This window comes from Lynx rufus, unplaced genomic scaffold, assembly GCF_022079265.1.
Source record: "Lynx rufus isolate CCGP_SWC_20201006 ecotype Redwood Valley unplaced genomic scaffold, mLynRuf1.p SCAF_6, whole genome shotgun sequence".
In the NCBI taxonomy this organism is placed as follows: domain Eukaryota; kingdom Metazoa; phylum Chordata; class Mammalia; order Carnivora; family Felidae; genus Lynx; species Lynx rufus.
Genome location: NW_025814878.1, coordinates 117,457,205 through 117,529,293, shown reverse-complemented (window position 1 = coordinate 117,529,293; position 72,089 = coordinate 117,457,205). Strand labels below are relative to the sequence as shown.

The following is a 72,089-nucleotide window of genomic DNA, read 5'->3' as shown; positions in this document are numbered from 1 at the left end:
AAATGGATTAAAGACCTAAATGTGAGACTGAAACCATAAAAATACTATCACAGAACACAGGCAGTAACCTCATTGACATCAGCCACCACAACTTCAAGATGTCTCCTGAAGGAAGAGAAACTAGAGCAAAAATAAACTCTTGGGACTCTATCAAATAAAAAGCTTCTGCACAGTGAAGGAAACAATCAGTAACACTAAAAAGCACCTTATGGAATGGGAGAAGATATTTTCAAATGACATATCTAATAAATTATGAATATCCAAATTATATAAGTAACGGACATAACGCAAGGCCCCAAAAGCAAATAATAAAATTAAAAACTGGAAAGATGACTGGGGAAACCCCATGAAATGGTTTTGACAGTGTGATGCATTCTCACACCATTTTCAATGACTGTATCAACCTGTTTGCAAACACGAAACTGGGATGAGCTGAAATAGAAGGTCTCTGAGAAGGAGGATCAAATTCTCAATCTTCCTGGATTCAGCTCTCAATGCCAAGTTCTGCACTGGGTCTTCTTTTATGAGAAGTGAGTGTATAACCCCACAACTCTCTTCCCCAGCTACCCTGTGCTAAGCAAGAAGAGGGTCAACAAAGCATGCAGTCAGGGCAAGGACTGACCCTCCGATGCTGGAAACCTCAGCTGAGACTCAGCACTAGACGAGAAGCCGAGGGCTACTTCAATGAACAAATCAAAGCACACCTGGTGGATGGTCCAAAATATCACTATGCATAAGGAGATAAAGCAACAAAAGTCACAACAGACAGCAAGTTACACTCTCCAAAAAATTACCTCCTGAAGAGCCAGGCCCTGGACAGTATATGACCCTTATTAATATAGTAGTGCTTGCTGGTGCAGGCACATAAGCTTTTAAAATACACAGGGGACAGAAAACTATACAAAATTATGAAACAGAAGAATTCTCAAAAGAAATTCCAGGAAGAAATGATAGCTAAAGAATTCATCAAAACATATGTAAACTACATAACTGAACAAGGATTTAGTATACTAGGCATAAGATTAATCGCTGGGCTTGAGAAAAGCATAGAAAACAGCAGAGAATCTATTGCAAAGATCAAGGGACTAAAAAATAGTCACGGTGAATTTTAAAATGTTGTAAATGAGGTGCAAAATAAACTAGAGGTGGTCACAGCGAGGATTGAAGAGGCAGAGGGATGAATAAGTGAAATAGAAGATAAATTTATGGAAAAAGATGAAGCTGAGAAAAAGAGATAAAAAAAATTCTAGATCACAAGTGGAGATCACACTTAGAGAACTAAGTGATTCAATGAAACGTAATAATATCCATACCATAGGAGTTCCAGAAGAAGAAGAAGAGAGAAAAGGAGGCTGAGAACTTCCCCAATCTGGGAAAGGAACAGACACTGAAATCCAGGAGGCACAAAGAACTCCCTTTTAGACGTAACAGGAACTGATCTGCACTACATATCATAGTGAAACTGGCAAAATACAAAGATAGAGAATTCTGAAAGCAGCTAAGGACAAGCAGACCTTAACCTACAAGGGTGGACACATAAGGGTAATAGCAGACCTATCTACTGAAACTTGGCAGACCAGAAGGGAGTGAAAGGAAATATTCAATGTGCTAAATAGGAAAAATATGCAGCCAAGAATCTTTTATCCAGCAAGTCTGTCATTCAGAGTAGGAAAGATAAAGGTTTTCCCCCAAAAAAACTGACAGAGTTCATAACCACTAATTCAAACTTACAGGCGATCCTAAGGGGGATGATGTGAGTGTAATATTGCAAAGATCACAAAGGACCAGAGATATCACTACAAGCATGAAACCTACAGATAACACAATGACTATAAATCCATATCTTTCAATTATAACACTGAATGTAAATGGGCTACATGCTCCAATCAAAAGACATAGGGTATGAGAATGGATAAAAAACAAGACTCATCTATTTGCTTTCTACAAGAGACCCATTTTAGAACTGAGGACACCTTCAGATTAAAAGTGAGGGGCTGGAGAACCATCTATCATGCTACTGAAAGTCAAAAGAAAACTGGCATAGCCATATTTTTATCAAACTAGATTTTTAAACCAAAGTCTGTAACAAGAGATGAAGAAGGATATTATATCATAATTACAGTGTCTATCCATAAAGAAGCACTAACAATAATGTGTTTATGCACCGAATTTTGAGGGACCCAAATATATAAAACAATTAATCACAAACATAGGCAACATTATTGATAAGAATGTGGTAAATACAGGGGACTTTAATACTCCACTTACATCAATAGCCAGATCATCTAGGCAGAAAATCAATAAACTGTGGCCCTGAATGACACACTGTACTAGATGGACATGACAAATATATTCAGAGATTTTCATCTTAGAGCAGCAGAATACTTATTTGTCACACAAGGAACATTCTCCAAGACAGATCACATACTGTGTCACAAAACAGCCCTCAATAAATATAAAAGAATCGGAATCATACCATGCACATTTTCAGATCACAATGCTATGAAACTCGAAATCAACCACAGAAAAAAGGCTGGAAAACCTCCAAATGCATGGAGGTTATAGAACATCCTATTAAAGAATGAATGGGTCAACACGCAAAGAAGAAATTAAAAAATATATGAAAACAAATGAAAATGAAAAAAGGCAGTCAAAACCCTTTGGGATGCAGAAAAGGCAGTCTTAAGAGGAAAATAGATTACAATTCAGGCCCATCTCAAGATACAAGAAAAATCCCAAATAGAAAATCTAACAGCCTACATAAAAGAAATAGAAGCATAGGGGCGCCTGGGTGGCGCAGTCGGTTAAGCGTCCGACTTCAGCCAGGTCACGATCTCGCGGTCCGTGAGTTCGAGCCCCGCATCAGGCTCGGGGCTGACGGCTCGGAGCCTGGAGCCTGTTTCCGATTCTGTGTCTCCCTCTCTCTCTGCCCCTCCCCCGTTCATGCTCTGTCTCTCTCTGTCCCAAAAATAAATAAACGTTGAAAAAAAAATTAAAAAAAAAAAGAAATAGAAGCATAACAGCAAAGAAACCTGAAGCCCAGCAGAAGAAAACAAATAATATCAAAGAAAAATTAAACAATATAGAATCCAAACACACAGTAGAACATATCAATGAAATTAAGGGCTGTTTTTTTTTTTTTTGAAAAAACAAAATTGATAAGCCTCTGGCCAGAATTATCAAAAAGAAAAGAGAGAGGAAACAGATGAAATCAGGAGGGTAAATGGACTTATTACAACTAATCCTTCAAAATACAAACAATTATCAGAGAATACCATGAAAAATTATATACCAACAAGGTGGACAACCTGAAAGAAATGAACAAATTCCTAGACATCCACATACTATCAAAACTCAAATGGGAAGAAATAGAAAATTTGAACAGACCCATAACTAGTGAAAAAATTAAATCAGTTATCTAAAATCCCCCCAAAAATGAGTCCTGGGCCAATTGTTTCCCAGGGGAATTCTACCAGCCATTTAAAGCAGAGGTAATACCTATCTTTCTTAAGCTGTTCCAAATGGAAGGAAAATGGAAGGAAATGGAAGGAAAATTTCTGGACTCATTCCATGCAGCCAGCATTACTTTGATTCCCAAAGAAGAGGCCCCACAAAAAAAGAGAATTACAAACCAATACCCCTGATGAACATGGATGCCAAAATTCTCAACTAGATACTAGCAAATCAAATTCAACAGCATATAAAAAGAATTATTCAACATGATCAAGTAGGATTCATTCTTGCGATGCATGGCTGGTTCAATATTCACAAATCAATCATTGGGATACATCACATTAATAATAGGATAAGAACCATATGATCCTGAAATAGATGGAGAAAAAGAATTTGACAAGATACAGCATCCTTTCTAAATAAAAACCCTCGAGACGGTTGGGATAGAAGGAACATATTTAAACATCATAAAAGTCATATGTGAAAAGCCCAACGCTAATGTCGTCTTGAATGGGGGAAAACCGAGAGCTTTTCCCCTGAGATAAGAAATATGGCAAAGGTGTCCAGTCACTGGACAGCCACTGGGTCCAGCCACTGTTGTTTCACATAGTGTTGGAAGTCTTAGCCTCAGCAGACAACAGAACGAAATAAAAGACATCCAAATTAGCAAAGAAGAAGCAAAACTTTCACTTTTCACAGATGACAATACTCGACATGGAAAACTTGAGAGACTCCACCAAAAGACTACTAGACTTGATACATGAAGGTAGCAAAGTCACAGGGTACAAAATCAGTGTACAGAAATTGGTTGCATGTACCTACACCAATGATAAAGCAAAAGAGAAATCAAGAAAATAGTCCCATTTGCAACTACACCAAGAACCATAAAATACCTAGTAATAAACCTAACCAAAATGTAAAAAGATATGTAGGCTGAAAACTATAGAAACCTTATGAGGGAAATTGAAGAAGACACAAAGAAATGGAAAAAAATTCCATGGTTATGGATTGGAAGAATAAATATTGTTAAAATGTCATACTATCCAAAGCACTGCAATCCCAATAAAAATTGCACTGAATTCTTCTCAAAGCAATATCAAAAAATCCTAAAATTTGTATGGAACCACAAAAAAAAAAAAGCAATTGACAAGGCAGAAAAGAATATCCAATGGAAAAAAGATTGTTTCTTTAGCAAACAGTGCTAGGAGAACTGGACAGCAACATGGAGAAGAATGAAACTAGGCCAGTTTCTTACACCATACACAAAAATAAACTCAAAATGGATGAAAGACCTAAAAGTGAGGCAGGAAAACTTTAAAACCCAAAGGAGAAAACAGACAGAAAACTCTTTGACCTCAGCCACAGCAATTTCTTTCTCAACACCTTTCCAAAGGCATGGGAATCAAAAGCAAAAATGATCTATTGTGAACTCATCGATATAAAGCTTCAATCAGCAACAGTAAAAGGCAACCAACAGAAGAGAAGATATTTGCAAATCGCATAACAGAAAAAGGGTTAGTATCCAAATCTATGAAGAACTTACCGACCTCAACAGCTGCAAAACAAATAATCCAGTGAAGAATTGGGCAGGAGACATGAGTAGACACTTTTCCAAAGAAGACATCCACATGGCCAACAGACACATGAAAAGGTCCTCAACATCGCTCACCATCAGGGAAATACAAATCAAAACCAAACTGAGATACCACCTCACCCTGGTCAGAGTAGCTAAAATGAACAAATCAGGAAAAAACAGATGCTGGGGAAGATGTGGAGAAATGTGAACCCTCTTGCAATGTTGGTGGGAATGCAAACTGGTGTAGCCACTCTGGAAAACAGTGTGGAATTTCTTCAAAAAAAAATTAAAAATAGAACTACCCTACGACCAGCAGTAGCACTACCAGGAACTTATCCAAAGGATACAGGAATGCTGATCCATAGTGGCAAAGTTACTCCAAAGTTTATGGCAGTGATTTCAACAATAGCCAAATTATGGAAAGAGCATAAATATCTATCAACTGATGAATGGAAAAATAAGATGTGGTTTATAAATATAATGGAATCCTACTTGTCAATGAGAAACAATGAAATCACATCATTTGCAACAACAAGGATGGAACTGGAAGGTATTATACTAAGTCAAATAAGTTAGAGAAAGACGGATATCATGTTTTCACTTCTATGTGGAACTTGAGAAAAAAAGACCATAGGGGGAAGGGAATGGGAAAATAAAAACACAGAGGGAGGGAGGCAAACCATAAGAGACTCTAAAATACAGAGAAAAAACTGAGAGTAGACCGAGGTGGGGTGGGGAGAGTGGAAAATAGATGAGGACACTCAGGATGAGCACTGGGTGTTATACATAAGCCAATTTGACAATAAATTATATGGTAAAAAATATTTGGAGACATTGAGCATATAGCTGTTTCAGCAAGATAAGCAGTTGTACATTCCCATGATTATTTACAAGGATGTAAGCACACTTCTTATTGAATAATCTTTGAGTTAACTCAGATTCCTTAGGTACAATTGTGTTTGTGCCAATTATGTGCATGGCCATTCCCTTTTGGTAATAAAGAGATTTTATTTTAATTTTATTTTTTCTTTTTTAATACTTACATCCAAATTTGTTAGCATATAGTGAAACAATGATTTCAAGAGTAGATTCTTTAAAGCCCTTACCCATTTAGCCCATCCCCCCTCCCATTACCCATCCAGCAACCCTCAGGTTGTTCACCATATTTATGAGTCTCTCCTATTTTGTCCCCCTCCCTGTTTTTATAATTTTCTTTCCCTTTCCTTATGTTCATCTGTTTTGTCTCTTAAAGTTCTCACGAGTGAAGTCATATGATTGTCTTTCTCTGAATAATTTCTCTTAGCAAAGTACCCTAAAGTTCCATCCATGTAGTTGCAAATGGCAAGATTTCATTCTTTTTGACGGCTGAGTAATCTCCATTGCATTTATATACCACATCCATTCATCCATTGATGGACATTTGGGTTCTTTCCATATTTTGGCTATTGTTCATAGTGATGCTATAAACGTGGAGGTGCATGTGTCCCTTTGAAACAGCACACGTGTATAACTTGGATAAATGCCTAGTAGTGAAATTGTTGGGTCGTAGGGTAGTTCTATTTTTAGTATTTTGAGAAACGTCCATACTGTTTTCCAGGGTGGCTGCACCAGCTTGCATTCCTGCCAAAAATACAAAAGAGTTCCACTTTCTCTGCATCCTCGCCAACATCTGTTGTTGCCTGAGTTGTTATGTTAGCCATTCTGACAGGTTTAAGGTGCTCAATCATGGTGGTTTTGATTTGTATTTCCCTGATGATGAGTGATGAGCAATTTTTGATGTGTCTGTTGGCCAACAGGATGTCTTCCTTAGAGAAGTGTCTATTCATGTCTTTCGCCCATTTCTTCACTGGATTGTTTATTGAGTGTTCAGTTTGATAATTTCTTTATAGACTTTCGATACTAACGCTTTATCTGATATGTTATTTGCAAATATCTTCTCCCATTCTTTTGCTTTCCTTTTAGTTTTGCTGATTGTTTCCTTTGCTGTGCGGAAGCTGCTTATTTTGATGAGGTCCCAGTAGTTCACTTTTGCTTTTGTTTCCCTTGTTTCTGGAGATGTGTTAAGAAGTTGCTGTGGCCAAGATCAAAGAGGTTTTTGCCTGTTTTCTCCTCGAGGATTTTGATGGCTTCCTGTCTTACATTGAGGTCTTTCATCCATTTTGAGGTTATGTGTGTGATGTAAGAAAATGGCCCAGGTTTATTCTTCTGCCTGTCGCTGTCCAGTTTTCCCAGCACCACTTGATGAAAAAACTGTCTTTATTCCATTGTATATTCTTTCCTTCTTTGTCAAAGATTAGTGCGCCATATATTTGTTCCTCCATTTCTGGGTTCTCTATTCTATTCCACTGATCTGAGTGTCCTTGTTCCAGTACCATACTGTCTTGATGATTACAGCTTTGTAGTATAGCTTGAAGTCTGGGATTGTGATGCTTCTTGTTTTGGTTTTCTTTTTCAAGATTGCTTTGGCTCTTCGGGATCTAATTCCATACACATTTTAGGATTATTTGTTCTAGCTCTGTGAAGAATGTTGGTGTTACTTTGATAGGAATCAGTTTGAATATGTAGATTGCTTTGGGTAGTAATAATTTAACATTCGTTTATCTTACCCAGGAGCATGGAATCTTTTCCCCCTTTTTTTTGTCTTCTTCAGTTTCTTTCATCAGCTTTCTATAGTTTTCAATATATAGATTTTTCACCTCTTTGGTTAGATTTATTCCTAGGTATTTTATGGTTTTTGGTGCAACTGCAAATGGGATCGATTCTTCGAATTCTCTTTCTGTCACTTCATTGTTGATGTATAGGAATGCAACAGATTTTTGTGCAAAGATTCTATATCCTGCAACTTTGCTGAATTCATGAATCAGTTCTAGCCGTTTTTTGGTGGAATCCTTTGGCTTTTCCATAGATTATGGCATCTGCAAAGAGTGAAAGTTTGACCTCCTCCTGGCCGATTTGGATGCCTTTTATTTCTTTGTGTCGCCTGATGGAAGAGGCTGACATCCAATACTATGTTGAATAAGAGTGGCGAGAGTGGACATCCTTGTCTCGGTCCTGACCTTAGGGGGAAAGCTCACAGGTTTTCCCCATTGAGGATGATATTAGCGTCGGGTCTTCTATTATGATCTTGAGGTATGCTCCTTCTATTCCTACTTTCTTGAGGGTTTTTATCAAGAAAGCATGCTGTATTTTGTCAAATGCTTTTTCTGCATCTATTGAGAGGATCGTATGATTCTTTTCTTTTTTTTATTGATGTGATGAATCGTATTAATTGCTTTGTGACTATTGAACCAGCCCTGAATGCCAGGTATAAATCCCACTTGGTCGTAGCGAATAATTTTTTTAATGTACTGTTTGATCCAGTCGCTTCTACTTTAAGGATTTTTGCATCCATGTCCATCAGGGAAATTGGTCTATAGTTCTTTTTAGTGGTGTCTCTGGTTTTGGAATCAAGGTAATGCGGGCTTCATAGAAAAAGTTTGGAAGTTTTCCTTCCATTTCTATTTTTTTGGATCAGTTTCAAGAGAATAGGTATTAAGTCTTCCTTAAATATTTGGTAGAATTCCCCTGGAAAGCCATCTGGCCCTGGACTTTTGTTTTTTCATGGGTTTTTTTATTAATAATCGATTTCCTTACTGGTTATGGGTCTGTTCAAAGTTTCTATTTCTTCGTTTCAGTTTTGGTGGTGTATATGTTTCTAGGAATTTGTCCTTTTCTTCCAGATTGCCCATTTTATTAGCAAATAATTGCTCCTAATAGTCTCTTATTATTGTTTTTATTTCTGTTGTGTTGATTGTGATGTCTCTTCTTTCATTCTTGATTTTATTTATTTGGGTCCTTTCCTTTTTCTTCTTGATCAAACTGGCTAATGGTTTATAAATTTTTTGTTTTTGTTTTTTGTTTTGATAGCATTAATTTCTGCTCTAATCCTTATTATTTCCTTTCTTCTGCTGGTTTTGGGGTTTATTTGCTGTTCTTTTTCCAGCTCCTTAAGGCACAAAGTTAGGTTGTGTATCTGAGATATTTCTTCCTTCTTTAGGAAGGCCTGGATTGCTATATACTTTCCCCTTATGACCACCTCTGCTGCATCCCAGTTGTTTTGGGTTGTGGTATTTTCATTGACTTCCATATGCTTTTTTAATGTCCTTTTTAACTGCTTGGTTAACCCATTCATCCTTTAGTAGGATGTTCTTCAGTCTCCAAGTATTTGGTACCTTTCCAAATTTTTTCTTGAAGTTGATTTTAAGTTTCATAGCGTTGTGGTCTGAAAATATGCACGGTATCGTCTCGATCTTTTTGTACTTAGGGCTGATTTGTGTCCTAGTATATGGTCTATTCTGGAGAACGTTCCATGTGCACTGGAGAAGAATGTATATTCTGCTGCTTTAGGATGAAATGTTCTGAATATATCTGTTAAGTCCATCTGGTCAAGTTTGTCATTCAAAGCCATTGTTTTCTTGTTGATTTTTGATTAGATGATCTGTCCATCGCTGTGAGTGGGGTCTTGACGTCTCCTACTATTATGGTGTTACTATAGATGAGTTTTTTATGTTTGTGATTAACTGGTTTATATATTTGGTTGCTTTCACATTTAGCACTTGTTTACAATTGTTAGGTCTACTTGGTTTATAGACCCCTTGATTATGATATAATGCCTTCTGCATCTCTTGATACAGTCTTTATTTTAAAGTCTAAATTGTATGATACAAGTATGGCTACTCCGGCTTTCTTTTGTTGACAATTAGCATGATAGATGGTTCTCCATCCCTTATTTTCAATCTGTACAAGTCTTTAGGCATAAAGTGGGTCTCTTGTAAACAGCATATAGATGGGTCTTGTTTTCTTATCCATTGTCTTACCCTATGCCATTTGATTGGAGCATTGAGCCCATTGATGTTTAGAGTGAGTACTGAAAGATAGGAATTTATTGCCATTTTGATGCTTGTAGAATTGGAGTTTCTGGTGATGTTCTCTGGTCCTTTCTAATCTTTCATTGCTTTTGGTATATATATTCATCTTTTCTCTCCTCAGAGAGTCCCACTTAAAATTTCTTGCAGGGCTGTATTAGTGGTCACAAACTCCTTTAATTTTTGTTTGTCTGGGAAATTTTATCTCTCTCTTTTGAATGACAGCCTTGCTGGATAAAGAATTTTTGCCTGCATACTTTTTCTGATTCAGCACATTGAATATATCCTGCCACTCCTTTCAGGCCTGCCAAGTTTCTGTGGATAGGTCTGCAAACCTGATCTGTCTTCCCTTGTAGGTTAGGGACATTTTTCCCTTGGTGCTTTCATGATTCTCTCCTTGCCTGAGTATTTTGTGAATTTGACTATATGCCTTGATTGTCGCTTTTTGGTAGTCTGTGCTTCCTGGATTTTGATGTCTGCCTCTTTCCCCAGGTTAGGAAAGTTTTCCACTAGGATTTGCTCACATAACACTTCTACCCTTATTTATCTTTCTTCCTCTTCTGGAACCCCTATGATTCTGATATTGTTCCTTTTTAAGGAGTGAATGATTTTTCTCTAATTCTTAAGTCATTCTATTTTGCCTTCATTTCCCTCTTTTTTCTGCTTCAATATTCTCTATAAGTTTTTCCTCTGTATAGCTGGTTCACAGCATTTTTTATTTTATTCTGGCTATGTTTTACTTCTTTTATCTCTGCAGAAAGGGATTCTAATTTATTTTCGACTCCATCTAGTATTTTTATTATCATGATTCTAAATTCTTGTTCAGACATCTTGCTTTTATCTGAGTTGGTTAAATCCCTGGCTCTTGTTTCTTCGTGCTTTTTCTTTTGGGGTGAATTCCTTTGTTCTACCATTTGGAAGGGAGAAAAGGAATTAATGTAGAAAAGTGAAAATAAAAAAATAAAGTTAAAAAATTAAAATTAAAATTAAAAATTAAAAACACACACAAAAATCGAATAGATTTTGCTAGGTCCTTGGTGTGTTTTGGTATGGGTGTTGAAAGTGGTTTCACATGTTAGAAAAAACAAGGGAGGGGAGATAAAAAGGAAATCATTTGAGAATTTGAAAAAATGAATAACCTGAAGTAGACTAAAATGAGATTATGGGGTAAAATAGAATTTGAAAATATATACACAAAATAAAGAATATAGTAGAAAAAAATTAAAGAAAAATATTTTAATAAAAATTAATAAAAATATGAATTTTTCATTTTCTGTATTTAAGAAAAAAGAAAAGAAATGAAAAAGAGAAAAAAGATAAAAAAGAAAAAAATCATTTGCAAATTTGAAAAAGTGAATATACTGTAGTAGAGTACAATAAAATGATGGAAGTAAGATAGAATTTGAAAAAATTTACAAAAAAGTAAAAATATATAATAAAATAAATAAATTTTTTTTTATTTTTTTATTAAAAAAATTTTAACGTTTATTTATTTTGGGGACAGAGAGAGACAGAGCATGAACGGGGAAGGGGCAGAAAGGGAGACATAGAATCGGAAAGAGGCTCCAGGCTCTGAGCCATCAGTCCGGAGCCCTATGCGGGGCTCAAACTCATGGACCACGAGATCGTGACCTGAGCTGAAGTCGGACGCTTAACACACTGAGCCACAGATGTGCCCCAAATAAAAATATTTTAAAAAGAAATTGAAAGTAAAAATGAACTCTTCTCTTTCTGCATTCAAGGAAAAGAAAAATGAAAAAGAAAAAAAAAAGAAAGAAAAACAGGAAAATGAAAATTTGAAAAGGAAATGAGAAATTTGAAATTTGAAGTAGACTAAAATAAAATAATGGAAGTAAAGTAGAATTTGAAAAAATTGTACACAAAACTAAAAATTAGAGTAATAAAAATTAAAGAAAGTTTTTTTTAATAAAAATTGAAAATAAAAATAATTTTTTCTCTTTCTGTATTCAAGAAAAAAAATTGTAAAAGAGAAAAAGGAAAAAGAAAAAACGAAAAAAATTGAATATAGGAACATGCCAGCAGTTGAAATAAGACTGAAATTGCTTCATTTTCCCCTAGATGTCACTCTATGCAGCTCTTTATTGTCCATAAATTAAGCTGGTGGTGAGGCTTGTATTCTTGAAGAGCCAAGTTGGTCCCGTGTGGGGCTCAGTGTAACAGCTCCTCTCTCCACTAGATGGCACTGTTAGCTTACTGGGGTGGATTGTTGCAAGGCTCAGCTCGTAGGTGAATATGTTTATGCACAAGAGTAGTGAAAATGGTGACACCCGCTTACCCAGTCTGATCTCCTGGATCAGCATTCCTCACCTGTCCTCTCTCTTTAGCTTTTGTCCACTGCCCGCTTTTCCACTCTCTTTGACAAGACCCCAGGCAGTACCTGTTTCCTAAGGTTTGTCTCAGATGAAGAGGTTTTCCCTGGCCCCTTACTTCTAAAGGACTGTAGCTTTGACCCGTTCTGCCGCTCAGTGGGAGGGTCTCAGCCAGCAGTGGCCAAATATCAGCTGCACCCAGGAATGCCTTCTGGACTTTTTGCCGGTGCCCGAAGACTGCAGCCAGGTGCCAGCCTGCCCCAGAAAAATTTCACGAGACAGTGTAGCAGCAGTGTTTTGGGTATTATGGAAAACCACAACACACATCTGGCACCAGGCTTCACCCTTAACGACCTTGCCCCAGCACGGGCAAATATGTCCACCTCCCAGGGTCTGCTGGGACCAGGCGGATTCAGCAGTCTTTACCAAATGTCCTTCCAGCAGTGGAACCGCTTTTCCCCAAATGGCCCGAGAACCTCCCGTTTAAACCCCACTCTGCTCCTGGGGATTTATCCTTCCCACCAGAGCACCGCCAAGTATCAAGCTGCAGAGTTGTAGCCTTTGTGCCCCCCTTTTTTACAGTCTTAATGAATTTAAACCATCTCCTTTCTCCTTTCTCCCTTTTTAGTTTAGTCCCTGTGACTCTTTCCAATTTTCCACTTTCTTTCCAAATGCTTTTGGAGAGGGGTGCCTTTCCCGTATTCTCCCCCCTCCCCAGTCTCTCTCCTCCCGGAAAAGTGGTTCCCTACCTTTCACGGCTACTCGCTCACCAAGTTCAGCTCTCTGCGCCATGTACCTGCTGAATTCTGTGGTTCAGGTTTTGCAGATTTTTGTGTTAATCCTCCAATCAATTTTCTAGGTGTGTAGGGTGGTTTAGTGTTGGTCTGGTTCGGTAATAAAGAGATTTTAAACAAAATACCCAACTAGATGCACGTGAAAAGCCAAATGAAAGATGTATTAAGCACCTTGTAGTTAGGCAGTGAAATAGAAGTCCATTCCATAGCATGTATACAAACACGTTTAGAAACACCTGTAATTATATGTATTTAAAAGGATTTTGAAAAACTCATTTAGAACACAGCTGTTTCAGGCAGTTCAGGATATGGGCATTATAGAGACGGATGTGAGCACACTTCTTACTGGATGTTTTTAAGAAGCTAATTTACAAATGCTTTAAGGAAGTCATTTTTGTTGGAGTTAAGAACCTGGAAAACCCCTCATGTGAATATAGAGGGTTTAAACAAAAGTTCCTACTAGATATACACTTGAAGCTACATAAATAACGCATTATCACACAGTACTTTTAGGCACCTAAAGCTAGGTCATTTTCTAGTGCTTCTACACAAGGGGTTAAGAATAATTCTGACTGCCTATTCCCAAGACGTTTTTAAAACCCTCTTAGAGAAAAAGGTACTTTTCAGCAGTAAAGCATTAGTGTTTACACAGGGAGATTGTGGGTAAATTGTTACTCTACATGTCTATGAGGTACAACAGTGTCACTTGAAGCACTCCCAAAATGATGCTTTATGCACTTCAGCACGGGTCCTTTCCCTGTGGTTAATATAGAATACTTTTTAAAGAATTTAAATTCCAGCTAGTTAACATACAGTGTAATATTAGTTTCACGTGTAGAAAAACAGTAACTTCACCCTTTCTTACAACTGCCTAGTGAACTTCACAAAGAGCACTCTCTATTCGCCATCCACTGTGAAAACCATTCCACACCAATCTCCCCTCAGATTCCAACATGTCTTATACAGTTAAGAGTATGCTTCTTGGTTTTCCACTCTTTTTCCTCTATGATCATCTTTATATTTTGCTTCTTACATTTCACATACGAGTGAAAGCACGTAGCCCAGTGCCATGTGGGCTGGGTGGTAAAGGGCATATCTGCAATCTTAAGTATGCATTGGGGACCAGCCTACTTCTAGGTGTGGTGGTTAGTAATTACACCAGACAACTCACCCCTTCCTCATAGAGCTGCCCTTCAAGAAATAGCATGATGGTGGAATCCTACAGGGGCCAATTTCTCCCTCACCTTCATCTCTGGAGGCAGGGAGAACAGAGAGCACACTGATGAACCCATGGGTCAGGGGAATGGAGGTAGCTGAGATCGCAGGGAATGAAATCTCACAAAAAAGAAAAGCTGGGGAACTAGGGCATAACTCAAATATTCCTTAGATTGAGGTGATTATGTAGACAGTTCATGAAGTGGGTATGAAGGGGGGTGATGAAGATGAACAACTTGGCCCAGGGGAAGAAGACACACACACAGGAACAAGGGAAGGAGCATTCAGAAACAGGAGACTCATGCAGGAGAAGGGTCTGAGGATTCTACGAAGATGGATTTTGGTTTGTCAGGTTGATTTGCTTGCTTGGTGGTTCAGTGTGATCTATGGAGACTCCAGGAGTCAGAATGAGAGCACATGGACAGAGGGAGAATAGATTCACCTTTAGAGAAGATGTGATGGGAAGTGTAAGATGAAGCAATCTGATACCCATATGGCCTCCTGAGGATGTTTCATGTTAATGAAATCAGAGAAATGATTGTTGTAACTGGCAAGATGAATCCAAAGTTCCTACTTTTATTACCCTTTAAGAACATGAAACAGCTCATCTCCAATGCAGGAAGTAGCCTTCTTTAGATCTATCTTGGTAGAATATAAGGACTATGTTTCTAAGACTTTAAAAAATCTTTTAATGTTTTCTTGAAATCCTCAGTAACATAGAAGGTGAAGGAATTTTGCAACCCATGTTCATGCTCTATTTGTATAAGTGTCATGTGTGTAAATTTTAAAAAACTTACTGTCTGACACTTTTGGACATTATTTACTGAAATATCCCAGAGAATTTTTCAACTGAAACTAGTCACACTGCTCTGCCAGCATCTGAAGTCTTTAAGCTCAAAATTCCTGTTCTTAAGTGCTGCAGTTATTTCTACGAAGTAAACTCTTCTTTGCTGACCCTGTGTTTTTCTTGAAATCCACCTCCCAAAACACATTGTTTTGGCAACAGATGATTGCTTTGGATCATGAATCTATCCATCATAAGGGGAGGAGAAAATAAGGGGAGATAAATTTGGGCAGCTAAGGCCTAGGCATGAAGACATAACATGACATTCATGGGGAGAGAAAGGACATTCCAGAAGGACACGGACATGGAGAGACCAAGGTCAAAGAAAATCAGGAGAGTTCTGTCGTAACTTTTAATGGTTGGCTTTGTGTCCCTGAGGGGCTGAATTATGGTGGAACCATAGGCAGGAGAGCAGACTGTGATCTCACTCAGGTCATGGTAACACTTTCTGTGGGATGGAGCCCCAACTCAGCCTCTGAGATGACAGCGTGGAGTCTGCTTAGGATTCTCTCTCACCTTCCCTCTCTGCCTCTCCTAATTTTTCTTTCTAACTCAAAATAAATAAATAGATATTAAACAAATGAATGAATGAATGAGTAAATAGTGTTCCCTCAGAATCTTGTATGTGCAAATTTTAACCCACATTGTGATTATTTGGAGATAAGGCATTGAAGGTTGTAATTATAGGTAAATGAGGCCAAAAGGGTGGTGTCCAAATAAAAAAGGGCTGGTTTCTTTAAAAGAACTGATAGAGACAACAGAGGACAGAGAAAATGCCATGTGATGACCCAGGAAGAGCACCACAATTGGCGCACGATTGGTGAGAGACTTCAGGAGAAATCAAACCAGGCAACACCTTGAGCATGGACGGCAGAACTGTGAGAAAATAAACACTTTTTTTGATGTAGCCTCCCACCGTGTGGTATTATGTTATGGTAACCCTAGCAAAGAAGCACAATCCTCAGGGACTCTGTCTCCCAAGTCTGTCCTCCCCTACAAAACAAATATTGAATATTATTTTTGCTATACCTGTGATGTTTTTTTCTCAAACTGAAAAGTCTTTTTGAATATAATTCAGAAGCAAAAAGCGTACTGATGTAGGTCTTCCATAAAAGCAAAGAGGCATAATGAGAACTTCTGAAAGGTGGGAATATCTATACATTGATTCTGACACATGTGCTACATTATTGTAGGCTCATTGCCAGAGGGGCTCTGGCCCATGGGACATGAACATATGTCCATAAGTGCTTAGGTCAAGGACATTTTATTTTTTTCTAATCTTCGTTTATTTTGAAGAGAGAGACAGAGCACGAGTTGGGGAGGGGCAGAGAGAGAAAGAGGGAGACAAAGAATCAGAAGCAGTCCAGGCTCTCAGCTGTCAGCACAGAGTCTGACACGGGGCTTGAACTCACAAACCCTGAGATCATGACCTGAGCCAAAGTGGGACTCCTAACCAAATGAGCCACCCAAGAGACCCTCAAGAACATTCTAATTAAATCTGAATCACCCAGGTATGCATCTGATCAGATGTCACAGATTAAGAGACAGTTTTACTTCTTTGAAGAGCTTGTATGTGCTGTTCAAGGAGTAGGCATAAGGAGGCTGTGCAGACCCCTCTTTCTCTCTAGGCCTGGGTTCCAGCTGAGTGAAGGCAGTGCTGTACTGGGAAGACCTTCACCCAAAGGATGGCTGAGGAGCACCTGCAAGAAGCAGAGAGACAGGAACTCCCAGCTGATAATTGGGGAGCACAGAGTCCTCCGTTCAATTCGATAGACATGTCGACCAGGTTTGGACCTGGTGCCCAGGGCTCTTGCTCCCCCATTCCCCACTGCTCACAGTTCCAGTCTCTTTAGGATTGCTTCTTTCACTTATAAGTGTACATAGAAATTTCCTCTCTCTTTTTGTGGACTCTTAACACCTGCCCATTCATCACTGAGTCATAGTCTGTATGGACCTAGCAGAATTTGTTTACCCATTCAGCTTTGAAGGACATTTGTTGCTTTAAAATTTTTAGGCAGGCATGAATTCATCTTTAATAAACATTTTTAAAGATTATTTTGTGGACACAAGTCACTCATTTAGGGAAATACCTAAGAGTGTGAATTCTGTACGGTTTTATATTAGAGTTTTTGCATCTTTGTAAGAAACTGTCAAGATAGTTCCAAAGTGCCTGGGGCATTTTGCATTCCAAGTAGCAATGAATGAAAGTTCCTGCTGTCCCACATCCAGGGCATCATTTAATGGTATCGCCGTGTTGAAATTTAGCCATGCTACCGGAATTCCACTCGTAGCACATTGCTTAATTTGTAATACCCCAATGCCATATTATGTTGGACGTCTTTTCACACGTGTAATAGTCATTTGAGTATCTTCCTTGGTAAGCAGTGTATTCAGATCTACTCATTTTGGAGGCACTGCATGGCTCCTGGGAGCTCAGGAGCTCAGGAAATCTCTAACTCAAGATAAAGAGAGAAACTCAGTATCTCTAAGATTTCAGAGCTCAAGAATTCTTAAATTCCCAGATTGTACATGGGACAAGAGGGAGCTGAAAAGAGGGTCACTTTGTTCTCCCAGGCAACACATCCTGCACAACTCTTTTAGTCATTGCCACCATGAGCAACGGGGGGGGGGGGGCATTTTGCTTCTGGAAACAAAGAAAATATTTTTGGATTAGAAGACCAATGTATTCCAAAGGAGATATTTTTATTGCTCTTATCCAGATACCCCGCGTTCAGACCTTAAACCCTCTAGATACATTAGGACAAGTAATGGCAAAAGCCAAGACCTTGTCTGTTGGTTACAGGCAGGGACAGAAGAATGAACAAGACAGCTGAGGAAATAGAGGGTATATTAGCCCATAGTGCCCCAAGGAACAAGAGCTCCTTGTGAAATTTGCAGGTATTCAGTTCTATAATGATGGCCAACAGCATTGATCACAGGCTGCAGCCCAGAGGCCACTAAAAAGGTTGTTTTAACAAACCTGGATCCGTGATTTCAGGCTCACACTGCAGGGGGGGTCTTCACTGTACTTCCTGGTCAAAAACCTGTGGGTTCTGCCTGAGAGTACTGGCACAATTGGTAACTCCAATATTCTTGTTGAAACCTCCCAGGACCTAATCCTAACCCTATTCAAGGCTCAACCCCTCTGGGGGCCCAATACCTGTATCTGAGAACAGAACAGAGAGGAGGCACATAACCCGTGTGGGACTGTTCAGTGTGGAATTTGGAAGATCACCATGCCGTTTCCAAAGAAGGGGAGGTGCTGCACAAGGAGGAAATGAGGCCGACCTCTGCCTGGCACACACCCTAGGCAGACCCTTGATACCAGAGACGAAGCCTGACCCACAGGTTCCCATGCGCCCTCCATTCAGTCCTGCACTGAGGGAATTCAGAGCCTTGAGACTCCTAGGACCTAAACCTAACCCTAGCCAGAGTTCTGGCCCTAAGGGGGCCCAACATGGACATCTGAAAAAGAGAATGGGTTGTGGTGGGCCGATGACCAACAGGGAATATCTCAACGTGGAAGCCACACTTTCACCATGACATTACCACGGCTAGAATGGAGCCATAGGAGGGGACCCTGAGACCATGCTTAAGCCTGGCTTACAACAAACGTTTGGCTCCTTTTTTCCAACCCTAAACGTGACCCACACCCACACATGGGCCCTCGTTTCAGCCCTACAGGGAGATCATGCCCCTGTGGGTGGTTGTGCCCAAGGCGCTTCTGGGGAGCCAACCCTAACCCTACCCACGACTCTGCCTCTAAGTCACCTCTTAGGTATGAGAAAAAAACAGACGTGGGGCACCTGATGGGTGCAGAAATATTGAGTAAGTTATGCTGAATTGGAACATGGGAATTTCAGGGCCTGGAGTGAGATTCAAAGGGGATACGGTGCCCAATCTGAAACCTGGAATGAACAATAGGCTGTCTGCTGCACCAAAGCCATACGCCTGTCTTGCAACCCCAATGGGTGGCCTCACTTCAACCCTCTAGGGATATCACAGGACAAATGTTGGCTCTGTTCTTGAAAGGTCTGAGCCTTACCCCTAGACAAGGCTCTTTCCTTGGGATCCAATTCCTGGGTCTGAGAACACCACGGATTTGGTGTCCAGAAGCAGTGCAGAATTAATCAACATGGAACTTGGAACATCACCAGGCCATTTCCAAAGCCCCGCACAAGGGGGATCCTGAGGCAAAACCTAAGCTTGACCCACACCGTACGTGTCTTTGAACCCAAAGACTAAGCCCTCCAGAAAGATCCACAGCACAGGTGGTGGTGTTGCCCCGGCATGGCCAGGGAGATGAAGCCTGACCCACAGCCTCCCATGAGCCCTCCACTCGGCCTTCCAGGGAAACCACTGCACTGCTGGGGGTTCAGAGCCTGGATCCTCCTGACCTTAACCCTAGCCAGGGTTCTGACCTTAAGTGGGTCCACCATGGACGACTGAAAGAAAAAAAAAATGGATGGGGACCAGTGACCAGTGGGGAATATCTCCTCATGGAAGCCAAACTTTTGTTATGACATTTCCACGGCTGGGATGGAGCTGTAGGAGGGGATCCTGAGACCAAGCTTAAGCTTGGCCCACAGAAATGTTTGGCTCTTGTTTTCCAACCTTAAACCTGACCCACACCCACATATGGGCCCTCTTTTCAGCCCTCCAGGGAGATCAGGCCACTGTGGGTGGTTGTGCCCAAGAAAAAACGGGGAGCCAACCCTAGCCCTACCCATTGCTCTGCTTCTAAGGGGGATCACCTCCTAGGTCTGAGAAAGAACAGATGTGGGGAACCTGAATCAGACCATGGGGTTTCCAGACATGAAGGGAGATTCGAAGGGTATGTGGTGCCCAAAGCACAACCTGCAAAACACAATCACCCATCCTCTGCTCTTAAACCCTGTGTGTGCCCCACACCCTAACAGGTTGCCTCAACTCAGCCCTCCAGGGAGATGACGGGACTCCTGTAGGATCTGCCCCTGGGTAGGCCACAAACTCCCACTCTGCTCCTGTGCTCAGTGAGAGCTATCAGGCTCTCCTGTGCCAAAGGAAGGAAGGCCTTTAGTCCCTGTGTGTTTGTTGCTTAGCCTGCTGTGCTATGGAGTGTGAAGGTGAGCCAGCTTGCCTCACTGACATGGACGATTGTTTCCTTCATTCTGAGAAGCATACAGTTAACAGATGGGAAGAACCAGGAGGGCATCAGCATTTGAAGAGCCCTTGCCAGGAAGTAGAGAACCAAGTCCTTGTGACACATAGCTACAGCTCAAATAGCTGTAGCTCAAATACTTCTGCCTCCCTCAACTGGTGGGAAAAGTGGCAGGGGTAGACCAAGCCATAAATCACTGCCTCCTAATGATAGAAGGGAGCTTCTTGATGACCAGGATCCCAGGTGTATTCTTTCAGAGGGCCCCCTTGGCCTAAACCCACAGGCCTTTTTTTTTTTTTCAACGTTTATTTATTTTTGGGACAGAGAGAGACAGAGCATGAACGGGGGAGGGGCAGAGAGAGAGGGAGACACAGAATCAGAAACAGGCTCCAGGCTCTGAGCCATCAGCCCAGAGCCCGAAGCGGGGCTCGAACTCACGGACCGCGAGATCGTGACCTGGCTGAAGTCGGACGCTCAACCGACTGCGCCACCCAGGCGCCCCAGGCCTTTCTTATTCCTGGTACAACCTGGTTGATAAGAGAATGCGCTTGGGTACTTCATTCTCAACTTTCTCCAAATGTCATGTATGGTGAAGAACTCTGGCAGGGTGAGTCTCCATTGCCACCCCTGAGCTATTTGATGAAAGATGGTTTGCATGGACACTATTCCGGTGTGGGGAATAAGCTTAGGAATTCCTTAAGCCTGCCACTGATGGGTTAACAAGGCATAAAGAATTACAACGCTATAGGATGCTCACACCAAGTTTGGGTATACAAGATTAGGTAAATGAGCATAGGGAGGGCGGGCAAAGACCCCAGTATAGACAGGGCAGAGCAAGGCCCCAATATAGAACAAAGGTATATGAGGTAATCAAGACTAGGTATTCAGGGTGGAAACACCCCCCCCCCCAATTTAGTACTAAAACAGAAAGCTGTTTTCACAGGAAGGAAGAACCAAATTAGGTGAACGGGTAAATTGGGCTATAGACCACTGTAAGGGAGATGTGCCCAGGTGGAGCTAATTAGCAAAAGAAAGGTGCCCTGTTGACCCTAAGGTAGCATGTTTATCTGTCTTATCCCTTAGGTTAGCTAAGATAAACAGACATGGCGCCTCAGGTATGCTGTTCTCAACCATCTGCCCTGCCCCCGGATTTTGTTTTATATTGACCGAAACCCCCTAACACTGTATGTCTTCAAAACCCCTTTTCTCTCACACCCACGAGTTAATGTTTGCAGATTCAGATTCATTGTCTCTTTGTGCACGTCCATCATGCTTGTAAGCCTTCTGATCCTAACAAATACAGAGCAAAGACACTTAATGAGGGCTCTTGTCTTCTCCTGTTTTAATCCTGCATCCTGCTTTCTTGCTAGACAAGATAGAACTCTAGACCCAGAGTCTATGACTTTCCAGCACAGTATCTCCCAGTAATATCCTCTTGTTTCAACTTGTGGGTTTGGTTGTGTGCTTGTGATGGTGACAGAGGTATTGAATTTGGACCTTCTCATTTTGGTTTCAGAATGATGTAGTTCTCATCCAAACCTGGGTGTGTGAAGGTGCCTAGGGAGAATGCTGTGGATAGCCTAAGCCAGAGGTTGCGGGTGGAAACTTCCTCCTTTGTGGACAAGGGGGAGTGGAACACTGGGTCTCTTTCCTTGGTTTTCTGCATGCCCAATTGAATGCACAGATTTGACTCACCTTGGAGTCATTCCTCTCCCATTGCTGCTTTCTTCCCTTGGTCTCAGTTCAAACATGGAACTTACATCAACTGAGGTCCCCAGTTTGAAGGTGAGTTTCCAAGACTTTCCTGACCCAATGCAGGGCTCTTGGAGTCTAATATCCCAGAAGACAGCTATCCTCCCTGTCCCTGAACCCTGGGTGCTGGGCAGCCTACAGTACTGTGGGATTGGGTAGCCACATGGACCCCTGCCCCTAATGGATGGAATTATCCTCATTCAATTAAACAAACCGTTTGTACATGTGCAACGTGTTCCTTGACCTGATCAGTGCATAAAAAGCCTTTGAATAAAATAGTGCACCTAACCCTCATTCCCACCTCTTGATCACACATGGAAGCACATTCTTCATATATCAGAGACTCTGCTGCCCATCATGAAGGATACGATAAGAAACACCCCACAAGCCAAAGTTCCCCTCTATTTCCTAAGGGAGAATGTGGGCCTCTTGCTCACAGGGCTCCAATGTTTGCAGCACTCCTGTAGCCACAACCCACAAAAAGTTGTGATTCCTGAGCAAGACGGCTTCTGAATACACTGTGCTAGTCATGTTCTTTCTAAACATGAAAAACTCGGGCCCTCGGTGTATCCAGTTTATGACATTGCTTTATCATCCATCAAGGTTAGGCTTGGGGTCCATACAAATTCAGACATTCAGGGTACTATCTCCAGCTTGCAGATATCCAATGTGGACCAGCTCTTGTGACTGTGGGACAGGTGGAGGAAAAGGGGCCCTGGTCTTTGGTTTCAGAACTACATGGACATCCAGAGTCCTAGGGCATCGGAAGGGGTCCAGCTGAGAGCTGTTTGTAGGGGAGGCTGTGCCAGACATATTAACAGGGAACTGGCCACCTGGCTGGGCCTGGGGGAAATGAAGATAAGCATTTCCTTTCCACATTGATTGCATCCCCATTGGAGGGAAATATTGGATGCCCTTTCGTCCTGGCTGTAGCCATTCCCTCTCCCTGTCTGTGTTTCTGACTTTTTATTCACCCTTAGGAGCCACGGAGTTGGCACTCACTCAGCACATACCCAGTGACGGGCGTCAGGTTCCCCCTTGCACTGTGCTCAGTACCAGCCATGAGCATCGGTTATCCCAAAGGAGAATAGCCCTCCTGTCCCTGAGCTTGTTGCTTGGCTGTTTGTAGCAAGTGGTGGGGGAGGGGAGTCAGTTTAACCTCCTTGCTCTGCCTGATTGAGGTGCTTTCCTTCTGAAAACCAGAGAATTCACACAGGAAGAGCAGTCTCCAGAAGCTTGTCAGCACATAAAGATGTTTTTACAAGAGGGCAGAATTGCCCCTCTCCACAGTTTAGATCCACAGTGGTGGGAACTTCCCTGGTACAGTATTGTCACGGCTCACTCCATTCAATGATGGGAAAAGCAACAAAAGCAGACTAAGTCCCAGGGCTCTCTAGGTTCCTCTGAAGTAAAAAAGCAGGCCTCGTGCTGACAGGGCTCCCAGATAGACTCAAGAGGGGGTTTTTGCCTAAGTCCTCTGGTGTTTCCTCTTCCCATAGCCAGCCAGGTTGCCAGGAGTTGGTGCTGGACACTCCTTTCTCCATAGAATTCCTATTCCAATCTCTGAAGAACTCTGGCCCTCCTTATCCACCTGGACACAGTTTTGCTTTCTTATAGAAACAAGGTTCTTCCTGCAATGCAACAGAGTCAGTGTCTCAAGAGTTCTATCCTCTGCCTTCCACCTGGGAGTCTGGTCCAGTCCTTGTGACTGGGGAAGAGATTTTTCCACAGGGATCATTCTTTATTAATTCACTGTGTTTCAGAAGCATGTGACCATTCCGAGGCCCAGGGCATTTGAAGGAGCCCAGCAGCGGATGTTTGGTGTGTAGGCTGGGCCAGAGACTGGGGCAGGGAGCTAGCTGGCTGGCATCCTTCTGGGCCGAGGGCAAATGCAAGACATCTTCTTTGCAAGTAGATAACCATACCCACAGGAAATGTCAAACTTTGTCCCTCCTGGCATCCATTTCCTTCCCCTTGCTGTTTCTGAAACTTTATTTTTTCCTCCCTTGGGATCTATGGAGCCATCACTCAGCTCACATACTTGGTAAGGCCACAAACTTCCACTCTGCTCCTGTGATCAGTGAGAGCTATCAGGCTCTGCTCTACCAAAAGAAAGCAGGCATTTAGTCCCTGGATGCTTGTTGCTTGGCCTGCTGTGCTATGGAGTATGTTGGGGAGCCAGCTTGCCTCACTAACGTGGATGATTGAGTTGCCTTCATTCTGAGAAGCCTACAGTTTGTACATGGACAGCATGAACTGGGAAGGGATCAGCATTGGAAGAGCCCTTGCCAGGAATTAGGGAACCAAGGACTTGTTGCAGATTCCTGGGCAAGAACACTCAGAAATCAATAGCTCCAGTTCAAACACTGCTTCCTCCTTCAACTGATGGGAAAAGTGACGGGGATAGACCAAACCAGAAATCACTGGATCCTAAAGAAACACCAGACTTCTTGCTGACCAGGCTTCCAGGTGTAGTCCTTCAGAGGGCTCCCTTGGCCTAATCCCACAGGCTTTTCTTATTCTGGATATGACCCTGTTGCTAGGTGACTGCGCTTGGGTTCTTCATTCTCCACTTTCGCCAAATCTCGTATTTGGTGAAGAACTCTGGCAGGGTGTGTCTCAATTGACACACCTGTGCCCTTTTGATGAAAGAGGGTTTACATGGACATAATTCCAGGACAGTGTGTCTCCAAGAAATATCCTCTTGTTTTAGCTTGGGGGTTTGGTGGTGTGCTTGTGATGGTGATAGAAGTATTGCATTGGGACCTTGTCAATTTGGTTTCAGAATGACGTGGCCCTCGGCAAAACGAGGGTCTGTGAAGGTGCCCGGGGAGAATGTTTGTGGGTAGTCAAAGCCAGAGGTTGGGGTGGAACTCACCTGTGTGGGACAATAGGAAGGGAATGTCGGGGTGTCTTTCTTCACTTTCCCCTGTGCCCATTTGAATGCACAGATGAGACTCACCCTGTAGTCATGGCTCCCATTGCTGATTTTCTAACTTGGTCTCAATTTACACACTGAGACCATGTGACTCTCCCATACACAACTGAGTTAGAAGTATTCGAAGTGAGTTTCCAGTCAGTTTCTGATCCAGTGGAGGGCTCTGAGTGATGTCCCAGAGGACAACTGACCCTCATGTCGCTGAGCTCCTGTTGCTTAGTAGGCTATTATAGCAATAGTAAATAATATTTCTTCTTTGGAAACAAGAGTCTCCCTGGAGTCATTTCAGTGCTCTTGTCTCAGAATCATATGCTTTCTTATTAAGCTGGGAATCTTGTACAATGCTGGTGAGTGTGCAATAGGTTTGTCCACAGGCACTCTGCAGTTTTGGTTTCAGAATTTGTGGACATTATTGTTAGGGAAAAATGTGTTATGACTGACAGGACTGATAAGGGAATCTCAGTCCTTGTTAGAAGACTACCCTTCTGGGATTCCCTTCCTACCCTGCTTGCCACAGGCACAAAATTACTACTAATGGGTGTGGAAGTAACAGAGTATAAACTGTCCCCTCTGCTGATGCTCTGGGCTCAGATCTCTGGAGAATGATCTCCTCTGGGCCCACTGAGTGCCTGCCGCTTGGTTCTTCTGCCAGGTGTTACAGACCAGTTTCCATAACATTTCCATAACACCCAACCGCTCTGGCCCATTGTTGCCACCAGTTTGGGAAAACGGCGAGGCGGTGACAGAACGAGAAATCCCAATGGAGATGGCGTACTCTGCCTGAATTTTGGCAGTCTCCTTCTTGTTCGCTTTAGTCCGGCCCCACTCCGCTCTTCTTGCCGGACTCGAGGAGACTTGGCGATGGAGGATCTGGATCAGACATCGGTTATTAGTAAGGCCTGGGACCCAATTCTTTCCCGTGTTGCCCCCCCCATAGTGGTGGAAGGGGAACCTGATCACTCCCCGGAGAACTCAGTGGTCTCAGCTGTAGACATATTGTGGGAGGGAAGGTCATAACCTCTGGTGTCTATGTGAGTGTGAATGTACGACTCAGTCTGGCTTGCCTGATGAGTTCGATTCTGTGGCTTCACGGGCGGGCTTCTTTAAGGACCCCAAAGCCTACGGAGTATGAGTGGGCCCATCTGCGATTTCATGATGAATGGCATACAGTCTATGGTGGCACTGTAATAGTTTCCAATCGTAAGTCACAAAGCTGAGACCACTGCGGCTAAGCGTCAGCTAAGTTCCTTCAGGACACTGCCAGATGGGCATCTGACTGGTCTCCTCATTAGAGGGAGCACCCCTATCCCTCTGCCTTTGTGACTCCACCTCACAGGAACATTATGGGGTTGGGACAGAGCAAACCTGCAGCTCTTGAAACTATGAAAATTTTGAGAAGGGGGCTTTCTGGACAGTGCGGAATTAACGCCCAGTAAGTGAAGGACCCTGTGTGAGTTAGAATGGCCCAATTTGGTGTAGGAGGGCCCTTAGAAGGAAACTTGGATGTCCTAACCATCCGCTGCAACTGGCATGTTGTCACCAGAGACCCAGTTTACCCTGATCAGTTCCTGTATGGGTCCCAACCTCCACAAATTCTCACCGGTGAACCAGAGGAAGAACTAATCTTGCCCCCACCATATGAACCTCCTGGTTCCTCATACTCTGCCACCTGTGGTCTCCCCACCACCTCCGGCCTTGGCAGATTCTCTCTCTCCTGGAACCAGTGGCCAGATTGCGCCCTCCGCCAGGCACAGGTGTTCTCTAGATGCCAGTCCACAGCCACCAGTACTACTCTGGGGAAATTTGAGCAGGGGCGATGAAGCCCATGAATATTCTCAGCCCAAGGGGAATCCCCTGGCAATTATCAGAAACTATGCAGGCTTACACCCCGCTTGACCCTGAAGCAAAAGAGGACCACAACAAAAGGATGAGCAAAGTCCAGCCCCCAAAAGCGGGAGGCAAAACCTCCTTAGCAAAGGAACAATATGTCTGCCGCAAGGAGAAAGGATATTAAAGCAGAATAGATTTAGATTGAGGGGGACCAGGATCACTTCTTCTTGGCCCCAATGAGCCCACAGTCAAAATAGAAGTAGCGGGCCAAACTGTGACTTTTATGTGAATTCAGGAGCCACATGGTACCCTATGAAGTGGCCCGCTCCAATTCAGGACTGCCTTCGTCACGGTACGGGCCGAGGACAACCCCCTCCCCAGACTTGCCCACAATAGGGCCTCTGTCATTGTAGCCAAGAAATCAGGCATTCTGGTTGAATGCCAATCACCCTGGAAAACCCTGCCCTTGCCAGTCAGGAAGCCAGGAGGAGGGTAGCAACCAGTTCAAGTCTTGCACTCTGTGGTCTCAAACCCATACACCTACCTCAGCCTGATGCCAGGCTCTGCCAGCTGGTTTACCTGCCTAGACTGAAAGGATGCCTTTTTCTGCCTCTGTTTGGCCCACTGAACCAACCCTTGTTTGTCTTCAAATGGACCAAAGCAGAGACAGGGTGTTGGATGCAACTGATTTAGATATGCTTCCCACAGGGAGGCCTGCCCTCTTTGGGGAGGCAGTGACCGGGTACCTGATCAGCTTTCCAAGGGAGGCCACATGCTGCACTCTTCTTCATTGTGTGGAGGATCTCCTCTTTGCCAGCAATACCCAAGAGAATTGTACAGAGGACACAAGGGCCTTCCTCCAACTCCTGTCAGACTCAGGATATCGGTTCTCATGGAAAAAGAGCATAAGGCAGGAAAAAAAAAATGAAGGTCAACTTCCTCCCCTAGCGCCAAACTAAGAGGGGGCTCTGAGAGTTCCTGGGGGCTGCGGGATTCTGCCAAATCTGGATTCCCAGAGTCTCAGCAATAGCAAGACCCCTCTATACTCTCTTGGTAGGGCCAGATTGAGAACCCCCTAGGTGGACAGAGGCCAAATCTGCCTTCCGAGAGATAAAGGCTGCCTTGGGACAGGCATCAGCCCTTTGGCCTGCCGCTTTTAAAATGACTTTCAGAAAAGATGGTACAGCTGCTTCTGTCTTTGCCCTTGCCCCTTGCTCCTGCATTTTCCTACATCTCCAGCTACAGCCAATGGTGTGGATGCCTCTCTGCCCACAGGCACAGTGTTATGGAGGGCTGAGAGTTGAATTCATTCTGTGAAGTCTTCTGTCGGTACCTGCTTGGGTATGCTTCAGAAGCCCCAAGGAGGAGGCTGAGACTGTGCCTTAAGGTGACTCTTGATGGAGTGGATTTATGCTTTGGTGTTATTTAAGAAAACTTCGCTGTGTCTCAGCCTGAGAGAGGTGGCAGCTCTCAACCCTGGGCAAAAAAAAAAAAAAAAAAAAAGGAAGGCCACAGAGGCCCAGGGACTCTCACCCTTCACTGCCAATGTCTGCAGAGCCAGAACAGGGCTCATCCTGGGGGAGAAGGAGAGTTGATAGACATAGATAGATATAGAGAGTTGATAGAGTTGGTGGGGGGTTTGCTGTTCTCAGATTCTATCTAGGTGATGAGGTCGATGTACCACTGGGCATCCTTGAGGGCCCCTTGCCCGCAGGTTTTAGCTGGCCACAGTCTGTTTCAGTTTGGAATAAGAAACTCATGCCTCTCCAACTCTCGGTTAGCACAATACAAGGGCGTCCTCTGTGAGAATCCACTGGTCACTCAGTGCAGATGCTGAACCCTGCAACTTTCTTACCTTCTGAAGAAGGGAAACCAGATCATGACAGTTCTGAGGTGACTGATTAAGTATTCACAAGCTGCCCAGATCTGCGTGACCAGGCTGGACAGAACCCAGACTTCACCTTGTTCAGTGATGGTAGCAGTTTCATCACAGACGGCGTTCAAAAGGCAGGGTATGCAGTGACATGCCTTAATCTGAACCCTCACCATTCGCAAGGACAAGCGATTCAACCGACTCCCAGTACCAAGAGAGGGCAATCTACAAAGAAAAGGGCCTTACCGCAGCAGGGAAGAAATCTCCCCGAGGCTGGCTCCCAAAAGAAGTTCTACACTGCAAAGGACACCAGAATGGAGACAACCCTACAGCACAAGGAAGGGTTCGTCTAGCTGACAAAACAGCCAAGAAAACATCTAATAAGGAGGTGCTGTATATGATGATTGGGCACGGAGTCGAGGTAATGGTCACAGCCGTATTCATCCTCCTGCTGGTATGCAGACTGAAAATGTGTGCATAAAAACCCAGCCCTGGATGGCCCCAGGTATTAAAGATACAGAGCATCCAGAAGGAGGCGCCAGCACTGCAACGGAAGGAGTCCCCGTCCATGGTGCTTGAAGCTGATTTGATGGTGACCTGAATAACTCCCACCTGCCCTCTGAAATGCTCTGCATGCTCAAGAATGTCCAGGTGCTGGGCCACATCGAGAAGCTGCTCTTCCTGGAGCTCTGCTGACACATGTTCTTCCAGTGGTTCAGTGACTACTACGGTGACTACATCTTCTGGCCAGGCTAAGTGGACGCCAGTATCTATGTGGTGCAGGATGGGCTTCTGGAGCTCTGTCTGTCAGGGCCTGATGGGAAGGAATGTGTGCTGAAGGAAGTGATCCCTGGAGATAGCATCAAAAGCCTCCTAAGCATCTCAGACGCCATCACCAGTCACCAGCACCCCCAGGACACTATGTCTGCCCAGGTGGCCTGAGACTCCAACATGTTGCTACTGCCAGTGGAGGTCTTCTCTGCCATGTTCACCAAGTACCCCAAGAGCTTGGTTCAGGTGATGCAGATGATCATGGTGAGGTTACAGTGGGACACCTTTCTGGAACTTCACAACTACCTGGGTCTGATCAATGAGCTCTTCACCTATGGGTTCCAGCCCCTGTGCCTCTTTCCTGGCCCTGGCCTCCTGGACTGTACCAGCCCCGTGCATGTCTCCAAGTGTGTGGTCAGTGCCTTAGCTATCGAGGAGCCAAAGGAGACTCTTAGCCAGCAACCTGACCTCACTGGGGCCCCACTACCTGAAGCTGCAGGGGAACCAGTGACGATTCCCTCCTGAACAGCCAGGTCTTGCCCCATCATGCCAAAGCTGGCACGATCATCACCCACTAAGGCGACCAGGACGGAAGACTGCACTTGTGCTGTGGAGCTGCCTGCACATCTACACCCCTTCTCACCAGGGGACTTGGTCAAGATCAAAGACTGAAAAAGGATCCTCTCAAAACATAGTGAACAGGGCCTGTATTTACGGGTATCACTCCGTGGGTCCACCACTCCAGAATCAAGAAGACCAATTCTGAGGAGCCCCAAACTAGGAAAACTGACCCAAGTCTGAAAAACCCACTCAATGACCTTTTGGAGAATCCTACATTCTTAGGATCTTCAGCCTTATTCCAGCCACATGCCAAAAGCTGGCTGGTCTACACATGACAGAAGCTTGAGGAATCACCAGTCTGATAAAATAAGTAGACTGTTACTCCTTGCCATCAGGTTGGCAGAGGTTGCCCCAGAAAGCTGAGGAAATAGGTGTTCCTGTTCAAACTCACTTTCCTCTTATGGATAGGATATTTTGTTGGTATTGATTTCCTCTAATCTGGGCCCCATTTGTAAGTATGGGGTATATTGAATGGAAGACTCTGGGAAATTTAGAAGGTTACTCTTTCGTTATGCTAGTTTGCCTGCCAGTAAGGAGGTTGCCAATGCCATTTTGGGAAGTGTTTACACTGATGTATGTGTCTCAAGCTTCAGAAAAAAAGAGATTAAATGATTTTTAGGACAACAGTTGAGGCCCTAAGGCCCAGGCTAAATGAGCTGTATTACTACCCCTATGACTAGGGGCAGGAATAGCCACGGGGAAAGGACTAGCATAGGAGACATAGGCTTTTCTGCGGGACTGACGAGTGGCCAACTCCCTAGTGTCCTTACAGAGCCAAATAAGATCCCTGGAAGGAGCTGCCCTCTAGAACAGATGGGCACTTGACAACCTCACTGCTGATAAAGGGGACACCTGCATCTTCCTTGGGGGAAAAAAATGCTGTTATTTTGTAAACCAGTCAGGAATAGTCAAAACCAAACTCAGGGAACTAAGAAAAGGAACAAGCCCATAAAAAATGAAGATGATGCCCTCCGATACAGACTAGGTTTGTTTAAAGGGGCATCAAAGGGGTAATGTTAGGGGAAAAAAAATTGTAATAAGATGGTCAACAAGACTGATAAGGGAATGCCAGTCCTAGTCAGAAGACTACCCTTCCAGGATTTCCTTCCTACCCGGCTTGCCACAGGCACCAAATTACCACTAATGAGGGGTGCACAAGTAACAGACTATAAATTGTCCCATCTCTTGCTCTTGGCTCAGATCTCTGGAGAATGATCTCCTCTGGGCCCACCAGTGTAAAATAAACCTCTTTCTTTCCAAGATCTCGGAGTGCCTCGGTGATCCAGACCAGATTCCATTATATATATTCAGATATATAGATATATAGACATATAGACATGGATATATTCCTATATATACATATAAATGGATAGATATATATACATGGATATATATGGATCTATCTATATATCGATATATTGAAATATCTACATCTATACCCCTCTCAATAGATAGATAGATTCCGGTGTCAGTTAAACAACTGTCTGACACAGGGCAGTATTCACAATGAAGGCAGCGAGCCCATCTTTCCAATCAATGTCAGTAGAGCAGTGGGCTAAAATAATGTAGTGTATTTTACACAGACTATCCCTAATGCAGGGGATTCTAAATCTCTCAGTTTCTCCCTATACACTTTGCTTACTCTAACTATATATGTGGGCTTCTCCCTCCTTCATTTCCTGGATTAAGAGCCAACTGTCTCTGACTAGTCTACCTCAGGATGGAGATTTTTAAGAAAATTTCCCAAGTAGCTGCATAATCTTTTGTCTCAGGGAACCTCCTTCTCTTCTCTGGCCCGACATAGAATGCCTAATTCCACTAGTGAAAAACTGAACAAAACAAAAGAAAACAAAACAAAACGAAGCGAAATAATACAAAAACAAAAGAGAAATCAGTATCTTTTCATCTCTCTGAAATGACAGGATTTAGGACCAGGTGAACTCTTTCTCTGCCCTCTGTGTCTTTGTCTCTCTTCAAGCCTCTTTGTGGCTTCTCGCCTTTTCTGCTTTCCTTCCTTCTCCTCTTTCTGCGAAGCCTGGGGGTGTAACTTGCAAGGCTGGCTCTACAATGCCTCAGACCCAATTCCTCGTCCCCAGGCCATCAAAAGGCAAAAAACACCCTTCTTGCACTTTAAATTTCCTCACTGGTTCCATGGGAAAATATTGACAATGGTACACTTTCAAGGGGACAAAGATAAAATATTATTAAGATAGGCATGCCTTTTAAATTATAAAACTTTATTAAGGTTTATGAAAGGTCAAATAAGTTCATGTTATCTCTGTTCCAATTTGTTAGCGAAAGGATGAATTAAAGTAATGGTTAAATTTGTCCGTCTCATAGTTTTCATGGGTAATTGTTAAAAAATAGATTTCAGGGTCTTTGGTAACCTAAAACGTGAATATTTTCCTTAAATAATAAATTGAAATAACTTTATAGGACATTTAGGCCTCTTGCAAATCAAATGGAATGCTGAAACATTGCTTGTGAAACAGAGGTTGATGCTTCCGACTGCTTGTGGCAAAAAAAAAGAACCCCTAAAACTGTCTAAATCCATTGAAAAAACATGCTTTATGCTCAATGGATTCATGAGTGTACCACCTAAAAAATATTCTGATGTATCAGACAAGTCAAAATTGGTAACCACTTAGTTTTCACTGGAGACTAAGGTTTGTAAGAGTGAAATTTCTGCTAAATGTAATCAAATCTAATGGAAAGAAGTAACTTCCTATACAAAAAAGCAAGAGATATGTAAAGTAGATATAAAAATAACAATAAATTTTGTTAAAGGTAACAACTCAACAAAGGAGTACAGGAATATGTTTATAAATATATAAATGTACTTATTTATAAGAAAATGAATATATAAATATGTTTTTTATAAATAAATGAATAAGTATATTTATTTATAAGTAAATATAATTTTAATAAAGGGAAAACAAGAAGACAGCACTCCCTTTTACATCGTTTTCCATAAGACTTGTTTGGAATTACCAATTCCTTATAATCCACAAGGCCAAGCAATTGAAAAATAAGCACATCAGACACTCAAAAACATGTTAAAGAATACAAAAAGGGAGAAACACACCTGGCTGTCTGCATTAAACCTCAGCTCCTTCTTGAGGGTGCTAGGATTACTGTCAACTTTTCAAATCTTAATCCTCAAGAACTAACTGCAGCTGAGTGACATTCTTCAAAATAAGTTAAACCCTCTCAACCTATGGTGCTATGCAAAACCCCCCAAAGGAGGGTCCACATAGACTGGTCCCAAGAAACTTCTCACCTGGGGTCGAGGATATGCTTGTGTTCTTTCAGATTCTGGACCTCTGTGGATACCCTCTCAGTTGGTGAAGACTTACCATGGCATCATGGAGACCCCCCAGGACATCTTCCAATGAACCAAGACTTCCAGAGAATGACTCTGAGTGAGCGGCCACGGCCCCCTTTTTCAAGAAGAAAGAAGCCTCTTCATGGACTCCTCATCCTGAAGCCACTACACAAATAAATGCAAGTCCTTGCCCCTGATATCACAAGGGGAGCTTTGAATGCCTGTCTAACCAGGCCAGGATCCTCTTGCAACACAATGGTTTTCAGATACCCAAATTCACAACTGATGGCCATGATTTCTGTCCTGCACAAAAATTCAGTATGTGTAGTCCTGATTTTTCTCCTTGCCCTCATTTGTCCAGGCAAGCTCAATATTCAGATTGGGCTCATCTCCTTAACCCACCTCCATTTGATAGCGTAACACTCCTAGCCCGGGATATTCCTATTAGCAGTAATCACACAGAGTTCATGGAAGGAGCTAATCTTAACACAGCCTTCCAAACGGAACAAGAGTATTGGCTTTATATGCCAAGACCTCAATGGTGGCTTCCTGCAGCACCTCCTATGTGGTTAATAAACTTAGCAACTTATCTCCTTGTCTCCAGCTAAAAATCAACTGGCTTTTGCATGTACAGTCTAAAACCTCTACAAGGCCAGACAATGTTACCTTTGTGTCCACCACAAGCTTTGATATACCTCAAAAAACAAGCATATCTCACCCTCATAATGTTATAGCTTGCTCTAGTCTCAACTATTCAGACCACCCCTGGAATAATATTCCTTGGGCAACCTGTTATGGAGAGACTGAGCGTACGCTTCACTGAGGTATTTGAACTATTATGGACAGGGTTGCTAGAGGACATCTTGAAATAAAATGTTCAAATAAGCCCACATCCTCTGAACAGTCTAGTAGAAGGAATGTTTTCTGGAAAGATGGAGGCTTAGCTGGCCCTCCAATTTCTGCACATAAAGGGAAATGGAAAGGACCTTGCCTTTTTAATCTTTGGAAGCTAAGACTCCACTTCTGCACTCTTAGGATTATTAGCAACAGTGAAATTTATGCAAATTGGCATAGGAACATAACAAGGATCCGTTTGCATAGACCAGTATTTGTGTCCTCCCTATGTTCTCTTTGCTACCTCCACTTTACAGATCAAATAACTGGAAAATAATCATCATATCTCTACTTCCCAGGGCTGATTTATGTCTTGCATAAGTAATGAGGACATCACCTAATTAAATATCAAGTCTTTATTAGTACTTAGTATGTCTCAGCCTGGGTTCCTGTTCAGAGCTCTGAGCCCTCCCTATATGCATCCTTGAGGACTAATAGCACTTTCCAAACTTGTTCACCTCACTGAGGCCTCTCATAACCTCCAGTGACTCCCCAGCCTGTCTTCATAGCACACTTGTTCTTTTCACTATTACAGTTCTTGCCCCCCCCTTCTATTTTCACATCTTGTCTGTCATACCTCTGTTCTCCCCAGCAGACTGTGAAGACCTGGCAGGGAGGGACCACTTTGTCATTGGAAGCCTTGCTTCCAACGTGGGCCCAGCAGATCCCCTGGCACAGGTGCATGGGTGGAGCAGTTACTGAATGAAGAAATAGGAGGACCGTGGAGCACTTCTTCTACACTTTGCTTGGCTTCCTCTGTGAAGATTATTACTAGTCATGGGAGATTCCTACTGTATCTGAAGCAGGGGAAATCCAGAACCTCTGCAGAACGTTTGTCTTGTTCAATTCCTCCAGCAAATCTCAGTGGGAACCAGTGATACAGGAGCCTGCCTGTTCCCTGGTGTCCAGCGCTAGCACTGGAGACACAGGCATGAAGGCCACCAAACAAAATCAGCACCATTATGTGGCTGACATGAAGGCAGTGGCTTTTTAAGTTCCCTGGGTAAACTCAGGACCTACAGGCTCCAAGGCTGGGCAAGGGATCTCCAGCTTCTACGCTTCCCATTACTCTGTCCATCCCCAGTGTATACTTTTGACTCATGAGGCATCTTCCTGTCAGCCAGAAAAATGACACCCTGTTTCCTTAATGAAGAGCCCGGGGGCCCAACATGCACTGGTATTGGCCTTGCACTCTAGACTCAGTGTCCTGTGCTCTGACATGTCTTTCCTTTTCCTGAGTCCTCACCACTTCAAGTCCCCAAGCCTCTCTAGGCTCTAAATGGCTCCCAGTAAGTATCAAGCACTTCTCTAGTATCCCAAAGCACAGTGAGTCATCCATGGAGAACCCAGGCCAATTGACACTTCATGACTCTATGGAACTCTCGAGAAATCCCCTGCTAACACAACATTATACGGGAGAACACTGAAGCCTTATCTTCTGTAGCTATTGTCTAAACTAAGGGGAGTTAGTTCATCATATTTCCAGCTGCCCACAGAGTTGGGCTGTAGGACCCTAGGCCTTTCCTCTGGAGGCTGGGCCAAGGATGGCCCTGGGTCCAGCAGAAACCTAGGAACATCAAGAATTCATTGCCTATCTTTAGAACTTTGTACATGCAGATCCAGGGGGAAGATGGCAGCGTAGGAGGATGCTGGGCTCACTGCGTCTTGCTGATTAATCAGATTCCAACTACATTTGCGTAAATAACCCAGAAAACTGCCAGAAGACTAGCAGAATCGATTGTCTGCAGCCAAGCGCAGATGCAGAGGCCCACGGAAGAGGGTAGGAAGGGCGGAGAGGCGGTGCGCCTTACACGGACTGGCGGGAGGGAGCCAAGGCAGAAGGGCAGCCCGCCGGCCAAGCAGAGGCCCTGAGTCTGGCTTGCAAAAGCAGAGGGGTCAGACGGAGTGTGTTCTGACAGCAAGCGGGACTTAACATCTGGAAGTTTATATAAGTTAACAGCTCTGCTCAGAGAGCGGGAAGGCTGGAGGACAACGGGAGGGAGAGTTGCTGAGCCCCGGGATGAGAGAGCTCAGCTTGACGGGGAACAAAGACGCTCGCCAGGACCATTTCCCTCGCCCATCCCCGAGCCAAAATCCCAAAGGGAAGCAGTTCCTGCCAGGGGACTTGCTTCCTCCGCGCAAACACCCAACGCTGTGCTTCTGTGGATCCATCGCTCTGGCGTTGGGTCTGACTCCCTCCCGGTGCCGCAGGTCCCCTCCCGAAGCGGATCTCCGAAGGATAAATGAGCTGAGACTGCCCCTCCCAACACTGTGCACCTTGCCGATCCACCCCAGCTAATACGCCAGATCCCCAGCACCACAAGCCCGGCAGTGTGCAAGTAGCCCAGATGGGCCACAACAACCACAGTGAATCCCGTCCCTAAGAGAGGGGAAGAGAAGGTACACACCAGTCTGTGGCCCCAGCGGTGGGATGGGGGCAGACATCAGGTCTAACTGCGGCCCTGCCCACCAACGCAAGTTACGCAAGACAGCACAGGGGAAGTGCCCTGCAGTTCCACACCACTCCAGGAACTATCCAAAATGACCAAACGGAAGAATTCCCCTCAAAAGAATCTCCAGGAAATAACAAGAGCTAAGGAACTGATCAAAAAGGATTTAAAAGAGTATAACAGAAAGTGAATTTAGAATGTTACTCGAAATTAATCGCTGGGCTCGAAATTAATCGCTATAGAGGACAGCAGAGAATCTATTGCTACAGAGATCAGGAACTAAGGAACAGTCAGAAGGAGCTAAAAAATGCTATAAATGAGGTGAAAATAAAAAGGAGACAACCACGGCTCGTACTGAAGAGGCAGAGGAGATAATAGGTGAACTAGAATATAAAATTATGGAAAAAGACGAAACTGAGAAGAAATGAGATAAAAAAATGCAGGAGTATCAGGGGAAAATTAGAGAACTAAGTGATGCACTAAAGAGGAAAAAATCTAGGCATAACCGGTATGCCAGAGGGGGAAGGGAGGGGGAAAGGTGCTGAAGGTGTACTTGAAGAAATCATAGCTGAGAACTTCTCTGATCTGGGGAAGGAAAAAGGCATTGAAATCCAAGAGGCACAGAGAACTCCCTTCAGACAACTTGAATCGATCTGCATGACATATCATAGTGAAACTGGCGAAATACAAGGATAAAGAGAAAATGCTGAAAGAAGCTAGGGACAAACGTGCTGTAACATATAAAGGAGACCTATAAGATTCGTGATGGATCTCTCTACTGAAACTTGGCAGGCCAGAAAGGAATGGCAGGAAATCTTAAATGTGATGAACAGAAAAAATATGCAGCCGAGAATCCTTTGTCCAGCAAGTCTGTCATTTAGAATAGGAGAGATAAAGGTCTTCCCAAACAAAAACTGAAGGAATTGGTCACCACTAAACCAGCCCTACAAGAGATCCTAACGGGGATCCTGTGAAATAAAGTACAAGAGACATTTCTACAAGCATGAAACCTACAGACATCACAATGACTCTAAACCCATAGCTTTCTATAATACAACGTAAATGGACTAAATATGCCAACCAAAAGACATAAGCTATCAGAGTGGATAAAAAAACAAGTCCCATCTATTTGCTGTCTACAAGAAACTCATTTTAGACCTGAGGACACCTTCAGATTGACAGTGAGGGGATGGAGAACTATTTATCATGACACTGGAAGTCAAAAGAAAGCTGGAGTAGACATACTTAAGACTTTAATTTAAAGGCTGTAACAAGAGAGGAAGAAGGGCATTATGTCATAATTACAGGGTCTATCCATCAGGAAGAGCTAGCAATTATAAATGTCTATGCGCCGAATATGGGAGCCCCCAAATATATAAAACAACTATTCACAAACATAAGCAACCTTATTGATAAGAGTGCGGGAATTGCAGGGGACTTTAACACTCCACTTACAGATATGGATAGATCATCTAGACACATGGTCAATAAGGAAACAAGGGCCCTGAATGATACATTGGATCAGATGGCCTTGACAGATATATATAGAACGCTGCATCCCAGAGCAACAGAATACTTTCTTCTGGAGTGCACATGGAACCTTCTCCAAGATAGATCACATCCTGGGTCACAAAACAGCCCTTCATAAGTATACAAGAACTGAGATCATATCATGCATAATTTCAGACTTCAATGCCATGAAGCTTGAAATCAACCACAGGAAAAAGTCTGGAAAACCTCCAAAAGCATGGAGGTTAAAGAACACCTTACTAAAGAATGAGTGGGTCAACCAGGCAAATAGAGAAGAAATTAAAAAAATATATGGAAACGAAAATGAAAATACAATTCAAACGCTTTGGGATGCAGGAAAGGCAGTTCTGAGAGGAAAATACATTGCAATCCAGGCCCATCTCAAGAAACAAGAAAAATCCCAAATACAAATTCTAACAGCACACCTAAAGGAAATAGAGGGGAACAGCAAAGACAGCCTAAACCCAGCAGAAGAAGAGATATGGCTTTCCAGGGGAGTCCTACCAGACGTTTAAAGCAGAGAAGATACCTATCCTTCTCAAGCTATTCCAAAAAGTAGAAAGGGAAGGAAAACTTCCAGTCTCATTCTATGAAGCCAGCATTACCTTGATTCCTAAACGAGACAGAGACCCATTTTAAAAAGAGACCTACAGGTCAATATCCCTGATGAATATGGATGCAAAAATTCACAAGAAAATACTAGCCAATTGAATTCAACAGCATATAAAAAGAATTATTCAGTGCTCGCTTCGGCAGCACATATACTAAAATTGGAAAAATACAGAGAAAATTTGCATGGCCCCTGCGCACAGATGACAGGCAAATTCGTGAAGCGTTCCATATTTTTAAAAATGAATAAATAAAGCACTGGCATGAGAAAAAAATAATAAAAATAAACAAATAAAAAAATAAAGAAAAACTATAAGACAATCAAAGAAATTAAAGAATCCACAAAAAAATGGAAAGATATTTTGTGTTAAAAAAAAATATTCACCATGATCAAGTGGGATTCATTCCTGGGATGCAGGGTTGGTTCAACATTCACCAATCTGTCAACGTGATACATCACAGTAATAAAAGATAAGATCCATATGATCCGGTCAATCGATGCAGAAAAGGCATTTGACAAAATTCAGCATCCTTTCTTAATAAAAACCCTCAAGAAAGGATAGAAGGGACACAATATACTAAAGCCATTTATGAAAACCCCAGCTAACATCACCCTCAATGGGGAAAAACTGAGAGGTTTCTCCGTGAGATCAGGAACACGACAGGGATGTCCACTCTCACCGCTGTAGTTTAACATAGTGTTGGAAGTTCTAGCATCAGCATTCAGACAACAAAAGGAAATCAAAGGCATCAAAATTGGCAAAGATGAAATCAAGCTTTGACGTTTTGCAGATGACATGATATTATACATGGAGAATCCGATAGACTCCACCAAACTTCTGCTAGAACTGATACGTGAATTAAGCAAAGTTGCAGGATACAAAATCGATGTACAGAAATCAATTGTGTTCTTATACACTAATAATGAAGCAACAGAAAGACAATAAACTGATCCCATTCACAATTGCACCAAGAAGCATAAAATACCTACGGATAAATCTAACCAAAGATGTACAAGAGCTGTATGCTGAAAACTATAGAAAGCTTATGAAGGAAATTGAAGAAAATATAATGAAATGGAAAAACACTCCATTCTCACGGATTGGAAGAATATTGTCAAAATGTCAGTACTACCCAACGCTATCTACACATTCAATGCAATCCCAATCAAAATTGCACCAGCATTCTTCTCGAAGCTAGAACAAACAATCCTAAAATTCATATGGAACCACAAAAGGCCCCGAATAGACAAAGTAATTTAGAAGAAGAAGACCAAAGCAGGAGGCATCACATTCCCAGCCTCTACTACAAAGCTGTCATCATCAAGACAGCATGGTATTGGCACAAAAACAGACACATAGACCAATGGAATAGAATAGAAACCCCAGAACTAGACCGACAAACGTATGGCCAACTCATCTTTGACAAAGCAGGAAAGGACATCCAATGGGAAAATCTCTCTAACAAATGGTGCTGGGAGAACTTGGACAACAACATGCAGAAGGTTGAAACTAGGCCACTTTCTCACACCATTCACAAAAACAAACTCAAAATGGATAAAGGACCTGAATGTGAGACAGGAAACCATCAAAACGCTAGAGGAGAAAGCAGGAAAAGACCTCTCTGACCTCAGTCATAGCAATTTCTTACTCGACACATCCCCAAAGGCAAGGGGATTAAAAGCAAAAATGAACTACCGGGACTTCATGAAGATAAAAAGCTTCAGCACAACAAAGGAAAAAACCAACAAAACTAAAAAGCAACCAACGGAATGGGAAAAGATGTTTGCAAATGACATATCGGACAAAGGGCTAGTATCCAAAATCTCTAAAGAGCTCACCAAACTCCACACTCGAAAATCAAATAACCCAGTGAAGACATGGGCAGAAGACATGAATAGACACTTCTCTAAAGAAGACATCCGGATGGCCAACAGGCACAGGAAAAGATGCTCAACGTCGCTCCTCATCAGGGAAATACAAATCAAACCCACACTCAGATATCACCTCATGCCAGTCAGGGTGGCCAAAATGAACAAATCAGGAGACTATAGATGCTGGCGAGGATGTGGAGAAGCGGGAACCCTCTTGCACTGTTGGTGGGAATAAAATTGGTGCAGCCACTCTGGAAAACAGTGTGGCTGCTCCTCAAAAAATTAAAAATAGATCTACCCTATGACCCAGCCGTAGCACTGCTAGGAATCTACCCAAGGGATACAGGAGTACTGATGCTTAGGGGCACGTGTACTCCAATGTTTATAGCAGCACTCTCAACAATAGCCAAATTATGCAAAGAGCCTAAATGTCCATCAACTGATGAATGGATAAAGAAATTGTGGCTTATGGCAATGAGAAAGAATGAAATATGGCCCTTTGTGGCAATGTGGATGGAACTGGAGAGTGTAATGCTGAGTGAAATAAGCCATACTGAGAAAGACCGATACCCTATGTTTTCAGTCTTATGTGGCCCCTGAGAAACTTAACAGAAACCCATGGGGGAGGGGAAGGAAAAAAAAAAGGTTAGGGTGAGAGAGAGCCAAAGCATAAGAGACTCTTAAAAACTGAGAACAAACTGAGGGTTGATGGGGGGTGGGAGGGAGGGGAGGGTGGGTGATGGGTATTGAGGGGGGCATTTTTTTGGGATGAGCACTTGGGTGTTGTATGGAAACCAATTTGACAATAAATTTCGTATATTGAAAAAATATATATATAAGTAAAAGCAAAAAAAGGAAAGAACTCTGTGCATGCACCTCTAAAAATTGACGCTGCTGCCCCATGACAGAGCTGTCTTTAACCGCTTTCTTCTTTCTGTCTCGTCACTTCCCCAAGTGTCCACTTTTTCTTCAACACATCTTTCTGTTTGTGTGTGCCAGTGCGCATGTGAGGATTTGCATAGCAGCATGACTCCACATGGACAGCAAGTGCTGGCATGATTCCTCCCAGAATATGACAGCATCTCCTTTCTAAAGCAAGAGTGATGGCAGGGGTTTCAGCCATGGCCTAAAACGGCAGATTCCAGCCTTCTCTTCTGGACTCCTCCCACCTCCTGTGATCTGGGACAGTCTTAATCTCTTGATGAGATCATTCACCCCATTGTACCTTGAGAGCTTAGACACGTAACTACAAAAGCCATTTCTCCAGAGGATGTGATGTCAGGCTCCATTAACAGTGGATGGGGTGTCTGGTAGGGAGTGCTCAGCCACGCCTGTATACTAAGAATTCTGGTGTACTGTATACAACTGTAAAAGCCGGCATAATGTAGGCAAATGTGTGGAGCCAGTGAAGATATAGCAGGTCTTTGTCCTCTACCAGGTACGCAGGACATCACTGACCCAGGAGTGTATGAGTGTGCTCCCTTGTTTTATGACGTAGGCTAATGCAGCCAAGACTCTGCTCAAGAAGTAGGTCTTCAGCACCCACCCCACCCCACTAGCGCCTACTTTTCCCAGTAGAGAGGGCGTGGATATCATTCAGGCAGAAACACTATATCTCTGAATACCTCCACACCTTCCACACCAGAATACTTCCACACCTGCCCCTGCTGCTAGGCATGCAGAGATCTGTTATTCAGAAGGACATAGATCATTTCCAAAGGCAAATAATTCGCCAAAGATAAAGTTCTTGCTTTGCTTACAGTTATAGTTGTGCCCCTGTATTAGATACCTGAGGAAGAAACATGAAAGAGATGTGTTTCTTTCTCATACAAATGAAACCTGGACGTGGCTAGTCTATAACAGATTATGGATTGCCCACCATCACATACAAGTGATCTCCCTGCTCTAACATCTTAGTATATGATTTCCTTTGTCAACATCTAAAAAAATCAGAATCCATACTTCACACATTATGCTATGGATAAAACCTCAAGTTCTTTCCATAAAAATTAATTGGTCTTGAATAAACTTTCCTTTAATTATTATATAAATTTAGATAAAATGCAACCTCAACATCGAGATATAGTGTTTTAAACTGATCAAGTAATTAAAATGTTTTATTTTTCCTGGAAAACACTTTATCCACAAATATCCCATTTTGGCATATTTCTTACTTTGACGTCTATAAAGCGCAGCACCAAAACAAAACTGTGTGTGTGAACAAAGCTCCCAGATAAACTGTCTGAGTTCGGATAGAAGGCTCACAGTGGAGGTGCAAAAGTAGCAAGACCAAATCATCTACTCATTTTTTTTCCTATTTTTTCCCAAAATTTTATTTAAATTTTCGTTAGTTAACATACAGTGCAATATTAGTTTCTGGAGTACAATTCAGTGATCCCTCATTTATTCACAAAAACCAGTGCTCATCATAAAAAGTGCCCTCCTCAACGCCCATCTGTCAATGCTCATCCCCCACCCACCCAGAAAGAGAAATCAATGAATGAATCCATTGACAATTGCACCAATGGTACTTTGTAAGATAGAAATCAATGTAACCAAAGAGGTATAATTTGTGTACTCTGGGAACATAACATGGAACTGAAAGAGGACAAAAATGAACGGAAAAACATTCCCTGCCCATGGTTTGGGTGTACAAACTTGGTTTAGATGGCTATACTACCCAAAGAAATCTACACATTTAAGGCAATCCTTAACAAAATACCACCGGTATCGTTCACAGAAAAAACGACCCTGAAATTCCTATGGAATGACATAAGACCCCAAGTAACCAAAGCAATCCTGAATAAGAAAAGCAAAGCTGGAGGTCTCATTTTGAACTTATTCCAAAGAGCGCTTAAAAGAAACACAAGAAAAACAAGAAAACGGAAAAAAAAAGCTTAATGATTATTGTGACTGACTCACGTATTCCAAGAATACTTCCTTTTGTTTTGTCTTTATGCTTATAGTTCAGCAGTAATCAAATAAAAACAAATATTTGCCTCTGAGATGTTTAGAATAAATGAAGAAAAACACAACAGAGGGTGTTATCCTGAAGTTTCAATGTTTCTGACATTCTCTAATCCTGTTTGAAAATATTCAAACTCCTCATTTCTAGCCGATAGTAGAATTTGAAAAAGTGCAGGAAGCACAAAGGACACACTTTCAAGTGAATTTAGATCTTTCTGTGTTTATGTCACATGTCACTTCCCTGTTTGGAGATTACACAGAATTACTCAAAGCTCAACCTCTGGAAGGCTTCCCACTTTAGTTGAAAGATGCTTTCTCTACAGGCTTCTTTCACAGAGGTGAGTATATTGCACTATGTTCATAGGCCTCGCATGAGTCTTCAAACACTTCAAACTCAGTGAACCGAAGTTTAGGTGAAAGAGCCCCTCCCCTACAGTCTTGTTTCAGGGGGTTGAGCATTTGGCTCTTTCCCTGTAGGTCATTGTTCCTTTGGTATAGCAGAGTCGAAAAACCCTCACTGAGCACAGGGCCAGAGTGGGAGTGTGTGGTTTACCCCAGGGTGCCAGCTGAGTGAGAGACAGTTCCGTGACCCCCATAAGCGAGTAAAAATTCACTTCGAAAGACAGCCATGGGAAGAAAATGACTAGGAGGCGCCACAAATCTCGACATTCCGTATTGGAACTGGATCATTCTGGAAAGATGTCTTCGTCGTCATTTCTTCTCAGCCCACTGATAGGCACTGCAAACTCTTCTCCAGCATACCTACCCACTTTCTCCACTGGGCATCGTCCAATGGCCCAGACCACATGATGTCCGTATACGTCTGAAACCAGATGAAGGGGTGGTCACTTGAGAAAACCCATTGCACACTCACAGGGACTTCACCACGCTCTCCACTTGAAAGCAGAGGTTGTTCCTCAGAGAGACCCACTTGGAATGAATCCCAGGGAGAAACTCTTTTGGAAGCAGAGCCTTCCAAGAGTAATTCTTTTGGAAGTAGGTTCAAAATGATAGTTCTTGTGCTAGAGGTCTTCATCAGATATGGAAATGGGAGAATGTTTGAGTGAAGGGAATAACACAGTGTTTCAGCAAGTTGACTGTCTTAGGAATTAGAAACAACCATGGGCTTCGGGAAAGGGACCTCTGTCTAGGCCACACCCGAAGCACTGCCATCATGAGGCCTCCATTATTCTTTCAAGTAGAAAGGGGATAGCCTTGATTTTGAATGTCTTTCATGCCATCCTATCGGCAGATAGGGGCAGCAGAGACATAGCAAGGTGTATATGGAGCACTGAGGTGTTGGGTTTGCTAGGTGTGTGGTTTATGGAAAGGGCATGTATATGTGGTTTATCAGCAGTACGTCTCTGGTGTATGTACTGTTGTGCATTTCTGTGCATGGTATATGTGAAAAAGTGGGTGGAATAAGTGTGCTGTATAGGTGGTGTAGGTTGTGTGTGGTGTCTGGACTATGAGACAGATATTTTGTGTTTGTGATGTGCTGTGGGAAGTGGAAGTGCGGTGTTTGTGGTGTGTAAGAGGTAGGTGTGCGGAGTGTGGTGTGTACACCTTGGTGAGTTGGTTATAGTGTTGGTTACATACTTGGTTATAGTGTTGGTTATAGAGTTGGTGGATGTGAAACAAGATTTGTTGTGCTGGTTGAGAAGCAGGTTCTCCACCTTTTTTCCCGACTGAGGGTATGGAACTTTCCTTAGAATTTCTCGAATAAGTTTTCAAACTTGGATAACGTAGTGACAGAAGTTGCTGGGAGAAAGCTCGTTTCTCCGTGGTTTTTCAGGGCGTTGTGTTTATGGTACTATTATACATGTAGGCTTAGATTTTCCATCACTTCTATTTGGGGAACAAGAGGCTAGTTGAACGATCCTTTCTCCAGTGTATTATCACAGAGTTGAGAATATGGTAGTTTCTTCATAAGCCCTTTAAGTGTTTTCAAACAATTCCAACGTTGTCAAACAAGATGTTAGGTGAAAGATGGATTCTCCACAGAGGTCTTCAACAGAAGAGTAAATGCCACTGTCTGCATATGCCGTGCATTCCCTTTAAAAATTTCTTACTGAAAGCAGATGTTAGTTCAAGGATGGTTTCCGAACAGTGTTGTTTCCCTGAGTTGGGTATAAGGCAGTTTTGGCCCTAAGCCTTGCAGACTTTCTCAAACACATCTACCTTAGTGAAACCAGATGTAATTGAAAGATTTTTTTCACTCCAGTATGTTTTCACAGTCCATATGGCACTTTCTTCATGAGATTAGCACATGTTTTAAAACTCTTCGATCTTAGTGAAACAAGATGTTAGTTCAAAGATGGTTTCTCCACAGTATTCTCTCAGTGTTGAGTATGTTTTACATTCCACATAGTTCCGCACATACATTTTCAAACACTTAACACAAGACGTTAGATGAAAGATGTTTTCTGCAAAGTGCAGTTTGACCAAATTGAGAGTATGGAAGTTTTGTTTAGACCCCAATAGTTTTTCAAACCCTTCTAACAGTGAAACGAGATGTTAATTGAAAGATTCCCCACAATGTTGGTTGACAGAATCAATTATAAAACATTTTCTGCATTGCCACCCGTAATATTTTTAAAAAATCTCTAATGAAACGAGATGTTAGTTCAAAGATGGTTTCCTCACAGTGTTGTTTCGCAGAGTTGAGAATATGCAAATTTCCCTGTGGGTCATGAAAATGTTTCAAACTATTTTACTTTTGTGCAACCAGGTGTTTTTTGAGGGATGGTTTCACCATAGTGTTGTTTCACAGAGTCAAGGCCTTCCCGCATAAGGCCCGCATAGATGTTCAAACTCTTTGAACTTAAGATTTTGGTTGAAACTTGGTTTCTCCAAACTAATTTCACCAGTGCCCAGTGTATGTCACTTTCACCTTGCTTCCCACAAAGGTTGTCAAACTCATCTAACGTCATGATCCAAGATGTTACTTGAAAGATGGGTTCCGCAAAGTGCAGTTTGACAGAGATGAGGTGATGGCAATATTGCCATAGGCCTCGCATAATTTCTCAAACTCTTCTTAATGAAATGAGAACAGTTTAAAGACACTTACCCCAGGGTGTTGTCTCACACAGTTTTGAATATAGGGAAATTACCTGGGAGGCCCCACATAGGTTTTCAAAAGGTTGCCACTGCTACCAGAGGTCAGTTGAACTATAATATCACCAGAATGAGGTTTCACAGGGTTGAGTACGTGGCACTTACCATATAGGCCCCGCATAGGTTTTCAAAGTGTTCTCAGTGAAAACAGGTATTAGTTGAAAGATTGTTTCACGACAGTATTTTTTCGCAGGAGTATGTGACAGTATCTTCCTAGACCCTGTATGTTTTGTTTGCAGAGATGACTCTATCCACAAAAGTCCCGCATGTATCTAGAAACACTTATTACTTAGTGATATTAAGTGAAAGATGGTTTCCCAACAGAGTTTTTTTGCCAGAGTTGTGTATGTGGCACTTAAATTGTAGTCCCCCGTCTGTTTTCAATCAGGGCTCATCTAGTGCAATGATACTTGAAAGAAGGTTTCACAGAGTTTCACAGAGAAGTTTTCACAGAGAAGATTTTCACAGGGTTTTTTCAGAATGGAATAGGTTCTGCTGAAATATTGGCCCTTTTAATGATTGCAAACACAAGTAACAGTGAAACTAGTTTAAAATTTGCTGCACCACATTGTTGCTTCACAGAGGAGTTAATGGCACTATCCGCTTAGCCTCGCATGCGTATTCTAACACAAAATTTAGTGAAGCAAGCCAGATTTTAGTTGAATGGTGGTTTCACCACAGTGTTCTTCCACACATGTCAGTATATTGCACTTTCTACAATGGTGCTTCATAGGTTTTCAGGAAATTCTAACTTAGGGATAGAGGATGTTTGTTGAAAGATGGTTTCCACAAAGTGCAGTTAGAGTTGAGTATATGACACTTGGCTTAGCCTCCGCATAGTTTCTCTAACACTTCTGACTAGATAGTATTTGAAAGTCGTTTCCAAACAATTTGGTTTCACAGTGTGGAATTTGTGGCACTTAGCTTGTAGGCTTCGCAAAAGTTTTCAAACAGATCTCACTTAGTGAAATCAGAGATTAAAGAATTTTTCACCATAGGGTCGTTTTTCAGAAAGTGGGCAATATGGCACTATTTGCCCAAGACAGGCAGGTGAATTCAAAAATTTCTAACCTGGAGTAGATTTTAGGGAAAAGTGGTTTCCCCAAAAAGTTTTCCACTGATTTCAGTACAAGGCACTTTCCGACTGCATAGCAATCTCATAGAGTTAAAAAGATAGATCTCAGTGAAACCAGAATTTAGTTGGAAAATGGTTTCTCCACAATTTAGATTAATAGATTTGAGTTTAAAGTGCCTCACTCATTCTGTAAAAGTTCTGAAGTAAAAATGTCCATTTCCACCGGGATCCCAAAAAAGGTTTCAACAAATTCTACCTTAATAATGAAGTTACTTGGACAGTTTTTCCACAAAAAGATGCTTGACAGATTTGAGTTCAAAGATAATTGCGTCATATATCTTGCATCACTTTTCAAAAACTTCTGAGTGTACAGAGATATAAGTTGAAAGGCGGTTTCCACCAGTGTGGTTTCACAGACTCAAGTATTTGGATTCTTCCAAGGAGCTAAAGCAACAGATTTTAAACCATTCTAATTTTGTGAAACCAGATGTTATGTAAAAGATATTTGGTCTTTGGAGTTATTTCACAGGGTTGAGTACATGGCACACTCGCCCTAACTTGGGCAAAAGTTTTCAAAAACTTCTAAAATACTGAAAAGAGATGGTTGAAAGATTATTTCTACAGTGTTCTTCCACATATTTCAGTATTTGGAACTTCCCGCACAGGTTCTGCATGGGTTTTCAAACACGTTAACAGGGAAAACATGATGTTTGAAAGACGGTTTTCCCACAGTAATCTCTCACAGTGTCGAGTATATGTCACTGTCCCCATCTTTCCCCGCATAGATTTTCAAACATTTCTAACTGAGTGAAACGAGATGTTAGTTGAGAGATGGTATGGCGACCGTGTTGTTTCACCGAGTTGAGTATATAGCGCATAGCCTGTAGGCGCTGCATTTGTTTTCAGAGTTCTCATTCGGTGAAACCTGATGTTGGAAAGTTTGTCACCACAGCGTTGTTTCACAGAAGTGAACATATGGCACTTTCGACACAAGCCCCGCAGAGTTTGTCAAACAGTTCTAAGTGAAACGAGATGTTAGTTGCAAGATGGTTTCCCCAAACTGTTGTTTCAGAGTTGAGTAAATGGCACTTACCGTGTCGGCTCCGCATAGGCTTTCAAAGAGTTTTCAGTTAGTGAAATCTGATGTTAGTTGAGTGCTTCACCGCAGTGTGGGTGGACAGAGTGGTGTCTATGGCACTTAATGTGTTGGACCCCTACGGGGTTTCAAACACACCAAAGAGTGAAACCTGATGTGTATTGAGGGTTGCAGCACGCTGTTGCACAGAGTTGAGTATATGGCACTTTCGTCATTGGCCCCGCCTAGGTTTTCAAACACTTGTAAGTTGTGACACAAGTGGTTAGTTGAAGGATGGTTTCCCCACAATATTCCTTGCCAGAGTTGAGCAAACGGCACTCTCCTCCTATGCCCCGCATGTGTATCCAAACCTTTCTAACTTAGTGAAACCAGATTTTGGGTGACGGTTTCCCCCACAATGTTGTTTCACAGTGTTGAGGGTATGGCACTTTCCTTGTAGGTCTTTGTGAAGGATATGAAAGTATTTTAACTTTGTGACACCAGATGTTAGGTGAAAGGTGCTTTCTCCACATTGTTTCTCTCAGATTTAAGTATACAGCCCTTACCGTGTAGGTCCCGCATAGGTTTTGAAAGAGTTCCCACTCAGTGAAACCAGATGTTACTTGAACGTTGGTTCACTCCCAGTGTTCTCTCACGCCCTCGAGCATGTGTCACTTTCCTCATCGTTCCCCGCATAGGTTTTGAAACTCTTCTGACTTGAGACGAGATTTTAAGTGAAAGAAGCCTCTCCACAGTATTTTTACACAGGATCGAGTAGTCACAGTCACCATTTCCCCCCGCAAATGTTATCACAAACTTCTAGCTTCGTGTTTGAAAAACCCATGCGGGGGCCTATGCGGATGGTGCCATATGCTGAACGCAACACTGTGGTGAACGCATCTTCAGATACCATTTGGTGTCGCCGTTAGAAGTGTTTATAAACCTATGGGGGTCCGCCACGAAAGCGCCGTAAGCTCAAGACTGTGAAACCACAGTGTCCCGAAACTATCTTTCAACTACCATCTGGTTTCAGTACGCTAAAAGTGTTTGAAAAATAGGCGGGGCCTATTGGGATACTACCATAGAGTCAACTCTGTGACACAACACCGTGGTGAAACAACCTTTCAACTTACGTCTGGTTTCAGTAAGTGATTAAAACCTATATGGTGCCTACGAGGGAGCGCCATCGGTTCTCCTCTGTGAGGCAACACTGCGGGGAACTAAGAGTTCAACTAACGTTCAACTGACGTTCAACTAACGCCTCGTTTCATGAAGTTAGAAATGTTTGAAAAAATTGCGGGGCCTTTGCCGAAAGTGCCTTATAGTCTCTCAAACTGCACCTTGCAGAAACCATCATCTTTCAACTAACATGTATCACGAAGTTAGAAATGGTTGAATACCCATGTGGGGAACGATGTGGAAAGTGACATATACTCGACAGGGTGGGAGAATACTGTGGACGAACCATCTTTCAACTAACATCTTGTTTCCCTGAGTTGGACGTGTTTGCAAACATAAGGGGCCTAGGAGGGAAGTGCCATATACTGAAATCTGTAGAGCCGCACTGGGGGCGGGGGTGGGCGGGTGGGGGCGGTGGGGGAGGAACCATCTTTCAACTGACACCTTGGCTCACTTAAAAGTGTTTGAAAAACCCGTGCGAGACCTACAAGGAAAGTGTAGCCAACACTGTGAAACAACGCTGTGTAGGAATTTTTGAACTCATATCATGTTTCCCTGTTACAAGTGGAGAAATCCTGTATCTATTAGCATAAAGAAAGCGCCGTTTACTTAACTTTGTGAAACATCATTGTGGGGAAAATATCTTTCAAAAACCACTGGGTCAACTAAGTTGGAAGTGTTGGAAAACCCATGAGGGGCTTACACGGAAAGTGCCACTCAACTCTGTCACCCATCACTGTGTTGAAACCGTTGTGAAACAACCATCTAGTTTCACAAGTTTAGAAGTGTTCAAAAACTGTGGGGCTCGTGAGTAAAGTGCCATTAACCTCTGTCAAACAGCGCGTAGCGGGCAAAGGTCTGCCCCCTAACATCACGTTTCACTGTTACACGTCTTTAAAACCCATGTGGAGCTTACGCGGTAAGTGCCATATACTGAAACCTGTCAAGGAACACTATGGGGAAGCGATCCTTCCATCTCTTTCCACTAAGAATTGACGGAAACGTGTTGCCTAGGAGGGGATAGTGCACTAAACTCAACTCTGTGAAACAACACTTGTGGGGAAAAGCTTCTTTCAACTACCATGTGCTGTCCCCGAGTTAGAAGTGCTTGAAAACTATCCCGCACCTGTGTGGAATGTGCCATATACTCGACCCAGTAAAACACTGTGGGGAAACTACTTTTTTTTTTATATATATATGAAATTTATTGACAAATTGGTTTCCATACAACACCCAGTGCTCATCCCAAAAGGTGCCCTCCTCAATACCCATCACCCACCCTCCCCTCCCTCCCACCCCCCATCAACCCTCAGTTTGTTCTCAGTTTTTAACAATCTCTTATGCTTTGGCTCTCTCCCACTCTAACCTCTTTTTTTTTTTTTCTCCCTTCCCCTCCCCCATGGGTTCCTGTTGAGTTTCTCAGGATCCACATAAGAGTGAAACCATATGGTATCTGTCTTTCTCTGTATGGCTTATTTCACTTAGCATCACACTCTCCAGTTCCATCCACGTTGCTACAAAAGGCCATATTTCATTTTTTCTCATTGCCACGTAGTATTCCATTGTGTATATAAACCACAATTTCTTTATCCATTCATCAGTTGATGGACATTTAGGCTCTTTCCATAATTTGGCTATCGTTGAGAGTGCTGCTATGAACATTGGGGTACAAGTGCCCCTATGCATCAGTACTCCTGTATCCCTTGGATAAATTCCTAGCAGTGCTACTGCTGGGTCATAGGGTAGGTCTATTTTTAATTTTCTGAGGAACCTCCACACTGCTTTCCAGAGCGGCTGCACCAATTTGCATTGCCACCAACAGTGCAAGAGGGTTCCCGTTTCTCCACATCCTCTCCAGCATCTATAGTCTCCTGATTTGTTCATTTTGGCCACTCTGACTGGCGTGAGGTGATATCTGTGTGTGGTTTTGATTTGTATTTCCCTGATGAGGAGCGATGTTGAGCATATTTTCCTGTGCCTGTTTGCCATCCGGATGTCTTCTTTAGAGAAGTGTCTATTCATGTTTTCTGTCCATTTCTTCACTGGGTTATTTGTTTTTCGGGTGTGGAGTTTGGTGAGCTCTTTATCGATTTTAGATACTAGCCCTTTGTCCGATATGTCATTTGCAAATATCTTTTCCCATTCCGTTGGTTGCCTTTTAGTTATGTTGGTTGTTTCCTTTGCTGTGCAGAAGCTTTTTATCTTCATAAGGTCCCAGTAATTCACTTTTGCTTTTAATTCCCTTGCCTTTGGGGATGTGTCGAGTAAGAGATTGCTACGGCTGAGGTCAGAGAGGTCTTTTCCTGCTTTCTCCTCTAAGGTTCTGATGGTTTCCTGTCTCACATTTAGGTCCTTTATCCATTTTGAGTTTATTTTTGTAAATGGTGTGAGAAAGTGGTCTAGTTTCAACCTTCTGCATGTTGCTGTCCAGTTCTCCCAGCACCATTTGTTAAAGAGACTTTTTTCCATTGGATGTTCTTTCCCGCTTTGTCAAAGATGAGTTGGCCATATGTTTGTGGGTCTAGTTCTGGGGTTTCTATTCTATTCCATTGGTCTGTGTGTCTGTTTTTGTGCCAATACCATGCTGTCTTGATGATGACAGCTTTGTAGTAGAGGCTGAAGTCTGGGATTGTGATGCCTCCTGCTTTGGTCTTCTTCTTCAAAATTCCTTTGGCTATTCGGGGCCTTTTGTGGTTCCATATGAATTTTAGGATTGCTTGTTCTAATTTCGAGAAGAATGCTGGTGCAATTTTGATTGGGATTGCATTGAATGTGTAGATAGCTTTGGGTAGTATTGACATTTTGACAATATTTATTTTTCCAATCCATGAGCAGGGAATGTCTTTCCATTTCTTTAAATCTTCTTCAATTACCTTCATAAGCTTTCTATAGTTTTCAGCATACAGATCCTTTACATCTTTGGTTAGATTTATTCCTAGGTATTTTATGCTTCTTGGTGCAATTGTGAATGGGATCAGTTTCTTTATTTGTCTTTCTGTTGCTTCATTGTTAGTGTATAAGAATGCAACTGATTTCTGTACATTGATTTTGTATCCTGCAACTTTGCTGAATTCATGTATCAGTTCTAGCAGACTTTTGGTGGAGTCTATCGGATTTTCCATGTATAATATCATGTCATCTGCAAAAAGCGAAAGCTTGACTTCATCTTTGCCAATTTTGATGCCTTTGATTTCCTTTTGTTGTCTGATTGCTGATGCTAGAACTTCCAGCACTATGTTAAACAACAACGGTGAGAGTGGGCATCCCTGTCGTGTTCCTGATCTCAGGGAAAAAGCTCTCAGTTTTTCCCCGTTGAGGATGATGTTAGCTGTGGGCTTTTCATAAATGGCTTTTATGATCTTTAAGTATGTTCCTTCTATCCCGACTTTCTCAAGGGTTTTTATTAAGAAAGGGTGCTGGATTTTGTCAAAGGCCTTTTCTGCATCGATTGACAGGATCATATGGTTCTTCTCTTTTTTTTTTGTTAATGTGATGTATCACGTTGATTGATTTGCGAATGTTGAACCAGCCCTGCATCCCAGGAATGAATCCCACTTGATCATGGTGAATAATTCTTTTTATATGCTGTTGAATTCGATTTGCTAGTATCTTCTTGAGAATTTTGGCATCCATATTCATCAGGGATATTGGCCTGTAGTTCTCTTTTTTTACTGGGTCTCTGTCTGGTTTAGGAATCAAAGTAATACTGGCTTCATAGAATGAGTCTGGAAGTTTTCCTTCCCTTTCTATTTCTTGGAATAGCTTGAGAAGGATAGGTATTATCTCTGCTTTAAATGTCTGGTAGAACTCCCCTGGGAAGCCATCTGGTCCTGGACTCTTATTTGTTGGGAGATTTTTGATAACCGATTCAATTTCTTCGCTGGTGATGGGTCTGTTCAAGCTTTCTATTTCCTCCTGCTTGAGTTTTGGAAGAGTGTGGGTGTTCAGGAATTTGTCCATTTCTTCCAGGTTGTCCAATTTGTTGGCATATAATTTTTCATAGTATTCCCTGATCATTGTTTGTATCTCTGAGGGATTGGTTGTAATAATTCCATTTTCATTCATTTTATCTGAGTCATCTCCCTTTTCTTTTTGAGAAGCCTGGCTAGAGGTTTGTCAATTTTGTTTATTTTTTCAAAAAACCAACTCTTGGTTTCGTTGATCTGCTCTACAGTTTTTTTAGATTCTATACTGTTTATTTCTGCTCTGATCTTTATTATTTCTCTTCTTCTGCTGGGTTTAGGCTGCCTTTGCTGTTCTGCTTCTATTTCCTTTAGGTGTGCTGTTAGATTTTGTATTTGGGATTTTTCTTGTTTCTTGAGATAGGCCTGGATTGCAATGTATTTTCCTCTCAGGACTGCCTTCGCTGCGTCCCAAAGCGTTTGGATTGTTGTATTTTCATTTTCGTTTGTTTCCATATATTTTTTGATTTCTTCTCTAATTGCCTGGTTGACCCACTCATTCGTTAGTAGGGTGTTCTTTAACCTCCATGCTTTTGGAGGTTTTCCAGACTTTTTCCTGTGGTTGATTTCAAGCTTCATAGCATTGTGGTCTGAAATAATGCATGGTATAATTTCAATTCTTGTAAACTTATGAAGGGCTGTTTTGTGACCCAGTATATGGTCTATCTTGGAGAATGTTCCATGTGCACTCGAGAAGAAATTATATTCTGTTGCTTTGGGATGCAGAATTCTAAATAGATCTGTCAAGTCCATCTGATCCAATGTCTCATTCAGGGCCCTTGTATCTTTATTGACCGTATTTCTAGATGATCTATCCATTTCTGTAAGTGGGGTGTTAAAGTCCCCTGCAATTACCACATTCTTATCAATAAGTTTGCTTATGTTTGTAATTGTTTTATATATTTGGGGGCTCCGGTATTCGGCGCATAGACATTTATAATTGTTAGCTCTTCCTGATGGATAGACCCTGTAACTATTATATAATGTCCTTCTTCATCTCTTGTTACAGCCTTTAATTTAAAGTCTAGTTTGTCTGATATAAGTATGGCTACTCCAGCTTTCTTTTGGCTTCCAGTAGCATGATAAATAGTTCTCCATCCCTCACTCTCAATCTAAAGGTGTCCTCAGGCCTAAAATGAGTCTCTTGTAGACAGCAAATAGATGGGTCTTGTTTTTTTATCCATTCTGATACCCTATGTCTTTTGGTTGGTGCATTTAATCCATTTACATTCAGTGTTATTATAGAAAGATACGGGTTTAGAGTCATTGTGATGTCTGTATGTTTTATGCTTGTGGTGATGTCTCTGGTACTTTGTCTCACAGGGTCCCCCTTAGGATCTCTTGTAGGGCTGGTTTAGTGGTGACAAATTCCTTCAGTTTTTGTTTGTTTGGGAAGACCTTTATCTCTCCTTCTATTCTAAATGACAGACTTGCTGGATAAAGGATTCTCGGCTGCATATTTTTGCTGTCTAGCACCCTGAAAATCTCGTGCCAATTCTTTCTGGCCTGCCAAGTTTCAAAAGAGAGATCAGTCACGAGTCTTATAGGTCTCCCTTTATATGTGAGGGCACGTTTACCCCTTGCTGCTTTCAGAATTTTCTCTTTATCCTTGTATTTTGCCAGTTTCACTATGTTATGTCGTGCAGAAGATAGATTCAAGTTACGTCTGGAGGGAGTTCTCTGCGCCTCTTGGATTTCAATGCCTTTTTCCTTCCCCAGTTCAGGGAAGTTCTCAGCTATAATTTCTTCAAGTACCCCTTCAGCACCTTTCCCTCTCTCTTCCTCCTCTGGGATACCAATTATGCGTATATTATTTCTTTTTAGTGTATCACTTAGTTCTCTAATTTTCCCCTCATACTCCTGGATTTTTTTATCTCTCTTTTTCTCAGCTTCCTCTCTTTCCATAACTTTATCTTCTAGTTCACCTATTCTCTCCTCTACCTCTTCCATCCGAGCCGTGGTGGTTTGCATTTTGTTTTGCATTTCATTTAAAGCGTTTTTCAGCTCCTCGTGACTGTTCCTTAGTCCCTTGATCTCTGTAGCAAGAGATTCTCTGCTGTCCTGTATACTGTTTTCCAGCCCAGCGATTAATTTTATGACTATTATTCTAAATTCACTTTCTGTTATATCATTTAAATACTTTTTGATCAGCTCATTAGCTGTTGTTATTTCCTGGAGATTCTTCTGAGGGGAATTCTTCCGCTTGGTCATTTTGGATAGTCCCTGGTGTGGTGAGGACCTGCAGGGCACTTCCCCTGTGCTGTGGTGTATACCTGGAGTTGTTGGGCGGGGCCGCAGTCAGTCCTGTCTCCCCCCAGCCCACCGCTGGGGCCACAGTCAGACTGGTGTGTGCCTTCTCTTCCCCTCTCCTAGGGGCGGGATTCACTGTGGGGTGGCGTGGCCCGTCTGGGCTACTTGCACACTGCCAGGCTTGTGATGCTGGGGATCTGGCGTATCAGCTGGGGTGGGAAGGCAAGGTGCACGGTGGCAGGGGGGGCAGGCTTAGCTCGCTTCTCCTTAGGTGATCCACTTCAGGAGGGGCCCTGTGGCAGCCGGAGGGAGTCAGATCCGCTGCCCGAGGTTTGGCTCCGCAGAAGCACAGAGTTGGGTGTTTGCGCGGAGCGAGCAATTTCCCTGGCCGGAACCGGTTCCCTTTGGGATTTTGGCTGGGGGATGGGCGGGGGAGATGGCGCTGGCGAGCGCCTTTGTTCCCCGCCAAACTGAGCTCTGTCGTCCGGGGGCTCCGCAGCTCACCCTCCCTTTGTCCTCCAGCCTTCCCGCTTTCCGAGCAGAGCTGTTCACTTATGACCTCCCAGACGCTAAGTCGCGCTTGCTGTCGGAACACAGTCCGTCAGGCCCCTCCGCTTTTGCAAGCCGGGCTCGGGGGTTCTGCTTGGCTGGCGAGCCGCCCCTCCGCCCCGGCTCCCTCCCGCCAGTCCGTGGAGCGCGCACCGCCTCGCCGCCCTTCCTACCCTCTTCCGTGGGCCTCTCGTCTGCACTTGGGTCCGGTGACTCCGTTCTGCTAATCCTCTGGCGGTTTTCTGGGTTATTTAGGCAGGTGTAGGTGGAATCTACGTGATCTGCAGGACGTGCGGTGAGCCCAGCGTCCTCCTACGCCGCCATCTTCCCTCCTTCCCGAAACTACTTTTCAAGTAACATTTCGTTTCACTAAGTTAGAAGTGCTTGAAAACCTATGCGGAACCTGTGGGGACAGTGCCATATACTCAACCCGGTCAAGCTGCACTTTGGGGAACCAACCTATCTTTCACCTAACATCTCGTTTCACCTGAGAACTGTCTGAAAACCTATGCGGGCCCTACAGAGTACGTGTCATACACTCACCTCTGTGAAAAAACACTTTGTGGAAACCATATTTCAACTGACGTCGTTTCACTAGGGTAGAAATGTTTGAAAACCTATGCGGGATCTATGCGGAAAGCGCCATATACCGAAATCTGGGCACTACACTGTGGGGGAAACCGTCTTTCAGTTGTCATCTTGTTTCGCTGAGAAGGGTTGGAAAACCTATGCGCGGCCTAGGCCGAAAGGGACATAGACTCAACTTTGTGAAAGAAACAAAACAAAAGAAAACCAAAGAAAACAACACTGTGGAGACGCAGCGTCTTTCAGCTCACATCTGGTTTCACAAAGTGAAGATAGTGTGAAAACTTACGAATCACTCACAGGGAAAAGGCCACATACTCAACTCTGTGAAACAAAACTGGGGGGAAAACATCTTTCACCTAATATCTGGTCTCACTAAGTGAAATGTGACCACACATGCGGGGCCTAGGCAGAGAGTGCCATAGACTCAACTCTGTTAAACAACACTGGGGTGAAGGAATCTTTAAAAAACATCTGGTTTCTCTAGGTTAGGTGTGTTTGAAACCCCTTATGGGACCATCACGCAAAGTGCCATACACTCCACTCCGAAACAACACTGTGGTAAAACACTCTTTCAACTAACATCTGATTTCACTGGGAACTCTTTGAAAACCGACGAGGGGGGCCTACAGGGCAAATGCCATAGACGCAACTCTAAGAAGCAACAATGGGGGTGGGGAGAAACCATCTTTCAACTAAACGTCTCGTTTTCAGTAGGTTAGAAAGTGCCATATACTCAGTTCTATCACGCTGCACTGTGCGGAAACCATCTTTCAACTAAATGTTGCATCACGGAGTTAGAAATATTTGAAAACCCATGCACGGAACTATGTGGAAAGTGACATATACACGACACTGTGAGAGACTCTTGTGGGCAAACCATCTTTCCACTAACCTCTCGTTTCACCGAATTAGAAGTGTTCGAAAACCTATGCGGGGCCTACTCCGAAAGTGTCATTCTCTTTGAAACGACTCTTGGTAACAACACCGCGGCGAAACAATCTTTCAACTAACATCCGGTTTCACTAATTAGGTGAGTACTGCTTGAAACCTATGCGGGAACTACAGGGTGAGTGCCGTATACTCAACGCGGAGAAACAACACTGAAGGGAAACCATCTTTCAACCAAAATCTCCTTTCACTGTTGCAAGTGTTTGAAAATGTATGCGCGGCCTATGTCCAAAGTGCCACACACTGTGGCCCAACTCTCAAAATGCACTTGGCGGAAACCATCTTTCAACTAACATCTTGTATCGCTGAGTGAGAATTGTTAAAAACCTATGCAGGGAACGATGTGGAAAGTGACATAGAGCCGAGGCTGGGAGACATTACCGTGGACAAACCGTCTTTCAACGAGCCTCTTGTTTCACTAAGATAGAAGCGTTTGAAAACCCATGCAGGGAAGTATGAGGACAAGGACGTAAAACAACAGTGTTGTCGGACCATCTTTCCACTGACACCGTGTTTCACTAAGTGAGAAGTGTTGGAAATCTATCGGGAGTCTAAGCAGAAAGTGCCATCCACTCAACTGTGCGAAAGCACTGTGGGGAAGCCATCCTTCGACTACTATCTTGTTTCATTACCTTGGAAGTTGTTGGACAACCTAGCACAGCCCATGAGGAAAGTTACATGTACTCTATTCTGTCAAGTAGCACTTTGGGGAACCTATCTTTCAACTACCATCTCGTTTCCCTAAGGTAGAAGTGTTTGAAATCCCAGGCGGAGACTTTGCGGATAGTGCCATATCCTCTGTGAAACACGTTGGGGATACAGTCTTGCAAGGAAGATCTCTTGTCGCCGTTAGACGTGGTAGTAACCATATACGGGGTCTGGGCAGAGTGTTATATACTGAACTCTGTGAAACAACATGGTAGGGAAACCATCTTTCAACTGACATGTCCTTTCACTAAGTTAGAGTTGTTTGAAGAGCAATGCAGGGACCAGGCAGAGAGCGTCATATACTGAATTCTGTGAAACGTGTTGTGGGGAAACCCTCTTTCCACTATCTCGTTTCACTAAGAATTGTTTCAGAAACTATGAGAAGCCAATGCCGGACGTGCCATAGCCTCAACTCTGTCAACCAGCACTTTGCAAGCACTAGTGTTTTGAAACTCTCAACGCTCTCCTGCTTTCACCAAGTGAGAACTCTTGGAAAACCTATTCGGGGCCTAGGCCAAAAGAGCCATATACTTAGCCGCGTGGGCCAGCACTTTGCAAAAACAATCTATCAAGTAGCATCTTGTTTCCCTAAGTTAGAAGTCTATGAAAACATACGCGGGGAATGCTGCAGAAAGTGACATATACACGACTCTGTGAGAGAACACTGTGAGCAAACCACCTTTCAACTGCCATCTCTCTTGTTTCACTAAGGATTTGAAGACCTATGTGGGAAGTATGCAGAAAGGTGTGCATATGTGAGAAAACACTGTGGACAAAGCATCTGTCACCTAACATCTGGCTTCAAGTTAAAATAGTTTGACAACCTGTGGATCACCTACAAGGAAAGAGCCATATGCTCAACTTTCGAAACAACACTGAGTAGGAACCACGTTTCATCTAAGATCTGATTTCACTAAATTAGAAAACTTTGACTACACGTGAGGGGCCTAGGCAGATAGTGCGATATACTCCACTCTGTGAAACAGCACTGTTTTGAAACACTCCATGCTCATCTGATTTCACTGAGAACTCTTTGAAAACCCTTTCGGGGCCTATGACAAAAGTGACCTATACTCCACTCTGTGAAAGAACACTGTGGTGAAACTGTCTTTCAACTATCACCTGGTTTCACTGAGAGACTTCTTTTAAAAACCTAGGCGGGGCCTACACACAGTAAGTGCCATATACTCAAGTTCGTGAAAAAGCACCGTGGGGAAGCCATCTTTCAACTGCCATCTCGTTTCACCAAGTTAGAAGGGTTTCAAAAAACTATGAGGGGCCTGTGACGGAACTGCCATATACTCAGCTCTGGCAAACGGCACTTTGCAGAAACTGTCGTTCAACCAACATTTTCTCACTACGTTCGAAGTGTTTGAAAACCTATACGGGGAACGATGTGGAAAGTGGCATGCATTCGACACTGAGAGAATACTGTGGACAAATCGTCTTTCAACTAAAAACTTGTTTCACTAGATAGAAACGTAATAAAACCTAGGCGGGGACCATGTGGAAAGGGCCAGGTAATCAACTCTGCGAAAAAACACCATGGAGAAACAACTTTCAACTCACATCTAGTTTCACAAAGAAGACTTTGAAAACCTATGCATGAACTACTTATGGAAAGTGCCATGGGCGCAACTCTGGAAACAAGGTGGGGAAGGCGTGTTTCCCCTAGAATCTGCTTTCACCGAGTTAGAAACGTTTGAATACACATTCGGGACCAAGGCAGATGGTGCCATACACTCCACTCTGTGAAACAACACTGTGGTGAAACACCCTTTCAACTAACTCCTGATTTCACTTAGTGAGAACTGCTTGAAAATCTACGCAGGACCTACAACGTAAGTGCCATATATACTCTACTCTGTGAAACAACACAGAAGGGAAGCCATCACCCAAAATCTGGCTTCACTAAGTCACAAAGTCGTTGGAACATACACGGGTGGCCTAAGTGGTAGTGCCTTTTACTCAACTCTGGCAAAGACACTCTGTGTGGAAACGATCCTTCAACGAACATCTTGCTTCAGAAGTTAGAAGCGTTTGAAAAACTATGCGGGGCCAATGACGAACGTGCCATAAGCTCAACTCTGAATGGAACAAACACTGCAGAAACTATCTTACAAAAATCATCAGGTTTCACTATGGTAGATGTGGTTCAAACCGTTTATGGGGCCGACCCATAAAATGCCTTATATGCTACTTTGGCAATCTACACGGCGGTGAAAGATTCTTTCAACAAACATCTGAATTCACTGAGAAATGTTTGGAAATTTATGCGGGGCCTAAACGGTAAGTTCCATGGACTCAATCTGTGAAGCAACGTTGTGGGGAAGCCACCTTGCAGCTGACATCTCACTTCACTTAGTTGGAACTCCTTGACAAACTTGCGGGGCTTGTGGCGAAAGTGTCCTATGGTCAACTCTGTGGTGAAAAACTTTCCACTAACCTCAGGTTTCACTAAAGGAGAACCCTTTGAAGACAAGTGCGGCGCCTACAGACCAAGTGCCATATTCTCAACTCTGTGAAACAACTCTGTCGCCAAACCATCTTTACACTGACATCTCGGTTCACTAAATTAGAAATGTTTGAGAAATCTATGCGGGGAACGCTCAGGACAGTGACATACTCGACGCCGTGAGAGAATAATGTGGACAAACCGTCTTTCAAACAACACTGGTGGGGGAACCGTCTTTCAACTAACATCTCGCCCTAAAATTAAAAGTTTTTCAAAACTATGTGGGGCCTATGCCCAAAGTGCAATATACTCAACTCTGTCAAACTGCACTTTGCGGACAGCATCTTTCAACTAATATCTTGCATCACTGAGTTAGAAGTGTTTGAAAATCTATGTGGAGAACAATTAGGAAAGGGACTTATAATTGACACTGTCAGAGTTTACTGTGGAAAAGCCATTTTTCAACTAACATCTTGTTTCACTGTTAGAAGTGTTTGAAAAACACTGCGCAGCTTAGGCAGAAAGCGTGTGTTCTCAACTCTATGAAACAGCACTGTGGGATAAACATCTTTCAGTTAACATCTTGTTTCATAAAGTGAAAATGGTTTCAAATCCTTTGCATGGCTTACGTGGAAAGAGCCATAGACTTAACTCTGTGAACCAACACTGTGGAGAAACAATCCTTCCCTGAGTCAGAAGGGTTGGAATACACATGCGGGGCCTAGAAGGAGAGTGCCATGCGCTCTAGTCTGTGAAACAACACTGGCGAAACTGTCTTTCAAATAACATCTCGGTTCACTCAGAAATGTCTGAAAATGTCTGCGGGGCCTGCGCCGAAAATACCTTCTACAGCCCTTGGCGGAAACGGTCTTTCAAGGAATATCTTTTATGACTAAGGTAGAAAGAAGTGTTTGAAACCTTTGTGGGGATCGATGAGGAAAGGGACACCCTGAGAGAATACACTGCGGAGGATTTTTCAAGTAGCATCTCGTTTGAAAACCTATGCGGGGCCTATGCACGAAGTGCCATACACTCAACTCTGTGAAACCATACGATGGAGAAAGCATTTTTCAACTAACTTGTGGTTTCGCTGAGTGCGTGGCCTATGCGGGTTAAGAAAGTGCCATGTACTGAAATCAGTGGAACAACACTGTGGGGAAACCATCTTTCCACTAACATCCCTAGGTGAGACGTGTATGAAAACCTATGCCCGCCCTATGAGGAAAGTACCACACACTCACCTTTGTGAAAACACACTGTGGGGAAAGCACCTTTCACCTGACATCTGGTTTTACAACGTTAACATAATTTGAAAACCCAAGCATGACCTACATGGAAAGAGCCAAATGCTCAACCCCCTGAAACAAGACTGAAGGGGAGGGGCTCTTTCACCTAAACTTCGTTTCACTGAGTTTGAAGTGTTTGAAGACTCATGCGAGGCCTATGAACATAGTGCAATATACTCACCTCTGTGAAAGAAGCCTGTAGAGAAAGCATCTTTCAACTAAAGTGGGAAGCCTTCCAGAGGTTGAGCTTTGAGTAATTCTGTGTAATCTCCAAACAGGGAAGTGACATGTGACATAAACACAGAAAGATCTAAATTCACTTGAAAGTGTGTCCTTTGTGCTTCCTGCACTTTTTCAAATTCTACTATCGGCTAGAAATGAGGAGTTTGAATATTTTCAAACAGGATTAGAGAATGTCAGAAACATTGAAACTTCAGGATAACACCCTCTGTTGTGTTTTTCTTCATTTATTCTAAACATCTCAGAGGCAAATATTTGTTTTTATTTGATTACTGCTGAACTATAAGCATAAAGACAAAACAAAAGGAAGTATTCTTGGAATACGTGAGTCAGTCACAATAATCATTAAGCTTTTTTTTTCCGTTTTCTTGTTTTTCTTGTGTTTCTTTTAAGCGCTCTTTGGAATAAGTTCAAAATGAGACCTCCAGCTTTGCTTTTCTTATTCAGGATTGCTTTGGTTACTTGGGGTCTTATGTCATTCCATAGGAATTTCAGGGTCGTTTTTTCTGTGAACGATACCGGTGGTATTTTGTTAAGGATTGCCTTAAATGTGTAGATTTCTTTGGGTAGTATAGCCATCTAAACCAAGTTTGTACACCCAAACCATGGGCAGGGAATGTTTTTCCGTTCATTTTTGTCCTCTTTCAGTTCCATGTTATGTTCCCAGAGTACACAAATTATACCTCTTTGGTTACATTGATTTCTATCTTACAAAGTACCATTGGTGCAATTGTCAATGGATTCATTCATTGATTTCTCTTTCTGGGTGGGTGGGGGATGAGCATTGACAGATGGGCGTTGAGGAGGGCACTTTTTATGATGAGCACTGGTTTTTGTGAATAAATGAGGGATCACTGAATTGTACTCCAGAAACTAATATTGCACTGTATGTTAACTAACGAAAATTTAAATAAAATTTTGGGAAAAAATAGGAAAAAAAATGAGTAGATGATTTGGTCTTGCTACTTTTGCACCTCCACTGTGAGCCTTCTATCCGAACTCAGACAGTTTATCTGGGAGCTTTGTTCACACACACAGTTTTGTTTTGGTGCTGCGCTTTATAGACGTCAAAGTAAGAAATATGCCAAAATGGGATATTTGTGGATAAAGTGTTTTCCAGGAAAAATAAAACATTTTAATTACTTGATCAGTTTAAAACACTATATCTCGATGTTGAGGTTGCATTTTATCTAAATTTATATAATAATTAAAGGAAAGTTTATTCAAGACCAATTAATTTTTATGGAAAGAACTTGAGGTTTTATCCATAGCATAATGTGTGAAGTATGGATTCTGATTTTTTTAGATGTTGACAAAGGAAATCATATACTAAGATGTTAGAGCAGGGAGATCACTTGTATGTGATGGTGGGCAATCCATAATCTGTTATAGACTAGCCACGTCCAGGTTTCATTTGTATGAGAAAGAAACACATCTCTTTCATGTTTCTTCCTCAGGTATCTAATACAGGGGCACAACTATAACTGTAAGCAAAGCAAGAACTTTATCTTTGGCGAATTATTTGCCTTTGGAAATGATCTATGTCCTTCTGAATAACAGATCTCTGCATGCCTAGCAGCAGGGGCAGGTGTGGAAGTATTCTGGTGTGGAAGGTGTGGAGGTATTCAGAGATATAGTGTTTCTGCCTGAATGATATCCACGCCCTCTCTACTGGGAAAAGTAGGCGCTAGTGGGGTGGGGTGGGTGCTGAAGACCTACTTCTTGAGCAGAGTCTTGGCTGCATTAGCCTACGTCATAAAACAAGGGAGCACACTCATACACTCCTGGGTCAGTGATGTCCTGCGTACCTGGTAGAGGACAAAGACCTGCTATATCTTCACTGGCTCCACACATTTGCCTACATTATGCCGGCTTTTACAGTTGTATACAGTACACCAGAATTCTTAGTATACAGGCGTGGCTGAGCACTCCCTACCAGACACCCCATCCACTGTTAATGGAGCCTGACATCACATCCTCTGGAGAAATGGCTTTTGTAGTTACGTGTCTAAGCTCTCAAGGTACAATGGGGTGAATGATCTCATCAAGAGATTAAGACTGTCCCAGATCACAGGAGGTGGGAGGAGTCCAGAAGAGAAGGCTGGAATCTGCCGTTTTAGGCCATGGCTGAAACCCCTGCCATCACTCTTGCTTTAGAAAGGAGATGCTGTCATATTCTGGGAGGAATCATGCCAGCACTTGCTGTCCATGTGGAGTCATGCTGCTATGCAAATCCTCACATGCGCACTGGCACACACAAACAGAAAGATGTGTTGAAGAAAAAGTGGACACTTGGGGAAGTGACGAGACAGAAAGAAGAAAGCGGTTAAAGACAGCTCTGTCATGGGGCAGCAGCGTCAATTTTTAGAGGTGCATGCACAGAGTTCTTTCCTTTTTTTGCTTTTACTTATATATATATTTTTTCAATATACGAAATTTATTGTCAAATTGGTTTCCATACAACACCCAAGTGCTCATCCCAAAAAAATGCCCCCCTCAATACCCATCACCCACCCTCCCCTCCCTCCCACCCCCCATCAACCCTCAGTTTGTTCTCAGTTTTTAAGAGTCTCTTATGCTTTGGCTCTCTCTCACCCTAACCTTTTTTTTTTCCTTCCCCTCCCCCATGGGTTTCTGTTAAGTTTCTCAGGGGCCACATAAGACTGAAAACATAGGGTATCGGTCTTTCTCAGTATGGCTTATTTCACTCAGCATTACACTCTCCAGTTCCATCCACATTGCCACAAAGGGCCATATTTCATTCTTTCTCATTGCCATAAGCCACAATTTCTTTATCCATTCATCAGTTGATGGACATTTAGGCTCTTTGCATAATTTGGCTATTGTTGAGAGTGCTGCTATAAACATTGGAGTACACGTGCCCCTAAGCATCAGTACTCCTGTATCCCTTGGGTAGATTCCTAGCAGTGCTACGGCTGGGTCATAGGGTAGATCTATTTTTAATTTTTTGAGGAGCAGCCACACTGTTTTCCAGAGTGGCTGCACCAATTTTATTCCCACCAACAGTGCAAGAGGGTTCCCGCTTCTCCACATCCTCGCCAGCATCTATAGTCTCCTGATTTGTTCATTTTGGCCACCCTGACTGGCATGAGGTGATATCTGAGTGTGGGTTTGATTTGTATTTCCCTGATGAGGAGCGACGTTGAGCATCTTTTCCTGTGCCTGTTGGCCATCCGGATGTCTTCTTTAGAGAAGTGTCTATTCATGTCTTCTGCCCATGTCTTCACTGGGTTATTTGATTTTCGAGTGTGGAGTTTGGTGAGCTCTTTAGAGATTTTGGATACTAGCCCTTTGTCCGATATGTCATTTGCAAACATCTTTTCCCATTCCGTTGGTTGCTTTTTAGTTTTGTTGGTTTTTTCCTTTGTTGTGCTGAAGCTTTTTATCTTCATGAAGTCCCGGTAGTTCATTTTTGCTTTTAATCCCCTTGCCTTTGGGGATGTGTCGAGTAAGAAATTGCTATGACTGAGGTCAGAGAGGTCTTTTCCTGCTTTCTCCTCTAGCGTTTTGATGGTTTCCTGTCTCACATTCAGGTCCTTTATCCATTTTGAGTTTGTTTTTGTGAATGGTGTGAGAAAGTGGCCTAGTTTCAACCTTCTGCATGTTGTTGTCCAAGTTCTCCCAGCACCATTTGTTAGAGAGATTTTCCCATTGGATGTCCTTTCCTGCTTTGTCAAAGATGAGTTGGCCATACGTTTGTCGGTCTAGTTCTGGGGTTTCTATTCTATTCCATTGGTCTATGTGTCTGTTTTTGTGCCAATACCATGCTGTCTTGATGATGACAGCTTTGTAGTAGAGGCTGGGAATGTGATGCTTCCTGCTTTGGTCTTCTTCTTCTAAATTACTTTGTCTATTCGGGGCCTTTTGTGGTTCCATATGAATTTTAGGATTGTTTGTTCTAGCTTCGAGAAGAATGCTGGTGCAATTTTGATTGGGATTGCATTGAATGTGTAGATAGCGTTGGGTAGTACTGACATTTTGACAATATTCTTCCAATCCGTGAGAATGGAGTGTTTTTCCATTTCATTATATTTTCTTCAATTTCCTTCATAAGCTTTCTATAGTTTTCAGCATACAGCTCTTGTACATCTTTGGTTAGATTTATCCGTAGGTATTTTATGCTTCTTGGTGCAATTGTGAATGGGATCAGTTTATTGTCTTTCTGTTGCTTCATTATTAGTGTATAAGAACACAATTGATTTCTGTACATCGATTTTGTATCCTGCAACTTTGCTTAATTCACGTATCAGTTCTAGCAGAAGTTTGGTGGAGTCTATCGGATTCTCCATGTATAATATCATGTCATCTGCAAAACGTCAAAGCTTGATTTCATCTTTGCCAATTTTGATGCCTTTGATTTCCTTTTGTTGTCTGAATGCTGATGCTAGAACTTCCAACACTATGTTAAACTACAGCGGTGAGAGTGGACATCCCTGTCGTGTTCCTGATCTCACGGAGAAACCTCTCAGTTTTTCCCCATTGAGGGTGATGTTAGCTGGGGTTTTCATAAATGGCTTTAGTATATTGTGTCCCTTCTATCCTTTCTTGAGGGTTTTTATTAAGAAAGGATGCTGAATTTTGTCAAATGCCTTTTCTGCATCGATTGACCGGATCATATGGATCTTATCTTTTATTACTGTGATGTATCACGTTGACAGATTGGTGAATGTTGAACCAACCCTGCATCCCAGGAATGAATCCCACTTGATCATGGTGAATATTTTTTTTTAACACAAAATATCTTTCCATTTTTTTGTGGATTCTTTAATTTCTTTGATTGTCTTATAGTTTTTCTTTATTTTTTTATTTGTTTATTTTTATTATTTTTTTCTCATGCCAGTGCTTTATTTATTCATTTTTAAAAATATGGAACGCTTCACGAATTTGCCTGTCATCTGTGCGCAGGGGCCATGCAAATTTTCTCTGTATTTTTCCAATTTTAGTATATGTGCTGCCGAAGCGAGCACTGAATAATTCTTTTTATATGCTGTTGAATTCAATTGGCTAGTATTTTCTTGTGAATTTTTGCATCCATATTCATCAGGGATATTGACCTGTAGGTCTCTTTTTAAAATGGGTCTCTGTCTCGTTTAGGAATCAAGGTAATGCTGGCTTCATAGAATGAGACTGGAAGTTTTCCTTCCCTTTCTACTTTTTGGAATAGCTTGAGAAGGATAGGTATCTTCTCTGCTTTAAACGTCTGGTAGGACTCCCCTGGAAAGCCATATCTCTTCTTCTGCTGGGTTTAGGCTGTCTTTGCTGTTCCCCTCTATTTCCTTTAGGTGTGCTGTTAGAATTTGTATTTGGGATTTTTCTTGTTTCTTGAGATGGGCCTGGATTGCAATGTATTTTCCTCTCAGAACTGCCTTTCCTGCATCCCAAAGCGTTTGAATTGTATTTTCATTTTCGTTTCCATATATTTTTTTAATTTCTTCTCTATTTGCCTGGTTGACCCACTCATTCTTTAGTAAGGTGTTCTTTAACCTCCATGCTTTTGGAGGTTTTCCAGACTTTTTCCTGTGGTTGATTTCAAGCTTCATGGCATTGAAGTCTGAAATTATGCATGATATGATCTCAGTTCTTGTATACTTATGAAGGGCTGTTTTGTGACCCAGGATGTGATCTATCTTGGAGAAGGTTCCATGTGCACTCCAGAAGAAAGTATTCTGTTGCTCTGGGATGCAGCGTTCTATATATATCTGTCAAGGCCATCTGATCCAATGTATCATTCAGGGCCCTTGTTTCCTTATTGACCATGTGTCTAGATGATCTATCCATATCTGTAAGTGGAGTGTTAAAGTCCCCTGCAATTCCCGCACTCTTATCAATAAGGTTGCTTATGTTTGTGAATAGTTGTTTTATATATTTGGGGGCTCCCATATTCGGCGCATAGACATTTATAATTGCTAGCTCTTCCTGATGGATAGACCCTGTAATTATGACATAATGCCCTTCTTCCTCTCTTGTTACAGCCTTTAAATTAAAGTCTTAAGTATGTCTACTCCAGCTTTCTTTTGACTTCCAGTGTCATGATAAATAGTTCTCCATCCCCTCACTGTCAATCTGAAGGTGTCCTCAGGTCTAAAATGAGTTTCTTGTAGACAGCAAATAGATGGGACTTGTTTTTTTATCCACTCTGATAGCTTATGTCTTTTGGTTGGCATATTTAGTCCATTTACGTTGTATTATAGAAAGCTATGGGTTTAGAGTCATTGTGATGTCTGTAGGTTTCATGCTTGTAGAAATGTCTCTTGTACTTTATTTCACAGGATCCCCGTTAGGATCTCTTGTAGGGCTGGTTTAGTGGTGACCAATTCCTTCAGTTTTTGTTTGGGAAGACCTTTATCTCTCCTATTCTAAATGACAGACTTGCTGGACAAAGGATTCTCGGCTGCATATTTTTTCTGTTCATCACATTTAAGATTTCCTGCCATTCCTTTCTGGCCTGCCAAGTTTCAGTAGAGAGATCCATCACGAATCTTATAGGTCTCCTTTATATGTTACAGCACGTTTGTCCCTAGCTTCTTTCAGCATTTTCTCTTTATCCTTGTATTTCGCCAGTTTCACTATGATATGTCATGCAGATCGATTCAAGTTGTCTGAAGGGAGTTCTCTGTGCCTCTTGGATTTCAATGCCTTTTTCCTTCCCCAGATCAGAGAAGTTCTCAGCTATGATTTCTTCAAGTACACCTTCAGCACCTTTCCCCCTCCCTTCCCCCTCTGGCATACCGGTTATGCCTAGATTTTTTCCTCTTTAGTGCATCACTTAGTTCTCTAATTTTCCCCTGATACTCCTGCATTTTTTTATCTCATTTCTTCTCAGTTTCGTCTTTTTCCATAATTTTATATTCTAGTTCACCTATTATCTCCTCTGCCTCTTCAGTACGAGCCGTGGTTGTCTCCTTTTTATTTTCACCTCATTTATAGCATTTTTTAGCTCCTTCTGACTGTTCCTTAGTTCCTGATCTCTGTAGCAATAGATTCTCTGCTGTCCTCTATAGCGATTAATTTCGAGCCCAGCGATTAATTTCGAGTAACATTCTAAATTCACTTTCTGTTATACTCTTTTAAATCCTTTTTGATCAGTTCCTTAGCTCTTGTTATTTCCTGGAGATTCTTTTGAGGGGAATTCTTCCGTTTGGTCATTTTGGATAGTTCCTGGAGTGGTGTGGAACTGCAGGGCACTTCCCCTGTGCTGTCTTGCGTAACTTGCGTTGGTGGGCAGGGCCGCAGTTAGACCTGATGTCTGCCCCCATCCCACCGCTGGGGCCACAGACTGGTGTGTACCTTCTCTTCCCCTCTCTTAGGGACGGGATTCACTGTGGTTGTTGTGGCCCATCTGGGCTACTTGCACACTGCCGGGCTTGTGGTGCTGGGGATCTGGCGTATTAGCTGGGGTGGATCGGCAAGGTGCACAGTGTTGGGAGGGGCAGTCTCAGCTCATTTATCCTTCGGAGATCCGCTTCGGGAGGGGACCTGCGGCACCGGGAGGGAGTCAGACCCAACGCCAGAGCGATGGATCCACAGAAGCACAGCGTTGGGTGTTTGCGCGGAGGAAGCAAGTCCCCTGGCAGGAACTGCTTCCCTTTGGGATTTTGGCTCGGGGATGGGCGAGGGAAATGGTCCTGGCGAGCGTCTTTGTTCCCCGTCAAGCTGAGCTCTCTCATCCCGGGGCTCAGCAACTCTCCCTCCCGTTGTCCTCCAGCCTTCCCGCTCTCTGAGCAGAGCTGTTAACTTATATAAACTTCCAGATGTTAAGTCCCGCTTGCTGTCAGAACACACTCCGTCTGACCCCTCTGCTTTTGCAAGCCAGACTCAGGGCCTCTGCTTGGCCGGCGGGCTGCCCTTCTGCCTTGGCTCCCTCCCGCCAGTCCGTGTAAGGCGCACCGCCTCTCCGCCCTTCCTACCCTCTTCCGTGGGCCTCTGCATCTGCGCTTGGCTGCAGACAATCGATTCTGCTAGTCTTCTGGCAGTTTTCTGGGTTATTTACGCAAATGTAGTTGGAATCTGATTAATCAGCAAGACGCAGTGAGCCCAGCATCCTCCTACGCTGCCATCTTCCCCCTGGATCTGCATGTACAAAGTTCTAAAGATAGGCAATGAATTCTTGATGTTCCTAGGTTTCTGCTGGACCCAGGGCCATCCTTGGCCCAGCCTCCAGAGGAAAGGCCTAGGGTCCTACAGCCCAACTCTGTGGGCAGCTGGAAATATGATGAACTAACTCCCCTTAGTTTAGACAATAGCTACAGAAGATAAGGCTTCAGTGTTCTCCCGTATAATGTTGTGTTAGCAGGGGATTTCTCGAGAGTTCCATAGAGTCATGAAGTGTCAATTGGCCTGGGTTCTCCATGGATGACTCACTGTGCTTTGGGATACTAGAGAAGTGCTTGATACTTACTGGGAGCCATTTAGAGCCTAGAGAGGCTTGGGGACTTGAAGTGGTGAGGACTCAGGAAAAGGAAAGACATGTCAGAGCACAGGACACTGAGTCTAGAGTGCAAGGCCAATACCAGTGCATGTTGGGCCCCCGGGCTCTTCATTAAGGAAACAGGGTGTCATTTTTCTGGCTGACAGGAAGATGCCTCATGAGTCAAAAGTATACACTGGGGATGGACAGAGTAATGGGAAGCGTAGAAGCTGGAGATCCCTTGCCCAGCCTTGGAGCCTGTAGGTCCTGAGTTTACCCAGGGAACTTAAAAAGCCACTGCCTTCATGTCAGCCACATAATGGTGCTGATTTTGTTTGGTGGCCTTCATGCCTGTGTCTCCAGTGCTAGCGCTGGACACCAGGGAACAGGCAGGCTCCTGTATCACTGGTTCCCACTGAGATTTGCTGGAGGAATTGAACAAGACAAACGTTCTGCAGAGGTTCTGGATTTCCCCTGCTTCAGATACAGTAGGAATCTCCCATGACTAGTAATAATCTTCACAGAGGAAGCCAAGCAAAG

The 72,089-nt window shown here is 42.8% G+C and overlaps 2 non-coding genes across 2 annotated transcripts; one reads left to right on the top strand and one right to left on the bottom strand.

The window, feature by feature from the left end:
* Window positions 1–38,980: 38,980 nt before the first annotated feature.
* Window positions 38,981–39,087, top strand: LOC124529438 (U6 spliceosomal RNA). Its single transcript, XR_006966337.1, has one exon. It is a non-coding gene; the product is annotated as a U6 spliceosomal RNA (small nuclear RNA).
* A 28,915-nt stretch (window positions 39,088–68,002) lies between these two features.
* Window positions 68,003–68,109, bottom strand: LOC124529437 (U6 spliceosomal RNA). Its single transcript, XR_006966336.1, has one exon. It is a non-coding gene; the product is annotated as a U6 spliceosomal RNA (small nuclear RNA).
* Between the last annotated feature and the right edge of the window lie 3,980 nt (window positions 68,110–72,089).